Below are 67712 nucleotides of genomic sequence, written 5' to 3'. Positions count from 1 at the left end.
TGGACGCGTCGTTCTGCCTGTTCATTATTTCAACTCGGCTGTGCTCGCGCCTCCGAGAGCCGGGCCCTGCTGAATTCCCGTCGCCAGGCGGCAGAGATGGGCTTTTTCTGCAGCTTCTGGAAATAAGAGCAACACGCAGACCCACGCCGGCGAGCGTGCTGGCTGACCGCTGTGTCCACCTCTGGGCTTGGGCGTGCAGGCCTGGCCGCTGACAACCTCCTGGTGACCCGTCTCCGGTGCGGGGAGCTGGCTGCTCGGGGCCGCTGGCCCGGGTGCTGAGCAGCAGCGCGTGCGCACCAGAGCAGGGGTGCTACCTCCTGCCTCGCTTCTCACGGGGCCCGCAGGGAGCTGCTGGGGGCCCTCTACCTGCCCCCACCACCGGTGGGTTTGAGCAAAATTGAAAGCAGGGGTGCCCGGGTGGAGTGGGGGTGCCTGGCCACGGACTTCCCGCCCTGTCTCTCTCCCAGACGGTGTTCCCCTCGGCCCGGGACACACCTTGGGGGCCCAGCAGGGTCGGGGTGCTTCTCTGCAGCGTCCCCTCCCCTTTTCTCAGGGCTGTGTCCTTGTAGGACCGCAGCCTCCTTGGGGGCCTGGCTGCCCGTCCCCGGTGGCAGGAGCGGCTTCCCCCCGGGCCCCCAGTCTGTAACGAGCAGAGGACGACATTGCTCAGCACAAGCTCTGCGAGGGACCACAGCCTTGGGGGCGTCGGGTGTGGCCCCCAGGTCCTGCCTCTGGGGGTCGCGCCCGGGCCGGCGCAGCTGCAGCTGTCCCAGTTGGCTCTGGCTGGTCCACCTGCCCCGGCCTCGGCGCCGCCTGCTGGAGACGCGCAGCAAGGAGCTGGCCCTCCCTGCCCTTCGGCTGCGTTTCGCTGGTTTGCATCGTTTTACTTTTTGGGGTATCACTTGGGCCTTCTTCCAACTCATGTATTGATTAAAAATGAGTTGATTTTGATTAAAACTGGTTTTCTTAATGCCAAGCGCTTCCTCACCCTTCTCGAGTCAGGGGCCGCACACAGCAGGGACTGGAGGTTTGCCCGCCCGGGCCCTGGACGGTGCCGCCAGCTGCAAGTCCCCCCAGCTCTTCCCTAGCACCCCCGCCTGGCAGCGAGGCCCCTGTGTGAGCCGTGGCCTCTGCGGTCGGTGAGGGGCCCCGGCCGGTTCCCGCGTGCTGCCCGGCGGGCCCAGCCCCTCAGTGGGGCCCAGCGCCCGCTCGGCCTCCCCCCACCCCCGCGGACAGAACAGGTGTCGGACGCCCCCTCCCTGGCTTCCTGCAACCTGACCCCTGCCGAGCGTGAGCACGCGTGTCTTAGCTCTGCGCTTCCTGCCCGTCCCTGCGCGCCGCCTCCTTGTCCTTCAGACCAGGGCGGGCTCCCCTCCCACGGTGCCCCCACGGCTCCCGCCCGTCACCCTGCTCCCGCACCTTTGCTCTTTTGAAAAGCGGCTTCCACGTTGCTTCTAGTCATCTTCAGTAAAAGAATACCCCGGGATACGCCGGGCGTAAGGAACCGACTCTAGGTCACTGGCTCCTGCCCTGCCGATTCCGGCGGGTCTCCTGCCTGTTGCAGGCGCCTGCTGGCGGGACTGTCTTCAGCTCGAGGTGTCCGGATGGGACGTTTGTCCTTTGTGTCCTGTAAGTGTCGCCTCTTTCTGAGGGGCACGTGACTGCTGTGGAGCTTTGAACTTCATCTTCAGGCCCTTTGGGGCAAGAGTCTGGGGTGGCTCTTCTTGGGCAGTGTGACCCCACGTCCACACGGGCCCCCGGTGTCGCTGCTGAGCCGTGTTCTGCCAAGGCTCCACCTGGGCAGGCAGCGCCGGAGGCTCCCGGGGCTCCAAAGTTGTGCTTTCTGCCTGCGTGCAGACCGAGGTTGGCTCAAAGGCCCGGGAGGCCCCGGGAGGCCCTCCACGCTCCCTTCCACCCTGAGGTGGGCTGCCTCAGGAGGCTGACGTCGCGCCTCCCCCACGGCCCCTGCTGCACTCAGAGAACCACCTCCAGCCCCAAACCCTGGCCCTTTGGGGGCCTGTCTCCCTTGTTCTGGGCCACAGATCAGGGCAGCAGCGTTCTGGGTGGTTCTGAGAGGACTCCTCTGGCTCTGTGCCCCCGCCTGAGAGACGGCAGCCCCTCTCCCCGGAGGCCAGTCCCAGACTCCCCCTTGGGGCAGGCTGATCTTGCTCTCCTCCATCTGTTCCTGAGTTGCCAGCGCTCCTCCAGCTTGACTTCGGGCTTTCAACGTGTTCAGCACAGACTTTCTTGGGCCTGCGTCTCCGTCCTTTGTGCAGCCTGAGACCCTGTGCTGTGCTGGGGCCGGCCTGCCTGTCAGCGGTCAGTCACGGAGGGGCAGGGACAGCGCCTCCTGCCGGTGGCCGCCGGGAGGCTGGTGCTGGCCCGCGAGGCGGGGGGCTGTGCGTCCACGTCCAAAGCCGCCTGGTGGGTGCACAGCCCCCTTGCTGTCCATCCGTGCAGGGAAGCAAAGTGACTCTGGAAGTCAGTGGGATTTGCCAGGTTTTGAAGCAGAAAATTGCAGGTCCCACGTCTGGCATTGCTCACTGGTTCCAGAGTCAAGACAAAGAAATACAAGAATTTAATAAAGCGGCTTCATGGCGTCCGCGGGCTGTCTGCAGGGAGCTGTCTGGAGGAAGACGCCGTGGCCAGCGCCGGGTAGGGCGGACGAGGCCCAGCAGGGAGGGCGAGCTTCCCGGGGGTTGCGCTTCCGTCCCCCGAGCCACACAGACGGTCAGCTGGAGCACAGCTCGGAGAGGCTGCCGCAGCCTTGGGCTCAGGACGCCGGCTCCGCTTCCAGAGGACTCTGGGGCGGCAGCGGGGTCCAGCCTTGGCAGGACCATCAAAGGTGCCCGCCTCCCTTCGTGGGCACGAGCGCCTGGTCCTGCAAAGCACGCCAGGCAGCCCCTGCCCTGACTGGGGCCCCTTGGCTGTTTGCCTCGATTCCCCAGCTCGCCTAACCTGGCCTGGACGGCTGATGGAGAACGGTCTCCGTGAGGGGGAGCCCTGCGGCGCGTGAGCAGGCTCCCCCCACCCCTCCCGCGTGCTCCCCTGCCTCGGGCTGCAGGCCCCAGAGGCGCGGGCCGGACCTCCTGAGCAGGGAGCTGCTGGGTGGCGCTGAGGGGCCAGGCAACGCAGAAAATGGGGGTCCCTGGGGCTCCTGCGTCTCTGGCTTTGATCTGTACCCAGAGACTTGGAGGGGGCGCACAGACAGGACAAGACCCTTGAGCAGGGCCAGAGGCAGCTGTTACCTTGGTTTGTGCTTTGATTTTGCATTTTCTTTCTCTGCCTTTGTCCCGGCCCTCTGGGGCTTGCTTCGGAGGACCGTGCCTTGGATGGTGGCAGGCTTTTGGGCCTCTGCGACGCCGCTTCAGGCTGACCCTCTGGCTGGGCTGACCCTCTGGCTGGGCGTTTGCTCCGGAGGGGATGGGTAATCTGGGTGTTTTATTGGGAAACCTTGATTAGGAATATCCTTTCTATGCAAACTAATTCAATTAAAGCTCCATCACATTGAGTCTGCTGCCTCTGTCTTTGTGCCGGGGCTGGCAGAGTCCCAGCGTGTGTACCCTTAGCCGGCGTGAGGCCCCTGGGGGCCCCTTGGCCACATGCTAACAAACTAAGGTCACACCCCCCACCAGGCCCCACTGGCTCCAGCCCCAGAGAACTGGCCTATGCAGCCTGGGCCGCCCCACCCCTTGTGTCGGCCCCGCCCTGCAGTTCATCCCTGGGGTGAAACTTGCTTTGACCCGAGGGGCACTATTCAAAATAGCCCCAAACCACGCCCTCGGGTGGGCCAGGCTGTTTGTGTCTCTGGCACTTGGGGAGCTGCTCACTGTGGTTATGGGAATAACAGCGTTGAGGCGAAGGAGAATGCTGGCCAAGTTGTTGAGGGTCACCCCCGGAAAACACCAGGCCCGAGGTTCACAGGGGTCGCTCCAAACTTCTAGTGCCAGCCCTGGAGCCGCCAGGGCCCCAGAGCCCAGGAAAGGGAGGGACACTGCTTGTCCCCTCGGCACAGCCGGCCTGACACCGACAGCACCCCAGGCGAGCAGCACTGCCCGGCCTGCAGGTCGCAAACACCAGGGGCTGCCCAGCCCCACTGCGCAGGGCAACACCTGCTGAGGGGCGAGGGGTGCGGGTGGGCGTGGAGGGCCTGTTAGAGGTCGGAATCTACCAGTATAGCCGCCAAGGGAAAGCTCAGTGCTGCCTCCCGAGATACCAGTTACAAATTCAATATCCGTGATAACCACACTCAAGAAAAAGGGAACTGGGCCTCCCCTGGTGGCGCAGGCGGTCGAGCGCCGCGCTGTGAAGCTGTCCGCAGCCTCTGCAGCGCCGGTTCCATCCCAGCCGGCCGGCGAGGGTCCCACATGGCGCAGCAGACCTCTCCCGTCTCCCCGCTGCTCCCCTCAGCAGTTGACTTCGGTAGATCCACCTATTCTGCTCCCCACTCTGTCTCTGGGGAGTCCGCTCACCCCCCGCATCTCTGGCCTGCACCCCAGCTCTTGTGTGCATAAATAAATAAATCTTAAAAAAAAAAAATAGCAGGAAAACAGAAATTCCAGGGGGACTCGTCCCCAACCCCGTCAGCCTGGACGCTGGGCCCGCGTGGGGGAGGCGGCGAGGGGACGGCCCCAGGCGGGTCTGGAGCCTTGAGCCCAACGAGGGGCACTGAGCGCAAGGCCAAAAGAAAGATTTGTAAATGGCACTGGGGCGAAAGCACTAGAACTCTCACTCCACGGGCAAGACGGGAAGGGACGGCTCCAGGGGGACGTGTCTCTCTGGACACGACTCAAAATCCAGAGGCAGGAAGGGGCGACCCATGTGGTCATGCAGGCCGTCCTGCTCGGCGGAGAACACCACAGCAGGATGGACATGAGCGGAGGAGCCGGGAGGACACGGAGCCCGCTCCCCGGAGTGTCCGCTGCCCCACAGCGTCCTGACTGGCCAGAGGCGCCTCAGAACCCTCTAAAAGACGCCAGACAGAGACAGGAGAGACGCGCGCAGGTAATTGGCAAAAGATAGAAAACCACCTTCAAACATTCGAGAAAAACGCTCCAACTGCTCGTAACGACAGGACCGCAGACGAGAACCAAACGCCCTTTCGTGCTTCCAGGTGGCCAAGCTCTCAAATAAATGAGAAACATTGTGGGGGCCCCGGGCCAGGCTCGTGCATGGGGGGTACAGGCCGCGCCAGGCTTCCCCGAGGGCCTCCCACCCGCCCACCCCGCTCAGCTCCGCCCTGGTGTGCATGATCAACAGACCCTGGGGGGCGCGACCCATCCCCGCCACCTGCACCCCATTCGGGGGGAGTCAGGGCCCCAGCCGTGGGGAAGGACGGGGCCACCTCGCAGACGACGCTGTCTGCAGGACACGGAGGCTGGGGCGGCATCGCCACCCGCAGGGCGGTCCTGACCACACAGCACAGACGGGCCCGTAAGCGGCTGACACCGATTCCCAGATGCTCCGGGGCTGATGGAGACCAAGGCCAGCAGAGCCGTGTCTGAGGCTCGGGCTCCTGGATCCCCTGCACGGAGGGCCGAGTGCAACTGGGGCGCTCTCAGAGGGCCCGGCTCCCATGCCGGGGCCCCACCCTCGCTACAGGGGCACAGCACCCCAAGGACAGTGCCCAGCGGGGGGCGGGTCACCCGTGGTTCTCACCATGAGCACCAAGCAGGACGCTCGGGACAGCCATGGGGCTTAACAAACGGGAGACAGAGTCTCCACGGCCACAGGTGGCGGCTCCCTCACCCCAGAGAGTGTCCAGGGCTCCCTGCTAAGGCCGCTCACCCAAGATGGCGCCGTCCGCCAGCGAAGCCCGGAGCCGCGGGCAGCCGGCCGGTGACTCACCCAGCTGGAGGCGCCCACAGGCCGTCGAGGTGGCGCAGCCCAGCCCATCCTGCAGCTGGGGGGGACAGCCCGGACGCTGGACCCGACAGCAGCGCTGGCCGCCCTGGCCGCGGGGCCTCCCCAGTCACCTGCCCGGCTCTGGGCCAGCGTCGGCCCCGCCAGCAGCAGCAGCAGCTCCCCGACGCCAGGCCCGGCCTCTGCTGCTCCCACAGGAGGCGTCAGAGGCCACCGGAGGGCGGCTGTGGACGCTGCCCCTCTGCGGAGGGCAGGACAGAGGCGCCCAGCAGGCTCCTGCCCGCCTGACCTCGCCTTCACCCCCGCCCCAGCCTGATAGGGCGGTTTCTCGCCCGAGGCTGATTGGCCCCTGGACCACCAGCTCATGGCCCACACCTGAGGGCCCGGCGCACGCCCAGGCCCACCCCCGCCTCTGGCCTCTCCGCAGCAGCAGCTGGAGGAGCCTCAGCCTGGGGCTGCCCGTGGGCCCTGCTCTTCCCTCAGCCTGACCCAGGGGCTGCTGCCCTGGGGTGACGTGGCAGGGGAACCCCATCACCCGCCACCACAGCTGCCCTGGGCTGCAGCCTGAGCCCCATGGAGCCACTGGGGGAGGGCGGTAAAATGCCCCCCACCCGCCACAGCTTGCACTGCCCGCAGGCAGGGCTCCGGGGCCAAGCGTTGGAGCCCTGGGGGGGGGGTCCCCTGGATTCAGAATGCCATCATAATTGGGGGTTGGTTTCAACACAGGACTTTCTATAACAGGGGTCACATGTGAAAGACTCGCACGCATCATCTGCTGCTCCGAGCAGGTGGGCGCTCATCAGCGGAAGGTCCTTGGGCGAGCGGGGTTGGACGCAGACGCTCTGGGGGAGAAGGCCGTGAGACCATGAGCTGAGACTGGGGGTGACTCGGCCACAAGCCCCTAACGCAAGGCCAGCCGGTAGCCCCAGACCGCGCAGAGGCAGGGAGGCCCTGCCTGGAGCTTGGAGGCCGCACCGCCCCGTCCCCCAGATTCCCGCAGAGCAGGCGGCCTGCAGCGGCCTCAGACAAGTGGGCAGAGGCCGGGGGGTGCAGGGGAAGGAGTGGCCTGCCTGGTGCCCCGGGGGCTGTGGAGGGTGGGGGGAGGGTGACAGGACCCAAACTCCTTCCCTTCACGGTGCAGGGGCCTTGAGGGTGCTGCCAGGTACAAGGGTCAGCACAGGCCCATGGGGAGCAACAGCCATTTGCTCAGGCAGGTGCTGGTGTGTCAGGTGGCTGGTGCCCCTGGGTGGGTCAGCACCCCCAGAGGCTCAGCACCTCCCGAGGACCAGTACCCCCCGAAGGTCAGCATGGGGGGCCCCCAGCTGGGCACAACTTCCCTGGGCCTCTCCCAGTGCCAGTGGTCAGCGTGGTCAGCTGCCTACAGCTCTTAGCATGTCCCGCTGGTGTGCCCAGCGCATTTGGAGCTTTTGTAAAATGACTTTTTTTTTCTAAAGATTTATTTATTTATTTATACAAGCACTGGGTACGGTCAGAAGCGCGCGAGGGTGAGAGAATTCACCAGAGCCAGAGCAGGGAGCAGAGCAGGCAGAAGGACCGAAGGACACTGCTGAGGGGAGCAGCGGGCGGCAGGAGAGGTCTGCGCGCCACGCGGGACCCTCCTCCGGTGGCCGGGGAGCAGCCGGGGATCGAACCGGCGCCACAGAGGCCGTGGGCAGCTTCGCAACCCAGCGCTCAACCGCTGCGCCCCCGGGGAGGCCCTGTAAAATGACTTTTAAGGAAAACAGCAGAAATCAGTCCACGTTTCTCCTCGGCAGGGGCAGTCGTCAGCCGCCGCCGGAGAGGAAATGCCGTCCGCACCCTGCCTCTCCCCGCGCCTGTCCCTTTGCTCCGGACGGAGCCGAATGTCCCTTGTTTTCACCCCATTTGCTGCCAGATCTGAAGAACAGGCCAGCACGAGGCCCGCTGTCCTTGAGAGGATGGGCGGGGAGGCCTGATGGGCCTTGGCGGACGGGAGCAGAGGGTGCGGTGGGGACTCTGGCCTGGAGAAAGGCACAGGCGGGGCAGTGCCCCTGGAAGCGGGAGGGCAGGGAGATGGCCCCCGGGGCCGGGGGGTGCGGCCAGGGCACACCGTGACGTCTCTCCACGAGCCCCACGGGCCCTCCTGACCCGCAGCCAGCGGGGAGACAGCAGGTGACGGTCAGGGGTGCTGGCAGGGTAGGGCCCGCGGGGACACGCTGGCCGGGCGCCTCAGGGAGGAACGCCCCAGGTGATTGCTCTTGAAGCCGCAGGCTCCAAGCGTCTTCCTGCGCCTCCTGCCCTGCCTCAGGCCGGTGAAGGAGACCAGGCAGGTCGAGAGCCGGGGGCCCGCCTGGTTGGTTCTCCTTACTGCTCCTCCCGCGCCCAAAGTCCTCACCCCAGGACTTGTTGCACCCTCACTGTGCCGAGGGGGTGTGCCAGCGAGCTCACGCGTACGCATGTGTGATTGCCTGACGCAGGTGGTATGTGAGAGACGGCGTGTGAGCAGTGCCACACACGGATGGGCATGCGTGTGCTCACACCCAGGCATCTCTGCACACACATGCATGTGTGATTGTGTGGACACACAGGGTATACATACACGTGTCCGTGGACACTTGTGTTTGTATGTACGATGTGTGCGCACACGTGCCGGTGTGACTATGTGTGTGCAATGCATGTGCACAGATGGGTGCTGGCGAGTGTTTGCACACAATCCTCTGTACGACAGACATTTACGGTCACGTGAGTGCACGATGGTGCACACGTGGTGATGCGTGTGGTCATGTGCTTGGACACGTGTGCACACGGGGTAGAGAGATGGGTCTGGGAACATGGGGTAGGGTCTGAGCAGGAGCCGAATGGCCTCCCAGAGTGCTGGGCCCCTCCGTGGGTGCAGTGCTGCCCGAGTGCCCCCCACGCCCACCCAGAACACAGGTGGGACCCGCATAGCCAGCTCTGCCCCTGGACCCCGACTGTGTACAGAGCCCGCTCCTCGCTGTGCTGCCCACTTGTGACCCTCCGGCCGTGGGGGTCCTGCCCAGGCCGCCCACCCCCCGCAGCGGCTCACAGGCGGGACATGTGCATCCTGGTGCCGCGGCGCCGGCCTGGCATTGGGTGTCGACTTTCAGGGTCTGCCCCCCTTCACCCAGTGGTGGCGGCTCTAAGACGGTCTGAGCCAAGCGCTGGTCCCTGTGGGACGGCTGCGGGGTGGGCGGCTCCTGTGGTTTCTCAGAAGCAGCCGGACACACAGTCAATCAACTAACGAAAGGCACAGAGTCCACTTCTGTAGAAGAATATATTATTTAAAAGACAGTTTAAAAATAAAAACTCTGTACAGCATCACGGACGTGTCTGTCAACGCAACGGCTCTTGGGGAATGTGCTTGGGGGTGCCGGGCACCCGAATCCCCTCTTCCTCTGCGGGGTCCCTCGAGGCGGTGGGCAGGAACCGGGGCGCGGCCCCACGTCAGGCACAGTCCGCTGGACGGAGGAGAGGCGCCGGGTGTGACTGGGCCGCGGCCCCAGCGCAGCCACAGCCTCCGCCCAGGCGGCCAGGCAGGGGCTTGACCGTGGAAACGTCTTCACTCGCTCCACTGAGGCTCCCGGCCTCGCGCACAGAGAGGGGCCGGCGGTGGCCCCGGGGCACAGGTGCAGTAGAGAGTGGGAGTGGCGCCCCCTCCCCCCAGGCACCCCCGCCCTCCCGAGCCCCGGGCGTGAGTCTCTCAAAAGGTCCACAGACCTGGGTGTCACGGTGTCCCTTGGGGCGGGAAGGGCCCGGGGATGCGGCAGCGACTGAACCCCCCACCCCCGCCCCCGCGCTTTACAAGGGCCTTCCCGGCAAGGGCTGGGTGTGCTCTGCCCGCTAAGGCGCGGCCCGGCAGGGCCGCATCCTAACTGCCCACGACGGAGCGGTGGAGCCGTGCGTGGACTCAGATTACCCCCATCGCCGGGCACCGGGCCTGCAGCCGAGGGGCTTTACCATCACTCGTCTTCCCGCCTCTGCTCCTCTCTCTGGACCCGTCGGTGCCCTCGGGCGTCTGGGCCTCCGCTCTCTGGAGCAGACAGGGGAAAGAAGGCGGGAGTCAGGCCGGGAGTCAGGGCCCCCGGCTGCCGTGCACGGCCCGTGGGCTGAAGATGCTGCGACGGCCGTGAGACTGACAGGCGTGCCGGGCGCTGCAGAGGCTTCGCCGGGCGGTTGGGGGGGGGGCAATGCCCAGACAGGGCCCTGGCACTGGGCGGCCGCACCGGGCAGGGGCAGTGGCCGTGGAGAGCAGCCCGTTCGCCTCCTCGGCTCTGTCCTTCCGGGCGGGAAGGCGGGAGGGGGCCGCGCCCAAGGGTGGCGGGGCCTGGTGGCGGCTCGGCCCTCACAGCCTGCAGGGCTCTCTCCAGTCCTGCGCAGGTCAGGGGGGACGCGGGGTGCCCTCGTCTCTCATCCAGCTCTGTGCATTTTGCCCTTAGGTTTTGGGGTTTCAGAGTAAGCGCCCAGTGAAGTCCAGCTGGAGGGGCAGCGTCTCTGGTGACTGCGCCTGGTCAGCGCTTATTGAGTGCCAACATACGTCCAACTTGGCACACGACGCAGGTGAGGGAGGCCCATGACCAGGCGCCTGGGGGGTTCGGTGGGAGTTCCTAGCAGTGAGACGGGCAGGGGTGCCCGACAGGATGCCCAAGGGGGTGTGACGTGCAGGCGGGGTGCCGGCTGAGGCCAGGCAGGGCCGAACTCTGGGCATCAGGGAGACCATTCCAGCTGCTTCGGGCCCCTGGGGAGGGGTACAGGGGCTGGGCCAAGGGCAGGCCACACGCTGGGCTGCTGGGTCTGGACGGGGCCGGAGGGCCAAGGCGGGGCAGTGGGGCTGAGGCTGGCACGCTCCGGTGCTGACCAGCTGGGGCTTCATGGGATCCTCTGCCCAGCACGTGTGACCGGCCACCTCACAGACGGGCCCATCCCAACAGTGACCAGAAGCCAGGCTACCTGTGCCACCCAGGAGTGGAGCCAGTGGCCAGAGCCAGGATGTGGGCGGCAGCCTCTCCAGGGCTGGGCAGCCCCTGCCCCGGCGCCCTGTCCAGTCACAGGCCAGCATTGGCCTCCGTGAGCACGTCCCCCAGTGGGTCTGTGGTGCCGGTGGCAGGGAGGGGCCCTGCCCGGGGGCCACCCCAGCACCCACTTGGCTCAGTCAAGGCGGGGCCGAGCGGCCTCTGGACAGCGCTGCCCACCTCTTTCCTGGCATCGTCTATCTGCTTCAGCTTCTCGTAGTGGTCCCTGGACGTCCACAGAGGCTGCAGCATCGGCTCCTGGACCACGGGGAAGAGCTGGGGGGACACCACACAACCCTCCTCTCAGGGCCAGAGTACGCGGGCGAGGACTGTGCTGTGCGTAGCCCAGGGAGCCCGCACACAGCCCCGCCCGCCCGCGCCCACAGGAGGCCAGGCCAGCATCGCGCAGCCGGCCCGAGGCGGGTCCCTGGCGCTCGGAGAGCAGCCAGCGCCACGTGGGGCTGCGCAGGCGGGCGGAGGGGAGGTGTGAAGAGAGGCAGCACCCGGAGCTGAGGGTGGTCCTGGGTGCCCCAGGGGCTGGGAACGAGGGAGGTGGCCTGCCCTGAGCGGGGCAGCGGGCAGCCGTGCAGGGGCAGCCTCCATGCTGAAGGCGATGCGTCCACAGCGGTGTGTGCCGGGGACGGCGGCCCGGAGGCCTCGCAACGGCCCAGGCGGGAGGAGTGTCTGGCCTCCGGGCTGGCGGCCCGGGCAGGGTGGGGGCTGGTTCTGAGGCCTGGGCGGTGTCCGGGGGCCCAGGAAGGGGAGCCGAGCGGCCGGGGCTGTGCGGTTGGGCCACTGCAGGTGGGGCGGGGGAGAGGCCGCCCTGGACATGCTGGCGTGGGGGTTCGGGTGACCAGGCAGGCGGCCCTGGCACACGTGTGGGCCTGCACGTACGTGTGTGCACGCGTGCTTGCGGGGACGGCCACTCACCTTGGTCACAGTTTCGAACATGGGGATCAGGACGAACTCGAGGAACCCGATTTGGGCCGTGGCTTTGGTCACTTTGTCCCGGTCCATGAACGGGGCCACAGGGAGGCCTTCTGACTTCTCGCGGTCGCTCTGGGCAACGCAGGGGACGCCGCGTGAGAGAGAAGGGGTGGGCCTGGAGCAGCTCAAGCGAGGGCGGCCGCGCAGCCGAGAGCCGCCAGGGTCACCCCGTCCGGTCTCGGGGCCCGTCCTGACGTGTGGCGCCAGGCCGCCGGGCACTGCTTTCGCTGCCCCCGGCGGGCGAGTGTGGGGTGGGCTGGCCTCACCTGCATGAAGTACTCCTCCAGCAGGCAGCCCACCCAGGGCTCCGCCACCTCCACCGGGCGCACCTCGTTGGAGATGTCGCAGCATTTGATCAGGATCATCTTCAGCTGCAAGAGACCGGGCAGTCGGGCAGTCGGCCGCCGCGCCGCGTGGACAGGCGCCTGCCGGTGGGACGGCAGCGGGGCGGGGGGGTCGGGCCCGCGCTTCCCTGGGCGGGGGTGACCCTGCCTGCTGCAGAGACCCTCAGCCTCCCCACCCTGGGAGAACCGCACCCCAAAGCAGCAGAATCTTTTTTTTTTTTAGGGTATTTGAGGGGTAGGAAAAATGGTTTAACACACGGAGATTCTCTAACACAAACTGTAGCTTGGGAGGTTTAAAAATCTAACAAGGGGCCTCCCCGGTGGCGCAGCGGTTGAGCGCTGGGCTGCGAAGCTGCCCGCAGCCTCTGCAGCACCGGTTCATTCCCCGGCCGCTGGCGAGAGTCCCACAAAAAAAACGAAACAACAAAAAAAAAAAAACCTCTAACACGGGGCCTCCCTGATGGCGCAAGGGGTTAAGACGCAGCACTCTATCTGCAGCCTCTGCAGCACGAGTTCAATCCCTGGCCAGGGAGCTACCCACACGGCGCAGCAGACCTCTCCTGTCTCCCCGCTGCTCCCCTCAGCAGGGGATTTCAGTCAGTCTGCCTGTTCTGCTCCCCACTCTGTCCCTGGTGGACCCTCTCACACCCCACACCTCTGGCCTGCACCCCAGCTCTTGTATGCATAAATAAATATATCTTTAAAAAAAAGTAATGTATGTCTTTCAATTATTACAGATGCAGACCATTTAAAAAAGAAAAATAAAAAAAAACTAACAAAAAACCAGGTGCATGTACATGGACGCAAGGCCAGGAGACAGGTTAGCTGAAGAGGTGCCCACGGGGGCGCTGGCCGGAGCGTGGAAGCCTTCAGAAAGGAAGTTGAGGCCCTCAGGTGAGGCCTGGAGCACCCAGGTCTGGGCACCCCCTGACCCACGGGATCATGGGGGAGCCCCACATGGGCGTGCACTGGGCAGAACCCCAATCTGTCCCTGGCTCAGGGTGAGAAGCACCCGAACGTCCAGGCGGTGTCTGCCTGGGCCCAGCTTGCGCTGCGCTGGCGGGGGCTCTGCCTGGGGCCAGATCTGTGGACGCCTCGCCTGCCCTTGCTGCGGACATGCCCACCCCGGAGTCGCCTCTGCTCGGGTCCTGCCTGTCCAGCCCAACGGAGTCCCCACGGCCCTGCCTGTGCCCGAGGCGCCCGGTGGCGCGTTCTGAGCTGCGGGTGCTGCAGAAGGCGACTCCCAGGCCCGGGGATTCAGCCCGAGCGTCCCCACCGGGGGCTGGGTCTACTCCCTGCCCTGTGCCGGCACAACCTCTGTCACCTGGAACCCCCACATTCAGGACCCAAGTGTGGCTGCCATTTGGGCCCAGGTGCCCAGAGCACCTGCCTGGCGCGTGTCCTCGGCGTGCCGCTCTGCTCCTGCCCCAGCTGTTTGCCCTTCCGGGCGCCTGGTGGACACTCAGCTCAGCCTGGCCTAGCCCTCTCTGTCCTCCTGGGCGTGCTCCCATTTCCACTGGACCTCACGCTCGGGTGGCCACCGCTTCTTCCTGGAGCCCCTTAGGGAGGCAGGCTGCCTGGCCCAGCCCTCGAGGAGCCAGGGTGGGGCTGGGACTCGGGGTCCGGCTCCCTCGGCCCTGGGGCAGGGGGTGAACACAGGCTGGTGGCTACTGCCCCTTGGCTGGCCACCCCACAGACCACCGGCTCTGAGCAGTGGGCCTGGCCTCTCGGGGCCCCTCTCTCCAGCTGGCTCTCCTCAGGGTGCCCCCCCCCATCCCAGCCCGGCTCATCCATCCAGAGGCTGAGGCAGCCCCTCCCACCCGCCACTGCAGTTTCAGGGGCAGGAGGTGCCTGACAGGTGGGGCTCTGACAGGGCCCAGCACGCGGGAGGGTGCCTGCCTGTGCTGACCGAAGCCCCACCGCGCTCCTGTGCGCCCTCCACGGGACAGCCCCCGAGGGCCACCTGGGGCTGGTGCCCAGCAGCTCTGGGGTAGGCGCTGACCCCTGGGGCCCCTGCATCCCCGAGCTGCCCCCAGCGGCTGGGCTCCGCGTGCCGTCCCGGGGACAGGCCGACCTGGAGGAGCCGCCTGGAGCTCAGGAAACCAGAGCAAAGCGGAGTGAGCGAGGAGGGCCGTGTCAGGTGGGCACCTGCCGGGGCTCCCCGAAAGAACCGGCCCCCCACACCAGCTTTACTGCCCCCCATGCCAAGCCAGGACGACCTCCGGTTCCTCAGGGCGTGTGCAGGGAGGATGTGTCCCCCTCCCCCCACCGCGGCGGCCGCCGGCTCACCAGGGTCACGTGCTCCTCGTTGCTGTAGTCGAAGTTCTCCATTTTTTCTTTGAAAGAATCCATGATCTCTGCGTGTCGCGCCATGTCGGTGGCCAGGATCAAGGTGATCATTGCCTGAAAAGTGAAAGAGCAAAGCATCACCCCAGCTCCCTGCCGAGCCTCGGCGTCTGCCCACAGGCTCCGCGGCCGCTCGGCCCAGGCTGCAGTAGCAAGGCCGAGCTCGGGAGGAGGCCGGCGGGCCCGGCAGGGGCGAGGACTCGGCCGGTGGGCGCCGGCCAGCCCTCGGGGGCCGTGTCCCGGGCGGGGGAGCAGCCGTCTGCCGGAAGGGCGACCTGCAGGGCGCGGGCCAGCACGTGGGGGGCCCCTGCTGACCCCGGCCGAGGCCGAGTGTCTCCCTTGACACGGTGGCCCCGACACAGCGCGCTGATGCAGACCTGCTGGGGGTCGTAAGTGGCTTTCCGGGGGTATTTCCCCCAGGCGTGGTTCTCTGTGCGTGTGCTGCTGGGATTGATTATACGTCATGGTCTTCCTCCCGTAGCAAATTCGTGAGGACGTAATGAGTTTTTAACACAATTACTACTTTGTGAACCAAATATTGGTTTAGGAGAAATAACATAATTCGAAGCCATGACGACCCACCAATCCTCGCAGCCACCTGCCCATTCACCCATCTTCCCACATGTCCACCTGTCCACTCTTCACCCGCCCGCCATCCGCTTATGTACCCACACCCACCCGCCCGCCCGCCCGCCCGCCCGCCCCACACTCCCGGGACACGCCTCTGCTGGGTCGGGTGTGCTACTTTGCAAGAAAACAAAGCCACAAGCATGAACTCTGACTTGAGTCAGTCTCTGTATCGACAGATCATCTCAAATGTGAGGGCCGGGCAGGCCCCCTGTAGTGACCTGCTGTGCTGAGTGGAAAGGCCTGTCACTCTCTGGAGAATCAGCCCCTGAATCTCAACAGCGGGACGTTGCCACCTGCCGGGCTGACGGACGTCACGCTCGGGACAGCCGCTCGAACGCCAGCCGCGCACCTGCCGGATCTGCCGGAAGGCGTCCGCCGGCAGGTTGGAGAAGATGTTGCACTCGGGCTGGGCCAGGATGCGGAAGGCCACGGCGCAGTGGTGGTTCTCCAGGGGCGAGATGTCGTTGTAGCGGACCGCCAGCTCCGTGCGCGCGTTGATCTGGTAGCTGGGAGGGCGGGGCGGGGGGCTCAGGGTGCACCCCGCACCCTGCCCGAGCCGGAGCTCACAGCCCTGCACCCTTGAGGCCCTGCACTCGCGACCCCAAGTCATGACAGCCGCACCGGGCGGACCCCCACACCCCTCTGTACACTGCCGGTGGCAGCTGGCCTCCCTGGCACCTGCAGACCACAAGCACGAGGGAGGGGACAGTGGCTCTCGAGTGGGCCCTGCGGCCACCGCTGCCGGCCTGTACTGTCCGCGGCACGGCAGGGAACAAGCTGGCACGGAGCCCGTGGCCCCCACCTCGGACGCACTCAGGTCTGGACAAACGAGGTTCTCGGCCACACTTGATGTGGCGCAGACGACAGACTGGACAGACGGGGCCAGGCCTCAGCAGGCACGGAGGCCGCGGCCCGGCGGGGGTCCTGGGACGGAGCCGTGCCCAGCGAAGGAAGCCCGACCCTGCTGCACCCTCCCGCCTCCAGCTCCGCAGGGTCCTGCTCGGGCTCCCCTGGGTGCTGGCCCTCCGCCTGGGTCCTGCAGGAACAGGCTAGGGGCTGCCTGGGAGAGGGAGATCAGAGCGGGGGTGTGCGGGTGGACGCCACTCCCTGCAGGCCTGGACGCGGGAGCCGGCCTTAGGGCTCCCACACCCGAGGGTCCTGCCCCATCCAGAGCGGCAGCGTGTCCCGCGGGTGCTGGGGCGGGCGGGGCGTGCCAGTCCCAGGCAGCTGGGCCTGAGCGGCGGGTGGGTCCCCAGGCCGACCCCGTGCCTACGTGTTGTTGTAGCCCGGGTGGTCCAGGTCGTGGCAGACGGCGGCCGTCATCAGGGCCAGGATGTCCATCTGGGACAGCTTCTCCTGGACGGGAACAGCGTTGGCGGGACGGGTGAGGAGGGGCCCGGGATGGGTGGGGCCCTCCTGGGCGGTGGGGAGGACCCGAGTCTGGCTGGGAGTCACGGAGCAGCCTCACCCAGAGGCGCTGACCTGGGGCGGTGGGCTCCCTCGGAGTGGGGGAGCTGCTGGGAGCCTCGAGTGCCCTCTGAGGGCGGGGTGTCCCTGAGTGGGGGTGCCGCCCCTGCCCCGCACACACCTGGAGCCCGCAGAGCCAGACCATGCTGTACATCATCTGGGTCACGCAGAAGCAGTGCCGGAAGTTGTGGAAGGGGTTGTTCCTGTAGTTTTCCTGCACACACAGCTGCCGCCACAGGCCTGAGCGCTGGCCACGCACCACAGCCACCACCCCCACCCCCCGCCTTGCCGGGCAGCGCCCCCGAGTGCCGGGGGCAGGATGGGCCACGCTGGGAGCAGGAGGGGAGGTGCTCGGGCCTCGGTGCCCAGCAAGCCTTTCACTCTTCCCACCGGCTCCGTGTGTGTTTTATTTTAAAAAAGATCTGCCGCTAAGCCCGCTCACACGCGGAGGGGACACGCAAACAGGCTTATGCACATGCACACTTGCTCACTCCCACCCCCACAGGCTCACACGCTTGCAGGCACACTCACAGGCATGCACACAGGCACACAACACACAGGCTCACACAATTACATGCTCACACTCAGACATGTACACACAACCACATGCACACTCATGCACATACCTACGGTAATCCACACAACACGCATAGAAGTCCCTCACACACCACAATCGCACACACTCGCCCACACACACTCTCCAGACCCTGCCTGCTTCTCATCTCGGCGCCCAGGGCAGACGCGGGTGTTCCTGGCGAGGGACAGGCAGACACTGGCTGGACGTCCCTTTGCAGGAGGCGGAACCACTGGCGGGCCACGTCTGTCTCCCAGTAACCCCCAGATGCCAAGAGGTCGGGCCTGCCGCTTACCAGCCACCTCTTGAGGGTGATGGGGTTGATGCTGAAGGCCCTGACCAGGCCGAGGTCGTGGTACATGTGCTCCAGGCAGCTCAGCATCTGCAGCAGGGGCGCCAGGGTCACGGGGCCGCCCCGCCACACCCCCGCTGCCTTCCTCAGGCCCACCCGAGCTGAGCTGTCCTCTCCCGAGAGAGCCCTGAGGGCCAGGCTGGTTATCTGGGGGGGGGGGCTGCCTGGAGGGACGTGGGTTAGAAGGAACAGCGGGGTTCTATGCGAGGAGGATGGGGGTGCGCCCCTCTCCCGAAGGACCTTCTGAAATGATCCGTCCACCCAGGAGTTGGTGCAGCGGGGCCAGCACAGCCCTGGCCTGCAACCCGCCCAGCCCCAGACATGCGTCGGCCTGGCCGAGCGGGGACAGAGGGGCTCCGGGATTCACCCTGCACTGGTCTGCGTGTCCCCGGCCGCGGGGAGGGGTCTGGGTCTCGGTGTCGGGAAGGGATGAGCGTCTCGCAGCCCCAGGGCCGAGCCCTGCAAGCCAGGACCCCACCCGCCAAGGACCCCCACTGGCTGCAGTTTTCAGGTGTGAGCCTGTAGATGTCCGTCCTTGCTCCCAGCCCCAAGTTCAGGGCTCCCCACGCGTGCCAGGGGCTGGGGCTCCTGTCTGGGCACTTGGGCCTGCGGGCTGGGTGGTGTTGGGGAGCACCTTGCCGCTGTTCTGGTGCCACTGGTATGTGCCCCAGACGGTCCGGCCTGCGGACCCCACAGAGATGCCCTGTCAGAGGGGTGGGGGCTTAGATTTGTGGGGCCTATGTTCATGATGAGGGGCCTTTTGCTTTCTTGGGGTCCAGAGAGAAGGGAATAATTGATATTTTCAGGGAGCCAGACTCAACCAAAAACCTCACTTTTGTGTGTTCTTGGCAAAGGGAGAATTTCAAAGAAATCTACAGCAGAGGCGGCGCTCGGCCCGGGCCGGCCCTCCGAGAACCTTCGGTGAAGGAGCTGCCTGAGCCGGGGGTTCCCCCACGGGCCCGCGCTGGCCGGCGGGAGGACGAGGCGGGGGCAGAGCCTGGGAGCCTCGCCAGGCGCTGTGGACACTGGCATGGCTGGCGCCAGGGCCCAGGCCTACCGGGCCCCTGCTGACCCCTTCCCTGGTGCCCGCCCGCCTCCCGCCCTCGTGGGAACACCCCCGAAGTTCAGCCGCAGAGGGTGGAGGGGGCAGGGCCCTCACCTCGTTGGGCTCCCAGAGCCAGACGTCAAAGGTGGGCTTCCGGAGGGCCTCGACGGTCTCTGGGGACAGCAGGTACTGCAAAGGGCGGGGCGTCAGCGGGGCCTCCGCTGGAGTGGGCCCAGGCCCAGGATCCCGGGGGGGCTCGGCAACGGCCAGCGTGCGGCGAGGCCGCAGGGGCAAGGAGCTCGGGGCTCCCGGGCCACACGGCTGCCCACTGGGGCCCCTGCACCCCGGGGGCGAGCGCTGAAGTGTGCTCTCCTCCGCCAGCCTGGCTCTGAGCTACACCACGCAGAGAAGCCGGGAGGGAGCCTGCTGGGAGGTTTCGGGGTGCGTGCTGCTGCTTTAGTGGGGGCTGTGGCCCGGGCGGGTTCTGTGGGAGCCGTTGCCGAAACAGGCTGGGGCTCCAGACGAGCCTGTCGGGGCCCCCTGCAGAGTCCCCATGAGGCTGATTTAATTTTTTGGGGTGGAAATGCCAATTTCCCATAATTCTTTCAAGGGTACCCCATGGGCTCTGTTTGATGCCCGTGTGGGTTCCCCAGACAATTGTGGGGTGTGGCTGACAAGGCGGGTCTGGAGCTTAGTGCCTGAGTGGGTGGGGCTCGTGTGGCCGCGACGGTGCGTAGGGACGGGGCAGGCAGGCCAGCCACAGGCTCTTGCTCTGCCGGAGAGAAGCTCGCGCCGTGGGACGGAGGCTCCGCGGGCTGAGGCCAGGAAGCTGCCCTGCGCCGGCACTGCCCGGGGAGAAGCTCTGCCGCGCAGCGAGGACGGGTCTCCAGCCTCGGGCTGAACCTCCCACCTCAAGCACCCAGCCTGGGACTCAGTCTCAAGGCAGCGTTTTCTAGTCTGTCCAGAGAGGAACGGCCAGGGAGGGCTGACCCCTTCCTGCTGGACCGGGCCGGTCCCCAGCCCCAGGGAGGCTCACGAGTGACTCGGCATCGTGTCTAAGGGAAAGGCAGCACGTCCATCTGAAAATGGACAAGGTTAGTGGCCGCGGGAGCCCAGGAGGAGTGTCCCTGGCAGATGTTTCTGGAAGGTGTCTAAGCACTGCTGGATGTGGGCAGTGGAGGGCGGCTGTGGGCCCAGCCCCGGTGGGCCGGGACCTTACCAAGACCGTACTGACTGACAGTCCCCTGCGGACACGTTGCTGAGGGGCCTGCTGAGGGCCTGTGCTGTGGGAGAGTCCCCTACACCCAGGGCGCTGCAGCCCGGCCTGGCCCAGGCCTCTGGTCAGAGAGAGACCTTTTGTGACAAAAAGGCAAAGCTTCTCCTAACAGCTGTGCACTGTCCAGGGGCGGGAGACCCAAGGAGGCAGATTTCAAAGGGTTTAGTGGGGGCCGAGGCAGGAGTGCTTTCTCGTGTCCGCTGCAGCCCCGTTCACAGTGACCAAGCCACGAGGCCACAGAGCAGCGGATGAAGAAGAGGCGGCACGTGCACACGGTGGAATACTACTCAGCCGTAAAAAAGGACAAACCCTGGCCATTTGCAACAGCCTGAATGGAACTGGAGGACGATGCCAAGGGAGTACGTCAGGAGAGGGACAAATACCAGGTGACGTGACTCCTACGTGGAACCCAGAGAAGCAAAGCAAAGGAACAGACAAAAACTAAACCAAAATAAACCCTAGAACTCTGCCTGCACAACTGAGGCTCCCAGAGGGGAGGGGGAGGCAGGAAGCCAATGGGGAGGGGCCCAGGGGACTGTGGGAGGAAGAGGAGGCTCTGGTGATGGGCATGGCGTGGTGACCCACCTCTGAAGAGGAGCGACCCCGCACCCCTAAATCATGTCAGTGTCGTAAACCAGCATTATCTCAATAAAAATAATACAATCAAAAAATAACTTAGCTAGGGGCCTCCCTGGTGGCGCAAGGGGTTAAAGCTGTCCGCAGCCTCCGCAGCACGAGTTCGAGCCCCGGCCAGGGAGCTACCCACATGGCGCGGCAGACCTCTCCTGTCTCCCTGTTGCTCCCCTCAGCAGTGGATTTCATCGTCTGCCTGTTCTGTTCCCCGCTCTGTCTCTGGTGAATCCTCTCACCCCCTGCATCTCTGGCCTGTACCCAAGTTCTTGTATGCATGAATAAATCAATTTTTTAAAAAAAAAAGATCGGGCATCCCTGGTAGCGCAGCGGGTTGAGCGCCACGCTGTGAAGCTGTCCGTAGCTTTCACAGTGCGGGTTTGATTCCTGGCCGGCCAGGGAGAAACCCACATGGTGCGGCAGACCTCTCCTGCCTCACCCACTGCTCCCCTCGGCAGTGTGTTTCGTCATCTGCTTGTTCTGCTCCTGCTCTGTCTCTGGTGAATCCTCTCACCCCCGACACCTCTGGCCTGTACCCCAGCTCTTGCATGCATCAATAAATAAATCTTAAAAAAAAAAAAAAAAAAACTTAGCTAAACATCTTTCAAGTAAAGCCATCCCTGAGCCAGTGGTGGGGGCACAGGCAGCATCTTGGGGTACCCTTTCTGGGTGCTGTAATTGGGGCTGGACACCTCAGGGGGAAGGGCTTCTGCCAGAGTAGGCGAGCAGTGTCTGGGCCCGGCTGGTGGGAGCTGCCCTCGGGGAGGTGCAGACTCCGGGGGCCGAGGCTGGGGCGCTGCGGGGCCAGCGTCCCAGGGCGCATGCCGGAGCCCCGTCTCACCTTGGGGTAGGCGGGGACGTCGCGTCGCGGAGCCAGCTTCTTGTCATCATCCACAAAGCCGTACTTGCAGGGACAGCTGGACCTAGAGAGAAGCGGAGGACAGCTCGCAGGAGCACTTCCGAGCAAGGCCCCGGAGCCCAGCCGAGCCTCGGAAGCCCCCTCGGCGGTGCTCGCTGTGGGAGAAGCCACTCGGCCAGGCCGGGCAGCCTCACGCTAGACCCGGACGCCCTGCCTGGTGCCGGACACAGCCCCGCTGCCTCAGACAGGCTTCTGGGCGCTGCACAAAGACGCGGGTAAAACACTGTCTCCTACAAACAACACCGAAGTAGATAAAGTTCAAGAAAACCCAAGTCCCCCGTTCCAGCCGCTTCTTTCCTCTGAATCTGGGGTGGCCTTCCAGAATCTTCCCAGCACACATGGGCAGCCCCTCGCACTTTCCAGCAAGGAAGGAGTCCCCGAACTCGCAGCTGTTTTTCTTTCCCGTAAGTGACACGCTCCGCCTGTCTCAAAGACGCAAGCCCCGGGTCAGGGGCTGGGGTGAGGCTGCGCCCCGCATCACGGGGACCACCCCTCGCAGGGGTCCCCACCACGGTGGGGGGACGTATGTGCCTGGACCCCACTTTCCCCCACTGGGGGGCTTCAAGACGAACCATGTCGACAGCCGGTGGGCAGGACGGGACCTCGGCCCGTCCACACCAGACCCCCCAGCTACCACAGGGTCAGTCCCCGGCTGGGGTTGCCCGCTGGCTGGGCCTGCAGCGAGTGGACGGCAGCAAGTGCCTCTCCCTCGGGGGGGGGGGAGCGACGGCCACGGGGACTCCAGATCTGTGGGCCAGCGGCGCCCCCAGGGGAGCTCTTTTAAGGACACCGGCCAGCAGCTGGGTGCAGAGGCCGTCACGGTGATGACCCCGCGGCGAGCAAAGTCCAGACCAGGCTGGGAGGCTCGAGATGCCCCCAGACGTGGTCACCGAGTCACCCGGGTGATCGTGAGCCCTGTGTGAGTGGGGCTCCGGGGTCGAAGTGGAGCAAGAAGGCCAGGCCTGGGGCCCGGAGGCGACCGGGAAGGGCGCGGCTCTGGACCGTGCGGTGTGCGCAGCCAAAGGCGGTTCCGTTACTGCGGACGGCACCAAGCGCTTCTTAGCTGTTTTTAAAAATTGGGTCTTGCCATCGACAGACACCTGGGCCGTCCAGAGTCTAGACTTCAGGGGGGCGGGTCGTGGGGTATCCCCGCCGCGGGGGTGTCCCTGCTATGGGGGTGGCTTAGCCGCGGGGTGGCCTGGTCACAAGGGTGTCCCTGTTGTGGGGGTGTTCTGGCTGTAGGGGTGTCCCAGCTGTGGGGGTGTCCCGGCAAGGGGATGTTTCTGTTGTAGGGGTGTCCTGGCCAGGGGAGGTCCCGGCTGCAGGGGTGTCTTGGCCGCAGGGTGTCCTGGCCACAGGGGTGTCCCGGCTCTGGGGTTGTCCCAGCTGTAGGGGTGTCCTGGCCGCAGTCATCATTGGTGACCCCCCCATACCAGCGCTGCCTGAGCTGCCCCCGTCCTGCCACTTGCAAACCCAGAAGCAGAACTCGCTCTCTGAGGTGGCCTGGGCGCCGGCTCCGGGACCTGCCGCTCCCCTCAGCTCCCTGTGCAGAGCTGGGGCTTGCTCAGGACGGGGTGGCACAGCGAGCCTCCGGCGTGGCCCTGGAGGGCGGGAATGCGCCTGCGTGCTTCTGGGCTCGGTCTGCGCACGTAAGAAAATCACTCGTTATTCCTCCTCTTCTGTGTCCGACACCTTTGCGTGGAATCTCACTTTCAGGCGATCGTGAGCATTGCCCAGCGAGGCGGGGGACCGCCCGAACCAGCCGCTTCCCGGAACCCCCCGGCCGGCACAGGTCTCCCTCTGCACCCCGTGGCCACGGGAAGCTGCAGCCGCCAGAGCTGGCGCGGCGCCTTTGCGCTTTATTCTCCCGGGGCCTGTCACTTCCAGGGCCCCTGTCGCCCTCCCTGGGGCCGTGCGGCAATCAAGGCCGGCTGCGGGGGGACAGCAGCGACCACAGAGCCCGGTGCCCTCAGCGCCAGCCTGCCCGCAGCCCCCGCGGGTGAGCTCTGCTGGCGAGGTGCTGGTGGGAGACCGCGGGCCCCAGCCTGGCCTCGCCCAAGATGTGAGCAGGACACTGGGCCACTTGCCGCCTGGGGCCAAAGGGAGAAAGCCGGGAGTGCATTTTGGGAGTGCAGTCCGGTTTGGGGGTGTGTGAGCCTGGGGTGCTCACAGGGAAAGGTCCACGTGACCCCTGGCCTGCGAGGCCGGGCCCGCCCCTGCTGGGTGTAGGGGAAGTTGGGCGCAGTCAGCTGCTGCCTCCCGGAGAGGCGGGTGGTGGGGCTGACACCCCGGAGCGGCTGCTTGGAGGTGCAGCCTCCCCTGCGCTGCAGGCAGGGCTGAGCCTGGGCCAGGGCAGGAGGTGGCTGTGTGGCACCGCATGATTCAGATGGAAGCAGCTGGCACCGGGCACAAAGGGTGTGCTGTACTTTTCGGGGGTGCATGGAGGCACACCGGGAGCTCAGGGGAGCTTGGAAGAGCATGGGGGAGCTCAGGGGAGCATGGGGGGCACAGGGGAGCTCAGAGGAGTCTGAAAGAGCACAGGGGTGTTTGGGGGAGCACAAAGGAGCTTGGGGGAGCTCAAGAAGCTCGGGGGAGCACAGAGGAGGGAGGAACGCTACATTCCTGGGGAGGGCCCACGGCGCCATCCCGCTCGGCCCCCGCGCTGCCCCCGTCCTGCGGAGGATGCCCTCTTGACCCCTGGGTGGCGTCCTCCCCGGGACCCCAGTCCCGTGTCTTCCCCGTGCGTGTGCTGTGGCGGGGTCGGGCTCCCCAGACTCCTGTGCTGAAGTCCTGCCTGGGCACCTTGCTGGGAGCTCGGCGCTGTTACCGGGTAACCGGCCACACGTGCCCGCGGGCCGGGCCTGACCCCCCCTGCACATCTCGGGGCCATCTGGACACAGGGCGCCCTCACGGGGAGGGAGCTGCCCCGAAGACAGGCGGAGACCCCAGAGACCCAGGGACGGCGCCGCAGGCCAGAGCCCCGAGGGGACTCGCTTCGGAGCTGGGAGTGGAACACGGCGCCGACCCGCCCGCGTCTCGAGGGAGCCTGGCCCTGCCCACGCCTGGGCCTCCGGCTCCTGCTGCAGAGCCCCGGGAGGACGCGCCAGCTCACCCACCCCGGGGGCGCCGTGCTCCAGGGGCCCCAGGAGGACACCCCCGGCCGATTAAGTCCGCCCCACGCAAGACAGGTCCTGCTCGGTCACTCGCAGTAGCTGCGGTCACCACCCCGGCGTCCCCAGCGACATGGGCCGACACTCCCAGGGACCCGCGCCGGCCACCGAGACCTTCCCGCAGCCACGCTGCTGCCCTCCGCGGACGGGCCTGAATGTTGCAAAATAATGGGGTGACCTTCAATCTGCTGGGTGACTTGCCTGAGGGGTGTCCTTCAGTTCACTGGCCCCACGGGGTTCGTGGCCGGGGGCCATGCTGTAGCCGCGCCCCTGGATGGGACAGTGGGCGGCAGCGTCCCGGGGCAGCCCAGCCGGTGTGGGTGCCGAGTGCCAGTGCGATGCGCATCCTCATCACCCCCAGCCTCGTCCCCACCATCCCCATCCCCACGACCACCACCCCCATCCGCTCCGTCCTCTCACCCCCACGCCCGGCGTCCTCCCATCCGCTCACCCCTCCACCCCCCCCCATCTTCGCGGTCCGGGAATCTCCGCCCTCCACCTGAACTCATCTTCCGCATTTGCTGTTGCCATGGTTCCGGCAGGGGGCCCGCTGCACAAAGCCCCCACTGCTGCGGAGGTGTAAACGAAGCTGGGGTATATTTTTCGCAAGTTTCAGCAGCCTGGGTCAGCTCGCAGTGGCCCCCCGGTCCCGCGCAGACCCCCGTTCCCAGAAGTGATTTCTGGGCCCAGAAGGGCCGAGGTGTCTGTGGGGCTGCCCTGGGCGCCGGACACCTGTCCCACAGAAGCCAACGCCGGCCTGGCCCGGGTCCTGCCCTCCCACGGGGACGCCGGCGTCTCGAGCTGGGTGGGTGGTCTCGAGGCTTCGCTCTGCAGGGAGTACCCCCCCCCCGCCCCGCCCAGGCCTTCCTCTGCCTGAACTCACAACTGTGCCTGGAGCACAGCCAGACCGGACCCTCAGGACTGGCCCCTCGGCCTGGCTTTCGGGACACAGAGCCCACAGCCCCCTCCCCGGCCCCGTCCGGGGCGCTGCATGGACCCGCCCCCAGGCCTACCTGTTGCTTCTGGCTGCCAGCTCCTCCCGCATCTTTTTAATGTCGCTCTTGCATTTCTCGATCTCCACCGCTTTCAGCGCTTCCACTGGCAACACACGGAAACCAGGGGTTACCATGGATACCGCGGAGGCCTGGCGAGGCTGGACGGGGCTCCCGCGCCTGGCTCAGCGTGGGGGGCTCCGGGCTTCTCACCCCCTTTAGCCGACTCTGACCCCGCAGTCTGTGCATGTGTGGCCAGGTGTGAGCCCAGTTTCCACTGGGCCCAAGGGTGACCCGGCATCCACCTGGGCCAGGTGTGAACCTGGCTTTCCCCTGGGCCCCGGGGTGACTTGGCTTCCTTCCCAGAGGACAGAGCTGCCCCTTCTCATTCTCTGCACCCACTTCTTCCTCGCTCTCTCCACCCCCTGAAGCACCCGCTGAAGTCACAGGACAAAGAAGTCTTTTATCCCAAAGAGAAAAGACGGGAATGTGGCCCCAGTGCATTAAAATGCGAGGAGAGGCTCAGCAAAACCTCCTGGCCCCTGAGAGGAGAGCTGATTCTAAGTCCCCAGCGGTCAGCCTGGGCGGTGGGCTCAGAACAGCTGAGGGTAAACAGGCCAGCTGAGGGCGCGCCTGGCAGGGCGGGGAGCCTGAGGGGCTGTCAGAAGTGAGCTGCGCCTCTATGGGAACAGGGGCGCAGCTCCCAGACCTCGGCCTGCAGGCTGCCCCAGAGCCCGGCCAGGCTGCCCAGCCAGGCCCGGGGAGAGTGGAAGTGGGAGTCGGTGCACAAAAGGGGACAGGCCCGACTCCGTCCCGCGACTGCACTTCAGGTCGGGTCTTATGCAAACAGCTACCACCCAGGGCTCCTCTGGTCCCCTTCCCCGGGCCGGGCTCCGATGGGGGGTGGGTTTCTACGGGAAATGAGGCAGGTTGCTTCCGACAATCCCAAGCGTCTGGCCACGGCGGGACCCCCAGGGGCGGACGTCCCGATGGGCCTGCGGACCTGCGACCCCGGCCCGGGCAGGCTGGCTAAACACTTCTGGGGGCAGGGTCACGCTGCCTCCCTGCTAGCAGACGGGGGCCCAACGCCTGGTCTAGAGCGTGGCCGCTGGGGTCAGGGCCGGGGGTGCCGAGGGCAGGCTGCTCCCCACCGAGAGGCCACGCGCCCCTGGGGTGGTGTCCTTGGGTCCCCTGTGTCCTGGGCTCGCTGGGAAGAGGGTCCTTTTGAGAAAAGGCACATCCTCTCCACAGAGCACTTGGGCCCGGAGCCGGAGGCCGCAGGACGCCCGGGTCTCAGCCCACACGGAGGAGCTCGGCCGGGAGGAGGGACACAGCGGAGGGGTCACTGGGGCGCCGCCGAGGGCAGCGTGAACCCTGGTGGCGAGAAGGGCTCGGTCTGATACACGAAGGGCAGAGAATTCTGGAACGTGAGCTGATCGGGAGGAGACCTGGAGGTGCACACCTTGCTCCTGCGGTGCCGGGTACCGGAGAGGCGACGGGAGCCGTGCAGGGGCCAGCGGGTGTCTGATGCCCTTCCGCAGCCAAGCAGCTGCCCAGCCCCAGGCACACGCTTCGCCGCCTCACGCCCCGGCCCGCCGGCCAAGGTCTGGCTTTTCTCCCTCATCCCCAAAGTCCACACATTTGGAGCCGGTGAGGCGTCTCCCCCGGCACTGACAGCCCCGGGGCGTGGGCCGCCCAGACGGTTCCAGGCGTCCCCCTCAGTTACGGGCGGGCCAGGCCGTCTCCTCGGGGGATCTGGGCCATCGGGTCGCCAAGTCAAGACTCCGTCCCACTCCTGGTTTCCCGCCACTCCTGGTTTCCCGCGGGGGTGGCCGGGCCCGGGAGGGAGGGCGCGGGGGGCGGAGAAGGGGAAAGCGCAGCCTGTGGCTGAAATGAGAGCCCCGGGCAGCCTGGGGCCTCTGCTCACGGGGAGCCCCACACAGAGGACGGTGGCCCCCGCCCGCCGCCGCCACGCGCCACGGGACTCGGGACGGGACGCGCCTCCGACCTACTTGCCCAGCAGGAAGAAAGTGCTGAGGCGGGTCCCTGGCCTGGGCCGACACGGAAGGCGACCGCTGAGCCCCGTCCTACCGCCCGCCTCCCCTGCACTGCGTGGGCCCGGGGCCGGGGCCGCTACTCACGCTCCACCCGCTTCTCCAGCACAGCCAGGTGGTCGGCGACTTCCGCTTTCAGCTCGTTGATTTTAAATGCTCTGGGGATGGAGCAGAAGGAACCGAATCACAGCTTCCGACACCCTCCAAGTCACCGGCGGTTCTGCAGACGCCGGCGCGGCCCTGCCCCGGGAGCCCCGGGGGCGGCAGGGTGGGGGACAGGCCTGCGGCGGCTGTGTGCGTGGGGTGGCGGGACATACACTCGGCTTCTCCGCGCTGTTGGTGCTGGTGGATCTGCTGCTCCCCCAGCCTGGGCCCGCACCTGCTCCCAGCCCAGCCCGCTGCGCCCCCACCCCCCGGGCACAGACCACCTCGGGGACCCGCTACACCCCCGGCCCAACCCACTGGGCTGAACGACTCTGGGCTTTCGGGAGGTGCCCATAGCTCACACGTCCACCCCATGTTCATCCCGGGGCAGAAGCACCACAGTGACATAACCCAGGCGGTCACTTGGGAACAAGAAAGCAGGTCCCACGCCACTCGGTGTTCACAACCCGGCTTCTGCCGAAAACGGGGCAGCTCTGTGGGCTGGACCCGGGGTCCCCGCGGAGCCGGGTGAGGACATGGGGCTCCTGCGCGCTCCCTGGCCTGGCGGCCTTCCCGCCCTACCCATGCTGGCTCCCTCCTCAGTGGGCTCCTGGGCAGTGCCCGCCGGAGCCGCGCCCGCTGCTGGAGGAGGGAGGAGGGTTTGTACCTGGAGAGCTGCTCCGCCACCTGGGCCAGCACGCTCTGGATCAGTTCTTCTTTCTCTACAGGCCGAGAAGGAAAGACAGATGGGCCACGGGCAGGAGGCAGGGCGGGCGCCGGGTCATCATGGTGGGCACTTGGCGGGCACCTGGCCCTGACGCCGAGGCGGGAGGTCTGAGTCACCTGCGGGGCCTCCACACCCCTGGGCAGTCTGCAGGGTCCGGGGTGTCCCGTCCACCTCCAGGGAAATGCCCTTTCCTCTCTGCGCCCCCGGCCGTGTCCCAGCAGCCTCCCGGCAGAGCGGCCAGGGCTGGCCTCCCTTCGCCGCCACCGGCAATAAAAAGCAGGTGGGACTGAGCCTTTACGTGTGGGAAGTTTTCGCTGAGTGTCCCAGTTCATTTATGGGGGCAATTTCGATGACAGCTCGAGTCAGGGCGTGTTCAGACACGGCGTGCTCTGCAGGCCGGGCCCAGGCTCGGCCCCGGGCACGTGAGCAGGGCTGGGCGGCTGCTGGCGGGCTCGGTCCCGGGCTGAGTGTGGCCGCCTGTCTCTGTGCCTGACCAGGCCCGGGCCAGAAGCCTCACGGGTCGGGGCGGCTGTCGACCCACCGCTCCTGCCGGCGCCCCCGGAGGCAGCGTGCGTTCTGCTGCAGCCGGCATCACTCAGGCCCTCGAATGTTGAGACCCGACGCGAGCCCGTGGTCCTGAGGTCACGTGACCTGCGTTGCCCGTGGGCCTGAGCGGCCCGCAAACCCCACCAAACTGCAACAAGACCGCCCAAGCCCGTGCAGCCGACCAAAGTCCCAGGACTCCTTGGCATCGGACGCAAAGGGCAGAAACGCCGATGTGCCTGACCCGGCGATCCCTCCCAGGGACGGGGGTGGTGTCCACGGGGGGAGCCCGGCACGGGCCAAACGGGCGGACCCCGAGCCAGCAGGCCGGGCCCAGGGCCTTCACGTGGTCGCGTGGAGTCATCCTGCCGCTAGCAACAGCAGCTTGGAAAATGTTCAAGTCCACTGTTAAGAAAACAGACTGCGGAACAGTCACGCGGTGCGAGCCTCGTGGTGAAACTGTCGGGAGAACGTAGGCTAAAATAGTGATAGTGGCTACTTTCAGTTTTAAGAGTACATGTTACCATCACTTTCTTATTTTTGTTTTTTTTATATCCTGTACATTTCCAAAAGGAATTTTTTATATTTATATATATTTTACATCATTGTTCATTTTCATTTTACAGGGTTTGCTTTCTCTTGCAGTCCCTATAGAATTCCCACCCCCAGCTCCCCCGTGACCATCACCCCAGGGCCCTGTGCTCTTCCCACCCTCGTTGTGATCCCTCTCCCTCCCCTGAAGAATGCAGCCGTCTGTTTGTTCTTGTTGTGTTGTGTTTTTTTTAATTGTTATTATTTCTCCCCATCCTTTATTTGGCTCCCCTGTTTTCCTCCGATAAGTGAAACCATCTGATATTTTTCTTTTCCCTTCTGACTTATTTTGCTGAGCACAATTCCTTCTAGCGCCATCCATGTTGCTGCGGATGGCATGAGTTTATCTTTTTTTGATTGCCGAGCAGCGTTCCTCTGTGTATATAGACCACATCTTGATCCAGTCATCTAGTTTTTGGGCGTTTGGGTTATTTCCAAGTCTTACCTATTGTAAATAGTGCTGCAATAAACACAGGGGTGCAGATATCCTTTTGAACTAATGTTTTTGTGTCCTTTGGGTAGATCCCTAGGAGTGGAATTGCTGGGTCATATGGTAGCTCCATTTTTAGTAGCCTGAGGAACCGCCACACAGCTCTCCATAGTGGTTGGACCAGTTTGCACTCCCACCAGCAGTGGAGGAGAGTTCCTTTCAAAAGGAGTATGTTAATTTTAATTCTTAAAAGTATTTCAAGAACTGGGCCTCCCCTGGTAGTGCAGATGGTTGAGCACAGCGCTCTGAAGCTGTCTGCCGCCTCTGCAGCACAGGTGTAATCCCAGCCGGCCGGTGAGAAACCCACATGGCACGGCAGACCTCTCCTGTCACGCCCGCTGCTCCCCTCAGCAGTGTATTTTGTCAGTCTGCCTGTTCTGTTCCCCGCTCTGTCTCTGGTGAATCCTCTCACCCTCCTGCCCATCTGACTTGTATCTGGGTTCTTGTATGTACAAATAAATAAATCTTTAAAAAAAAGTATTTCAAGGGCCTCCCCGGTGGCGCAGCAGTTGAGCGCTGGGTTGCGAAGGTGCCCGCAGCCTCTGCGGCCCCGGTTCGATCCCCGGCTGCTCCCCGGCCACCGGAGGAGGGTCCCGCATGGCACGCAGACCTCTCCTGCCGCCCGCTGCTCCCCTCAGCAGTGTCCTTCGGTCCTTCTGCCTGCTCTGCTCCCTGCTCTGGCTCTGGTGAATTCTCTCACCCTCCCGCGCTTCTGACTGTACCCAGTGCTTGTATAAATAAATAAATAAATCTTTTTTAAAAAAAAGTATTTCAAGAACTAATCGATGTAAGTCTGACTCGTCCCTTCACCTGCCAATCGGAAGGGAGACCAGATGATCCGAGGTCCCCTGAATTCCATGTCTATGACTTGACGACAGATGGTTTGTTCTATCTCTTGAAACTCTCAGGGTGAAGATGCCGCTTTCCCAGAGCAACTGCCCGCGCTTTGGGCCCACCCCAGGCCCTGACCGTCAGCGGATGTCCTCTAACAGGGAAGGCAGGAGGGGGCCCAATGGCCACAACCACCAGGGAGGTCCTCGTGGGGAACCCTGCGGGATTTCACACACTTATCCTAAACCTTTGGCCAGAGTACGGGTCGCATGCCACCAACTGCTAATGATCTCAAAGTCCTGTGATGAATTTAGAAGTCCATTCAACGACTGACATTTACAGACCAACTCGCCAGCAGCCGGACACCATCCTTTCAGGCGCCTGTGCAGACAGACCATCTCCGTGGCCATACAGAAAACCTTCTGCAGCTCACAGAACTGAAACCGTACGGAGTATGTCGTCCAACCATCAGAGAATGGAACTAGAAATCATGGCAGACGCTTTTCAAACACTGGGATGCTTACAACACACATCTAAGTGACGCGCGGGCAGAGAGGAAGTCTCGGTGGGAAAAAGCTGGGGTGGGGGAGAGAGAAGGACCTGACCGGGGATGACAATAGCAGGCATCAAAATTCAGCCGCGGCACCTGCTGAAGCACGTCTGGGAGGGAACCGACACATAAGATGCTTGCGTGAGGAAGCAGGCAACACTTCCACGCCATAAGCTAAGAACTAGAGAAAGAAGAACAAAGTAAACCGCAATAATAGCGGAAATCAAGGCATCGAGAACAGAAAATGTGGACAGTCAATGGAACAAAGAGCTGGCTATTTAGAAATAAATTAAAGTGACAAATCTCTAGAGGCTGCCACAAAAGAAACACATGGAGGACACAGCTCCCCAAATGAGGAACGACGGGAGGGGCACGCGGCCAGAGCCCCTCGGGAGGGGCCTGCACACCCTCCAGCCACCCGCAGCGGCTCAGGCGACGCGGACCGGTTTCGAGAAAGGCTGGAACGGCCACGCGCAGCCCCGACGGAGCAGGCGGTCTGGACGCTGACGAGGGCTGGGGAAGCCACGTCTGGCCGCTCGGAACGGAGATGCTTCCGGGTGCAGCTGGTTTCGCTGGAGAATTCTACGGAACTTTTAAAGAAGAGTTAACGTAATTCTAAAAACCTCTGCCAGGAAATACAAGGGAAGGCACCACTTCCTGATTCTTTTTATGACGTTCCATTAATTGATACCAAATCCGAAGCCAACCCGGCCGCAGAGCCAGCCCGCAGACCAACGTCCCTCCCGCAAGCGGATGCAGACACCCTCACACACTGCTGTCAAAATCAGAAGTCAGCGAAAGGGAAAAATAACTGAATACCAAGAGCAAGTGGTTTATTCTGGGGATGGGAGGCTTAAGAGAAAGGTCAGTTCTCTCCAACGGGGACACAGGGCTAACGCAATTCTTACCAAAATCCCATCAAGACTTGTAGAAACAGACAAAATGATTGCAACGTGTACAGACATGCGAAAGAACTGAAACAGCCAAACAATCTAAAAAACCACAGCGGGGGACTAGTCGGGGGTGATGTTAATATTACAGCACGTCAGAGAGATGGGGGCAGCCGTGGACATGGGGGTGGGCGCCCCACGGAGGCACCGCTGGTCTCGGCCCAGCCTGAGAGCAGCTCGGGGAGGGAAGGTGGCCTGTTCAACAGACGGCGCGAAGCAGCTGGACACTCAGACAGGGCAGTGAATGCAGACATGGACGCAAGAGGGGCCGCGGCTGAAGGAGAGGCCGAGCCGCCGGGAAATCAGGAGACGGTCCTCGGGCTGCCGGCCGGGCAGCTCCAGAGCTCGGCCCCACGGCACCGTCCACCAACGGGCACACTCCAGACGGGCCTTTCGCTCCGGGAAAGGCCCTGTGGAGACGAGGGTGGAGAGGCTCTCGCCTGGGAGAAACGTCTTGCAAGATGTGAGCACAGGACACAGCAAGAACATCGAGACTCGGCAGTAAAGAGCTGAAACCACCCAACTCGAGGATGGGCCAGGGACGCGAGGGGGCGTCTGCAGAAGGGAGTGGCCAGGTGAGAGGCCTGCGCCAAGGCTGACCGCGAACCCCCTGGCAGGGGCGTGTGACAGCCCAGCCCAGCGAGAGCCAGCTCGTGCACCGAGAGGCTGAAATAAAACACGGACCAGAGGCCTCCCTGGTGGTGCAGGGGTTAGTCTCAGCACTATCGAGCTATCGCCAGCCACTGCAGCCTGAGTTCAATCCCCGGTTGGCCAGGGAGCTACCCACAGGGCGCAGCAGACCTCTCCTGTCTCCCTGCTGCTCCCCTCAGCAGTGTGTTTCAGTGGATCCGCCTGCTCTGCTCCCCACTCTGCCTCTGGTGAGTCCTCTCACCCCAGCACCTAGGGCCGACACCCCAGTTCTTGTATGCATAAATCAATCATTTTTTTTAAATAAAAAAAGCACAGACGAGCCCAAGTGCGGTCAGGGAGCAGAGCACTAGAGTCCGGCACGGGCGGGCACCTGAACCTGCAGCTCCTCTGGACAGTGGTCAGTCAGCTTCCCAGAGAAGGACATGTGGGCGATCACGTGATGTGCCCACTGAGCGCTAGGCAGGGGCCCCCACACCCACTGTGCACTCTGGGGCAGGGACCTGCACGTGGAGCAGAGCAGCCTCCACCGCGACGACCGAACACCGCCGTGCACTGCACTGAGGGGTGCAGGGGACTGGGTGCCGGACTCCCAACCCCGCCACAGCCTGGGTGCATTTTCTGGAATGGCACCGAGTGAAAGAGCCCCCAGCCCACGTGCCTGCTGCCTGACTGCGGGCACAGAACTTTCGCAAACCACAGAATTCTGGAAACAGCAGATCCGTGAAGGCCGTGGCAGGAGCAGGTGGGGTGGGATGGGGTGGCCCACTGGCCCTGACGGAGCCGGGGCCCAGCCCCCATGCCATTCTGAGACCTCACCCAGGTGGGGAGACAGCAGGACGCTGCCCCGGGTTTTCCTTATAACTGTGTGTGAAGCACTAATTCTTCCCAAGTGACCGTCTGCACACGCATGATAGGGAACAGAAAAGCTCGAGGGCCTTGAGGTGGCTCCTGGGGGCATTAGAGGCTTTTAACGCCTGAATTTGGCCTCCGGCCCCAGTGCTCCCCTCCCCCCACCTTCTTTCCCTCGGGCTCAGCCCCAGCTCAGACACGGGACTCGGCTCTGCCCTTGGGCCACAGGGGCTGACAGCCGGTGGCCCCAGCCAGAGTCGGGGACTCTCACGCCTCCTCCTTGGGAACAGCTCGTGGCCTGCGCTGTCTCTGGGGGATGCACCTCTGAACTTTTCTGCAAGGGGAAGGGGCGAGACACCATGTGCGCGAAGCTGGGCCACACCCATGGGCCCCCAGCAAAGCCCTGGTCAGGGAATGGCACCCCACACTGCAGTCCCTGCCGCGGCCACGGCCCCCGACATTAGGCCTGGGCTAAACGTGTGTGAAGCGCTCAGGACCGAGCTGGGCCGGGGAGCTGCCGGTCGGCTGCGGCTGCTGCTGTGAGGATGAGGTCACAGGGCGCCCCCACCTCTCTGACTTCCTGTCTTTTTGCTTCCTGTCTTCCCTGAGTGTGCACGGCCCCTCCGTGCAGGTGAGCTCCGGGGTGTCCCCTGGTGGCAGGTGAGCTCTGGGGTACCAGCTCAAGTTTGAGCTCCGCCCGCTGAGCCCCAGGTGTGCTCTCTACTCCCTCAGCGCCTCTGGGACCCTCAGCCCCAAAGCCCTGGATTTGGGGGTAACAAGCAATCTTCAATCACAAATGCTAATTACTCCGCACTGGGGGGCCAAGCGCCCCACCAGAAAACCTGAGAAGCTACTGAAGGAAGACACCGGCACCCCTCACTCTGGATGGGGGTGACACCCCCAAACACAGAGCACTCACACAGCTCAATAACACACAGACACACACACACACACACACACACACACACACACACGCGTGCGCCAATGAGGAAGCGCGCAGGGGACCGGGACACGTCCCCGAGGAGGACAACAGGAGACCCACAGCAGCACGAAGATGCACCATCACGCCCGTCACCGGGGCGACCGCTCCCCCCAGGGGCTGTCCTCCAGGGGCGGGCGAGGAGCCGCCAGGGCTGGGGTGCGGTGAGGGGGGCCCTCCGCGCCGGCTGCTGGCTGTGACTTGGGACAGCTGCGTGGGAAGCCGTGTGGAGACGCCTTGAAAAGTGAAGCTGGACACCCCTTACAACCAGTCACCCCCGCTTTGGAGTATTCACCCTCAAATGAACCAAAAGCCACTAATTCGAAGCGCTACGGCACCCCCATGTGTACTGCGGCGTCATTTGAGGGCCGAGGCCTGGAAACAAACGAAGGGCCCCCCGACCGCCAGGCGGTCAAGTGGGGCTCTGCCTGGAATATGACGCGGCTCTGAGGGCGAGACCCCGCCACTAGCCGCCACGACGGTCCGCGGCGACGCGCCTCCAGACGGCAGATGAGCCGGTGCACGGATCCGAACAGAAACAAGCGTCGGGACAGAAAACCGTTCAGAGGTGACCAGGGAGGGGGGCGGGTGAGCGGGGCGGGGGACGGTGCGGCGAGGGGACGCGGGCTCCGAGTGTGCCCGAGGGAGAGGCCCACACCGTGTGCCCGGCGCGACATCCGCCAACGAAACCTCCCTTCAATGGAAAGGGCCATCCGCTAAGGCGGGAGACGCGCGCTCCTCCGGGGCCCAGGGACGCACGGAGACCCGTCCGAGCCGAGTCTCTGCGACGGCGTCTTCCTCGCCTCGGGTGCCGGCCGCAGCCGGGGCGGGCAGCTCAGGGTGGCGGGACCGGCCCCCGGACCTTTCAGGAAGGGGGAGCTGGGGAGTGGGGGCTCAGCGTGGCCGCGGCGCAGCAGGTGGAGGCCGAGGCGGGAGCCAGACGGTCCTCACGGGCCACGGCGAGTTCTCCTGCGAGACCATCCGGAGGGCTGCTGCGTGTCCTCCAGCGGGTCCCTGCGTCAGGGCCCTTGGGGCACTTCCAGGGCACTGCTCCCAGCTCCCGGCGATGGTCCCCGGTCTCCCCCAGACCCCCGCAGGGTGGCCCCGGGCACACGTGTCCATACAGGTGCATGCGGCCACTCTAATGACCAGCACCGATGACCAGGCATGCAGCTCCGGCTCGGCTGCACCCGTCCGCCGGCTGCTCTTCGCCTCTCACACGTGGGCGAGCAGGGGCCGATCCACTGACTGAGGTGACCACTCGGCAGCTCTGCAGGCCGGCGGGGCCCACACCCTGGGGAAGTGTGAAGTTTGGCCCCAGGGCAATCTCGGTGTTGGGCAGGCCTGGGCCTGGACCCCGTCCATGAATGTGCACTGGAGTGGCCACAACCTGCCCTGGCACAGAACTGAGGGGACAGAGGCCCTCAGGCCACAGCCCTATAGAGTTGGCCGCCGGGGCTCGCGGGCAGTGGCAGGACAGACGCCTCCCCGCAGTGTTTACCCAGCTGCTCACGAGTGGCCAGGGCAGAGTCTGCCCTCCCATCCACTTCCCGATGCCCAGAGCGGGGCCAGCTCTGCCTTGGGCCGTGCACGCCCAGGGAACCCACCTCGCCCCCTCCTGCTTCCAGGAATTGTTTCCTTGCTTTAGACAAATCCTGAGTCTTCAGAAAGAAGCACACGAGAACACGTTCCAGCAGTGGACAGCCCGGCCCAGCCTGCAGGCCTGCTCTCGAGATCAGGTTAACGCGACACGCTGACCCGACCGGCGGCCGCTGACGAGGCTCTCCGCCTGGGCTGAGCAGCCACAGCTGCCCCCGGCCTCTGCACCCCTGAGCTCGCCGGCACCCCTGCCCAGTGCAATGAACACCGACAAGGTCCTGGACACTAGCTGCCCCCAAACCAGCAGGGGAGATGGTGTGGGACATTTGCACAGGCAACTGCACCCCAAGTCTGACCCCCAACACATGGGTGCTGCCTCGGACTGCCCGTGGTGGCCGCACGAAGTCACCGTGGTGTCTCCACTGATTCCTGTTGTGCCGTGGTTCATGTTTCAGGCCATCACCCCAAAGCCGAGGGGCCACCACCGAGACCCACCAACGTTACAAATCCACTCCCGAGGTGAGCAGATAAGCTGCCAGCCCCCCCAGAAAGGGGCGCCATGCTTTGCGTTGGGGAGAATAACCCACGATATTGGCCCCAAAGGGACTGGCGCTCCTAAAGCCCTAAGGCTCGGGAGTGGGTGTGTTTGTTTACACCCCTGTGCAGCCCCCCAGCCTGCGAGCCAGGCCTCTGCATGGGAGGGCAGAGGGCAACTCCCCACGCCCCTCTCCCCATCTCTCCCCTCCAGCGTAGCCTCCCGGGAAGGCGGGAGGGACACACTCACCTCTGCTCCACTTTCGCTCCCCTGGGCCCTCCAGCAGGTCGAGGACATTCTAGCCCCGGACACAGTCATTGGCAATTCACTGTTTATGGACGTCATAAAACAGACGTGCAGTAGGAGGACGCTTCCTCTATAGCCCAGGAGCCCAATAAAGTTCTATCATTAACAGCGGCGTGGCCCTGCTTCTTAAAGGCACAGGAGCCCTTTCCATGGTCTGTTCCCTGCGGTGCCACCACGTTTATTGGCAGACACAGGGACATCCTGGGTGATTTATGGGGTGACTCTGCCTAGTGTACTCACCTCATGTTTGCCAGCAAAACGACCCAGGGACCCTGATAATCAGCTCTGAAAATGTGGAGAGTGACTTGCAAGGACCTCAGCAGTGTTCTGGGCAGTGTGGCTGTGACTCTCCAGACCTGGGGCAGACTTGGATGGTGCAGACTGGTTCCTCTCTGCTTTTCACTCTTCAGGAGGACTTCAGGCTTGGCACAGTTTAAATGAGGCCTCAGATGCCTGGACACAATTTCTCCTTATTCCCCCCTCTCCTCCTTGGGCTTACTTTGCAAAAGCAGAAACAACCTGTCAGATAAGTGGTCTCCGGGACAGCTTGAAATGCAATTGTCTGGTTGTTTTGCAGACTGCCATGACCATACCCATGATCACTAGCATGCACTGTGCTCAGGCACTGCTCTCAGTGATTTGCACATGTGGATCATTTAATGCTCCTAGGAACCCCATGTCTGTGTGATATAGAGGGGAGCAAGGCCAGGTGACAAGGCCCACACTCATCCTGCCCTGCTCTGTCACATTCTCTCGGAAAGCTGCAAGTCTGGGGCAGTGTCCTTCCTACCCAGATAATCCTTTCACCCCCATCCTGCACACCCTACTGCCATGGTGTGCTGAGGTATGATGTGCTTTTGAGGGAGAGGGATGTGGACATGGCATTCTCTTGAGGAGGCCTCCAGGGGAATATGAATTTGAGAAGCGGCAGCTGATTGCAGTGCTGGTAGTGAACCTCACTCATGAAATGAAGTTCTGTGCCTCTACAAATTGAAGGTGATCGACTGATAATTAACTAGCAGTTAAAACCAAAAATCAACACTCTTTAGAGGAAGATAACAAAATCCAGAGTCTCTGTGAGGCATTATTCATGTTAGTATGCCACAAAAACAAAACAAGCACGGAAACAGGAAGATGTGATAGTCAAGAGATAGGGGTGTACAAACTTCCATCATGCCCATACATGCTAGCCTGTGCCTGTCACTCTGAGGGAACACCCCATGGGGGAATCAACTCTATTGAAGCCCTAGTGGAATCAAGTCCGGTTCATGTGTCTGGACTTTGAAGGAGTATAAATGCCCCCACATGACTAGTTTCAGGAAGAAACTCTGTCAGAGGAACAGAGCCAATAAATAAATCAGTGATGGTGCAAAATGACATAACTTTTGCAAAAATCTATTAAAGACTCAGGTTTTTGTGTTTTTGTTTTTTTGCAAACCAAGTTTTACTCCATCTGTGGAGGATGCTGCCCACTGTTTTAAAGGCTATAAGAAGATAGATAAAAAGTAGCCAATTGATCAGCTGTACTCACAAAAGACTGGAGGTAGCATAAACCTACGTTAATAGGGAACTAGTTAACTAAACTATGGTACATTCACAAGATGAAGTTCTGTGCTGCTATACAAGGAAGATTTCTGTGTTTTACTGGAGTGATTTGACAGGGTGGAATGGTGATGACTTAAGCAGAAAACTGGAGGCTTAGGAGGTTGAAGGGTCAGAGGGCAGAGTTTGGGGTTGTCCGAGAGGGTGGAAATGAAAGAAGGCATTCCCAAAGGAGGAAGCTGTGGGGTGGGGTCGATTCTGTATAAACTACTCTGTTCCTTGGTGGATCTCAATTGCACATGCACGTGGGACTAGAAAAATGAAAGTGCTCAGCAGAGACTTCAGCTTTTGCCAACTGCAGGGTAGACAATATTTGGAGTTTGAGTCCAGTCATATTAGATGGCCTTGATAAATGTTCCTGCTGAAACACAAGAACACTTACACTAACAGAGCATAAAACCAAGCCTCCACAAGTTCAAGGTGATCAGTTGGGGATTTAACTACCAGTTAGAACAAAAACCAACACTCTTTAGAGGAAGATAACAAAATCCAGAGTCTCTACGATGTATGATTCATGGTAGCATGCCACAAAAACAAAACAAGCACGGAAATAGGACGATGTGACAAGAGAAAATCGCCCAACAGAAACTCTCAGTGACTCAGATGTTGAAATTAGCAGAACAAACCCTTAGAGCAGCAATTGTAAGTATGTCCAAGGACCAAAGAAAAAGGTGTAAACCAACAGTAAATATATGGGGAATCTGAGGACAGAAATCTATGCATAAGGATCAAATGAAAATTGTAAAATTGAAAAATATTTCTGGAATAAAAAAAAATACAGCTAGGCTTCTAGCAGTTTAGAATCAGCAGAAGAGTCAGGGGAATTGAGGACAGATCAAGAAACGATCTAATCTGAAGAGCAGAAAGAAAAAAAGATGAACAAAATAATATGTTGGTCACATTTGAGGGGGGACAGCAAACTTTCTAAGTGACTAGTGTCTCTGAAGGAAAGGTGGAATAGAGTGGTATGAATAAAATACATTTAAAGAAATAATAACTAGAAATTTTACAAAGATTTGTTGAAAACACAATGGCTAGGCTAGAAGCTCGACGGACGCCGAGCAGGGTAAGCAAGAAGAAAGCCAAAGCGAGGTGGCACAGAAACACTGCGGAAGCACAAAGAAACCCCAGAAAGCAGCCAGAGCAAAAAGACATTTACATTTTTCCACACAAGGGAATCAGGATTTCAAAAAAGAGGAAGGAAAAAAATAAAGAATGAAAAACAAAATCTAAATCTTTAAATTTCTTTTAAAAACCAAAACCACACAAAGTGGTGAACGTAGAATTCTGCAGCCTGAAAACCACCTTTTTGTATCAAGGCAAAAATAAAGACATTCAGATGAGCAAAAACTGAGAGGATTAGTCACCAGCAGTACTGCAGTGCGAGAAAGATGCTAAAGAGTAAATCAACTTTACCTCAATAAAAATAGCTGGGGGAAAAAAACCACCCGTCAGGCTGAAGGGTGTAACACCAGGAGGAAGCTGGGATCCCCAGGAAGAAATAAACACCAGAAATGACAACTGTGTAGATAACGACACGACGCTGTCCCTGTTTCTCATCATAGTTGCTCCAGAAGACAACTAGGTGGTGACGGCCAAACTTGCCGTCCTGTGGGCAGGTTGAGTGTGCAGATCCCTAGGGGCCACCGCCCCCCGGCGCTGGAGCCTGTGGCCTGTGAACAGGAGTCTCTCTGGGGGTGGGGGGTGGGAGAGGGCAGCTCACCCTCCAGAGCCCCCCTCAAGCGCCATCACGCTGGGCACGGCCACTGGGCACCAGCAGGCAGAGTGTCGGGAAGGGCAGGCAGGGCCGTGCTGCCCGCGTGTGTGTGGGGAGGAGCGGGCGAAGGGGAGAGTAGGGGGAGGGAGGCGGCACCCCCAGGGGAGCCCCTCAGGTGCGGCACCCTGGTACTCGGGGTCACCAGGGCCGTGCCCACTGAGTGGATGAGATGCTGCCCCGCCCGCGAGGGCAGCGCCACCTCTAGGGCCCAACTCCGGGGTCAGGGGTGCCGGGGGCCAGATGCACGCGCTGGGGAGGTGCGTCTGGTGGTTTCTACAGAATGGAGAACGCGAGCTAATCAAACGAGTTAAAGACTCATTTCACGCACAAATGGACGCTGGCAGTGGCCTAGTCGTAATTATCAAAACTGAGCGCAGCGGACGCCCTGCAGCAGGTGAGCAGAGAGGGACGGGTCCTGCAGCCCATGGGCGCGGCCGGCAGGAAGGGGCAGCCTGAGGTCGCGGGAGGGGCTGCCCGAGCCGCAGGGCAGGGGCTGGCAGCGGGCCTCCCTAAGGCAGGATGTGGGTGGGGCTGGGCCGGGGGAAGGAGGGGATTTGCAGGACGCCCCACGCTTCCCCCTTGCTCTTGCTGTGAATCTAACACTGTTCTAAAAAAGTAAAGCTTCGCCATTAAAGAAAGTGAGGGATGCACACTGTCACCCCGAGAGTGGCGCTCAAGAGCCCGATGCTAAAGAGGAACCCACGGGCGTCCGATTAATCCCCGGGGAGCAGGGAAGAGCCCCAGGCCAGCGCCAGACAGCCCCGGGGCAGGCCGGCCAGCCGCCCGGGAGGGGACCCAGCTGGGAGGGCTGACCCCGGACTTAGGTAAAGTATTTCAGAAAATGGAGGAGCCGTCACGCCACGATCAAAGCGCGACGCAGACGTTACCAGGGAGAAAATCAGAAACCACCGTCCCGGGACACATGGGCCGGAGCCTCACGCGTGTCAGGCCAGGAGGAGAGCCGGGTGCAGAGGGAGGGCCCTGCAGCTGGGGCCCCGGGGGCCTCGGTAGGCTGAGTCCTAAGCGTTTTGCCACAAAGGCTGCCAGGAAGGCCAGCGGGCACCCCGGGAAGCGAGGCTGCTGAACTGCAAGGCGGGCAGCACCCGCCCGCCCTTCAGCAGAAGAGGAAAATCACCTGCTCGCCCCAGAGGCAGGAAGGACGTGGGACCAAATCAACCCCCGTTTATGACCAAGACCACGAGCAGCCGGGGCGCGGGGCAGAGCCGCGGCAGAGGGCGGGCTCGGGGCGGCTCCCCGGACTTGACTCGGCCCCTGCTTGTCTCCAGCAGCGGGCGAGCCCGGCGGAGGCTGCGGTGGCGGCGCTCTCTGCAGACACGCTGCGCTGACCCGGAGAGCGCGGCCGCGCGGGGCTGTCATGTCGCACCGCGGCGGGCTCCGGGCGAGCAGGGCCTTGGTGGCGACACGAGCTGCGCTAACAGCAGCCTCCGGACCTCGGGCCTCCTGCCCACCAGCGTTCAGCCGCCTGGAGAGACGCGACCGTGGCCGTCCTTGGCCGCTCAGCGTGGCCTGCGGGTCGTGCTGGGCGAGCACTACCACTTAGGAGCACTTAGCGGTGACCGCGCGCCCTGAGAGTTTTGCATAAATCGCTCCATCGGCCCCAGAACCGCAGGCGCGGTGACCTCTGCCCTGCGCGGCCGGCTCCGGCTGAGCCTCCTCGCCGCTGACAAGCGACGGCGGGCCGTGGACGGCCCTGGATTCCGAGCGCCCCTCGCGGCGCCCACAGCGGCTGAGTTCCCCGCAGACAGGGAGTCGGTGCCAGGGTCAGGCTTGCCGGGGTCCCGGGGAGCCCCGGGGGTGGTGGGGGGCCGAGGCGAGGAAGGGAGCGGCAGCTGGTCGCCACGGGGACCCCAGCGCCTGGGTGGACAGCGGAGCAGCCCCACCCCCGGCAAGAAAGCCAGCACCGGCCACTGCTCCCTCTCGGGGTCGCCCCGGGTGCCCGCCCCCCTCAGGAGCTGCAGGGGGCGGGGACTGGCTGGGAGGGGAGGCGCCACCAGTGCCTTGTGAGGAACCATCTCTCTCGCGCTGGAGCATCTGGAAGAAATGCTCCGCGGGGGCCGTGCCCCAAACACACAGTGCTGACCCCGTCCTGCGGCCTCTGCCCTCTCAGTGCCTCTGACGCCTGGGGCTGCGACTTTGGGGAGCCTGCCGGGCCCTGGCCCCCAACTCCGGGGGAGGCAGCGCTCAGGCCCCATCACAACTGGCCCCAGCTTCTAGGTTCTTTTCCTTAAGGAGCTCAAATCTCATGGGTCCTCGTTGGGTCTCAAAGTTGCACAAAATCCCCCAGCGGCGGCCCGGCCTCCGCTCCCCGGGCTCCCTTCACCTTGCGCTCCCGCGTCCGTGGCGGAGCCCTGCCCAGGGCCAGCTCCCAGGCTCCGTCCTTGGTCTCTCCCTCCCCACGACGGCATCAGGCCGCCAGCCGGGGCGCCCGCCCCATATCCACAGGCCGTGGAGACGGAGCCCCGGCCCTGCCGCCCGGCTGCCCTCCGCCCTCCACCTCCTCCCCCACACCCAGGGGCGCCCTCAGGGCCGGCCCTGCTGTCCCTCATGTTCACTCCTCTCCCCGCTCCGGCAGGAAATAAGCTGGCTGGTCCCCAGAGCACGCCCGAGGCGGATGGATACAAGGGGGGGAACCTGAGCCATCTGTCCCCTGGACTCAGGGGCAGCTGCACCACCCGCCACCGGGGAGCGGAACACGCCGCTTTTCCACCCAGCACAGCAGGGACCCCGGCCCGAAAGGCAGAGCCACACCGTCTGCTTTTCCATCATGAGGGAATCAACTTAGAAGTAAATAACAGGAAGAGAACAGGAAAATAACCAAAGATCCAGGAGTTAAGTGAGACGCTTCCACGAACAAATGGATCAGGGAAGGAACCACAGGGTGAGCCAGAAGATAATCGGAGACGAGGGACAGGAAATTTCAAAATTGATGAGACTCAGCTACGGACAGGCTTCGGGGGAAAGCTCCAGTTTTAAATGATCATCATTACGCAGGTGACACGGCTGTTCCATGTATACTGCCTTACCACACGCACGTCTGTGCACACATCCCTGCTCGGGCACACGCGCGAGCGCTCTAGAACCAGCGGCCTCAGCCCCCTCGTTGGCCCGTCACTAGTTAGAACAGGAGGAGCCGGCGAGGCCTGGGGTGGGAGCAAGGGAAGCGGGACAAAGCCAAGAGGAGAAACCGGTAAAATCGGAAACAGAAAAATGGAGCAAAGCAGTGAAGCGCAGGCCTGACCCTGAGGAAGGAATCATAAGATCAAGCCCCTGGCTGGACGGAGCAACTCCAGGAGACAAAAATCACCGGAATCTGAAACGAAAGGGGGTTTCGCTAGAAGCCGACGGAAGAGGGGAGCAGCCGGTTCGTCCCGTGGAAGACACACTTTCTCCAGCGACTCCCCGAGGAGAAGGTCTCGTGTCTCGGTGGGGCGCAGTGGATCCACGGCGCGCGCCCTTCCCACAAAGCCGCCACACAGGTGAGGTCAGAACAACGTCCCCTCTGAGCGCCAACGCTTCCAGGAGCTCGCCCAGCCCGGGCCGCGGCCAGCCTCGCCCGACGCCAGGGCGGCCGGCAAACTGGGGCAGCTCCGGGCACAGACGCCCGCGCCCGCGGACGGGCCGAGACGGAGGGCGCGCGGGGCAGGAGCACAGGGGCAGGGGAACGCTTTTAAGTCCCGCTTTGCCGTGAGACGGCAGGGGAGCAGACGCGCACGGGGGAGAGCCAGGAGCACCTGGCGGGGACTCAGCGCCAGTTTACGAGTGAAGCTGTCAACAAACAAGGACGAGGGAAACGAAGCCCCGCGAGCTGACGGGCGGCGAGGCTGCGGAGGGACCGAGGAGGCTCTCACCTCGCCCTTCCCCTCCGGGGCTGGGCCGGACTCCGCAGAAGAAAGGCAAAGCGTTCCGACGGAAAAGGAAGCAGCAGCTCCCCTCGCAGACGGAGGCGGTCCGGCAGACCTGCGGAAGGTTCCCGGCCTGCGCGGGGCCGGGTGAGCTGCGTGTCCGGGAGCCAAACGCCTGGACATTGTCAGGAAACCCACGGGCGGCAGCAGGGAGCGGGCACGGGGACGGATGACCTGTCCACGCGGGCGCGGCGCCCACGTTCCGTGCCCACGGCAGGGATTCCCCCCGGGCGTCTGCGTATTCACGCGGAATTTCAGCCCGAGCCCCGGCAGGCTTGCTTTTTGGTAACAACTGACAGACGGATTCCAATATTGATTTGAAAATAAAAGGGCTCAGGAATAGCCAAACACTGTTGAAAAATAAACAGCCAGTGCTCCGTGTGACCCTGCCACCGGGAGGAGAAGCTGACGCACCATCAGGCGGCCGTGGAGACCTCAGGATTCTACCCCGTGGCCGTCAACCTTACAGGAATTAGTATTAAATTTACATTAGATTTAAGAAGGAAGATTCGCCTCAACTGTTCCCTGGAGCCAGACACAAAAAGCTTGAAATGGGCCCCGAAGCCCACGCACTGGCCTCCGGGCGGGGCCTCCCAGCGCAGGACGCGGACCCCGGCTGGGACTCGGAAGCACAACCGTGAAATGACAAAATTGGCCCAAAGGCCTAGAAAACACTTAAAGCTCTGGCTGCCGAAAGGCACTGAGCAGGGAGCGTAAAGGCAGCTGCAGAAATGCAGGCAACGCACATGATAGGGGGGTGCACCCCGTGCCCCAGGGCACCGCAGCTCCAGCCAGAGAAGGGGCGCCCTACCTCCACCATCTCCGCCACCTCGGGTAGGAGGGGCACCTCAGGGCCGGGTCTGAGTGGCGGTGGCTGCAGGATGCAGAGTCTCCTGTGCAGGGCACGCAAGGTACCCAGGAGGGGGGCCCCGGCCGCGGGGGCGGTGGGCGGAGGGGGGTGCCCCACAAGGTGGGGGGCAAGATGCCGCCTTGGCAAACCTGGGGGCAGTGCTCCCAGGTGAGCAGGACCTGTCTGCCCCGAGACCCCGCAGCCCTGCAAAATGCAGGAGTGGTTCAGGGGACCCTGCTGGCAGAACCCCCCTGTGGTGGAGGACCAGCACCCACAGCCAGACGGGCGGTGGGGGGCGGGAGCTCACAGTTGAGCCAGAAAGGCGCTCACGCTCTGGGGGCCCCTCTCGGGGAGCCGAGGCCTAGGAGCTATGGGGGTGGGGAGCCCGGCGGGGTGGGCGCAGAGGACTCAGGTGTGCGGAGCCCAGGGATGGCGGTGGAGGTGACCAGGTGTGCAAGGCTCCCCACACGCACCACGCCGCGAAGCGAGCACCGCACGCGCACGTCACGAGGGCGGCGGGAGGCCCGACGGATCTTAACCAAACGCACTGAGAACGCGGCACCGGAGGCCGGGGTGCCCGCCAGGGCAGGGGCCCAGAGCACAGGAGCGCAGGGCCACCCATGTCTGCCGGGTCTGGGCCGCGAGGCGGGTCTGTCACCGTCCGTGCGGTGGGACGGGGCTCGGGGGGCTCTGGACCCGAGCGGGGGAGCCTGTGCAAGCCCGGGCCGGGGCGGGGGGGCGGGCGGCGAGGGGTCTTACCGGACGGCCGCTTGGTGGCCACGGGCCTCACTTTGTAGGGCGTGCTGCAAGAGAGAAGGCGGCGTCAGCCGGCGCGCGGGGACGGCGCAGCGGGAGGGCGGCCGGTCAGGGGCTTCCAGAGGGCAGCGTCCTCCCTCTGAGGAGCTCCGGACACACTCCCCGCGTCACCTGAGTGGTCTCCCCGCTCCCGCTCACGTCTGGGGAAAGCCGACCCGGTCAGCAATGCCGCTTCGCTGCAGGTGGGGAACCAGGCCGGCGGCCAGGCCAGCCCAGAGGGGTCCCCGCCTGGCCCCCGGCACCGTCCCCGAGAGGTGTGCGCTCCTGGCTGCAGGCTCGCCCGCGCGCACCAGGGTGGAAGTGGACTCAGTCTGCCCCATGTCGCGTCCCCTGGCCTGGCTCCTCGCTCCCCTGTCCGTGTCTCCTGGGGACGGAGGCCCTGCACCCGGACAGGGAGCCCCAGCACACCCCCGGGACCCCTCCCTCCCCCTAGTAAACACGCGGTTTGAGGTTTCCCTGAAGCTGGCCTGGCGGCTCCAGGGTGAGGCCGGGTGACACCCCTGGGTGTGAACGGGGCTCCACTCACCGTTCTGAATTCGTGGGCATGCTGGGGTCGATGGACACCATGGCGTCGTCGGTGGTCAGCAGGGAGATGGTCGTGTTCCTGAAAGACGGGGCAGGCGGCGCCGTGAGGCTCCGGGGCGGGGGCCGGGTGCTGGGCTTTGAGCCCCAGGGCCTGGACCAGGGGCCGCAACGGGGGGCTCGAGGGGCCCAGACCATTTGCCAGCCAAGCAAATGTAGACTCGCGGGAACGGGCGGAGGGAGATGGGGTCCGCCTGACCGCAAAGGGGAGCAGAGCAGCTGCCCTGGTGGGCTGCGGCGCGGGCCAGCCCCGCCGGGAGCCGGGAGCCGGGAGCCGGGAGCCAGGGCGCGGAGCTCTCCAAGCAAAAGCTCCAAGCGGAAGCTCAGTCTTCGCGCCTCTCACCTCTGGGGCCTCTTTTCAGTGGTGTGACCTTGACCAACGTGTGACCTTGACTCTGTCACTTAAGCTCCCGGGGGTGACTCCAGGGGCACGGGGAGGAGCCCGCGCCTGCCCAGCGGGTGTTTCTGGGATGCTGGAGGGGCTGCCGCGGGCTCTCCCGCCGGCATTTCAGGCAGTTCCGGCTCCTGGTCCCTCTTCACCCCTCCGGGGAGCCTCCCAAGCTCTCTCCGCTCCTCACGCGGGTGCGCGGCCACCAGAGCCCCTCCTGGCCGCTCGGGCCAGGGTCACCCACTTGCTGCAAGAGCCCGAGCACCTGGGCAGATGCCGGGGGCTCCGGGGCGTCTGCCTTGGTCCCGTCAGCCTGTGATGCAGGTGTCTGGGCCCCCGACGGGAGGGCCCCTGCGGAGGCGTGGGCCGGGGACCAGAGTGGACGCCTCCGGGCCCTGCTCCAAAAGCAACTGCACAGATGCAGGGGAAGGACTGAGGGGCAGGCTCTGCCAAGCGCTGCCCAACGGCCTCGCGCCCAGGGGACGCTGGGTGGAGTCCGAGGGCCCTCATACCTCCCCTCTCAGGCCGAAGGCCCCACCCCACGCGCCACCTTCCTCTGAAAGATTCAACAGGCCGGCGTGCAGCCCGGCAGGTCCTGGGAGCGGGGCCAGGGCACTGGGAGTAGGGGCCGGGGGCCTCCTGGGAGCGGGGGCGTCCTGGGGGCGGGTCTGGGGCACACTGGGATTGGGGTCTGGGGGTGTCCTGGGAGCCGGTCCGGGATGCGCTGGGAGTGGGGGGTCCAGGGGCACACTGGGAGCGGGGCCTGAGGGTGTCCTGGGAGGGGGGCCTGGGAGCATCCTAGGAGCGGGGCCGGGGGTGCTGGGAGCGGGGGCCGGGGGCATCCTTGGAGTGGGGTGGGGGGTGTCCTGGGAGCGGGGGCTGGGGGCATCCTGGGAGCGGGGTGGGGGGCGTCCTGGGAGCAGGGGCTGGGGGCATCCTGGGAGCGGGGTGGGGGGCGTCCTGGGAGAGGGGGCCGGGGGCGTCCTGGGAGAGGGGGCCGGGGGCGTCCTTGGAGTGGGGCGGGGGGCGTCCTGGGAGTGGGGGCTGGGGGCGTCTTGGGAGTGGGGGCCGGGGGTGTCTTGGGAGCGGGGTGGGGGGCATTCTGGGAGCGGGGGCTGGGGCGTCCTGGGAGCGGGGTGGGGGGCGTCCTGGGAGCGGGGTGGGGGGCGTCCTGGGAGAGGGGGCCGGGGGCGTCCTTGGAGTGGGGCGGGGGGCGTCCTGGGAGCGGGGGCTGGGGGCGTCTTGGGAGCGGGGGCCGGGGGTGTCTTGGGAGCGGGGGCCGGGGGTGTCTTGGGAGCGGGGTGGGGGGCATCCTGGGAGCGGGGGCCGGGGCGTCCTGGGAGCGGGGTGGGGGGCGTCCCGGGGGTGGGTCCGGGGCGCCCGGAGCGGTGGCACTCACCGCGGCAGGCCGGTGGCGATGCAGAACAGGTCCATGATGTCGCTGGAGTTGCAGTACTTGCTGAAGACCACCTGCGGGGCAGAAGCCAGAGGCCTGAGCGGGCGACGTTTCCACGGAGCCAGCGCTTCCACCGGGTCCCGACCCGCTGCGGGTTATTTTTAAAGATGCCCTGACCGCGGACTCCGGCGCGTGAGCGGGCACCCCTTCATCTCGTGCCTCAGGCAAAAAGAGGCCTTCCGCTGGAAGGGGCGCGAGAAGCAAAGGGACCCCACGTGGGCGGCCGAGGACAGCCCTTGGCGGCAGGGGCGTGAGGGGTCCTTGCACCCCGCAGCCTGGCCAGGAAGTCTCCAGCCGCGGCGCAGGGACAGCCTGGCAGACCGCCCGGTCCTGACCGAGCGGGGTGAGGTTTGGGGGCCGGGCTGTGTGCTGAGTCACAGCGGGGTCACAGGGACAGTGCGGCGAGGGGCCCCTATAAAAGCCAGTGGGCACCCTCCGGACAGGAGGCCCGCCTCTGCCTGGGGTCTTCCGCCCTGACCCCTGCCCGCCCTGAGGGGGCGCCCAGGCTGGACGGCCGGGCGACAGCCACGCCAAGGCTCCCCCTGTGTCTCGACAGATGCCTCCCGCCCCTGCTGGCTCCCGGGCCTCTGCTCAGGGCTTGAGCTGTGGGTGGGCGAGGCCGGCCAGGGAAGCCGTGTGTCCAGTGCCCACAGCACCGTCTGTCAGCGAGATTTTTCCCTTCCAACACTGGAAACAGCGCACAGAGCAGGCCGACACCTCTCCCCGAGCCCGTCCTTTCTGCGACCAGCACCGGGTGCGGCCAGCCTGGCACGGAGGCTTCCTCTGGGGGTGGAGGTGCCAGGCCGGAGGCTGGCCGCCCTCTGCTTCCCGCAGCCCCGACCCTCTGGGCCGAGCTGGCCAGTGCCAGACGCCGACGCCGCTGGCCTCCCATCGCGCCTCTGTGCAGTGCGTCTGGCGTCTCCGGAGGGCTCCGGGCCCCAGCAGAAGGCGCGTGGGGAGGCGTTCGTGCCTCTGAACACTCCTGAGGAGGGCGGGTCTTGCAGAAGAGGCAGCGGCGGCTGCAGAGGGACCAGGTGCTCCTCCTGCAGGCCCTGGCACTCGGACGCTGCCTCCAGCTGGCTGGGGGATTCTGTCCCAAGCGGCGGGGCCTGAGCAGCTGCATTTTGCCCTCACCGGGCTCCTCAGATCAAGGGCAGTGTCCCCGTGGGGTGCGCCCACCAAGGGAGGGGGCCGCTGTGAACTCTGGGCACCAAGGCCCCGGCCCCGCCTCCCCTGGGGTGGTCTGGAGGACGTTCTCCCCAGTGGCCTCTAGCCAGGCAGCGCCAGCCCCACGGCTTTCTGGGGCTCCTGGGAGGAGCCGCACAGCAGCAGCTCAGGAGGCCGGGGGCTGCTGTGGGTCCTGCCTCTCCCGGGGCTCAGCAGCCAAAGGGGCCGCCCCACTGGGTGCCTGGGGTGCCGGGAGCAGGGCTCCTGGTGAGACCCCAGGACGCTGCCTCTCAGCACGTGTCTCAGCTTCTCTGGGCCCGACTGCACCTTCTGTAAAAGCAGGTCTGGTGCCCGCACCTGCCGGAGGCTCTGTGAGCAGCGGAGGCCAGGGCTCGCGCCCCAGGAGCGGGGGGCTCTGACGCCCCAGGCTCCCCCAGTCCTCCAGGGCTGAGTGGACCCAGAAACCTTGGCAGCAGACACCTTAAGGGCCGCTGGCCGGGCACCCCGGGAGGCGCCGCCCCAGCAGGGCCAGCAGCGGGCACCGGGCCTGGCGCTGCAGCGCTGACGCGGGTCTGTCTGCGCGACTCCCGAGGAAACTGAGCTGCCCGGGGCTGCCCTGGCCGCCCACAAGTGCCTCTGCTGCTCCCCCAACCACCTCGTAGGGCCTTTCATAGACGGAAATGACTTAATGAAAGCTGAATATTTCTGGTGGCAAATGATTTTGAAACGATGCTTTAAGAGCTCCGGTGTCAGCGTCTGCTCGCCCCCCATCCAGCAGCTTTCAGGGGTTTCCTTCTTGGGCAGGGCGGTCAGCGCGCAGTCCTGAAGAACCTGTCCTCCTCCTTGGCCTGTTGGTCTGAAGGCCCAGAGTGACCACGGGCCTGGGGCTTACAAAGCCCCCCACCCGGCCCCAGGGCGCCGACCTGGCTCTCAGGCCCAGCCCTGCAGGTGGGGGCTCGGCAGGAATGATCCAAACCGAGGTGCACTCTGCCTGGGCCCCCGGCCTCGGGGAGCAGCTAACACTGGCTCCAGGGTGTGGTCCCCACTTCCGAGAACCACTCTGGACACAGATTGAGGGGTTGAGAGCAAAAAGCTCCTCACCATGAGCCTAAGCCTTCCCCGCAGGCGACTGCACACGCCGGAGCGGAAGCCACGGACCGCCTGGGCTCTCGGGGACTCGGCCTCCTGGGCACGGACACCTGAGCTCAGCGCCTCCCCGCGCCCCGGCTCTGGCTTCCTCCCCGCCCGCCGGGCCGGCCGCCTTCCCAGGGGTCCCTGCGTCCCCTCGCGCCTCTCACGCTGGACCTCGGCGCCCACGCGGGCTGCAATTTCAACACAAACCCTTGGGCGCACTTCCGTCTCTCCTGGTGACCCCCGCGATGACGTCCGCTTGTTGCGGGAGTCAGACGGACATCAGAACCCTCCCCCTTCCCAAGACAGGGGGACGCGGAGCAGGCGGGTGGACGCCCGGAGGCCACTGGCCACGGAGGGGACAGCAGCAGCTCGGGGCGCGAGGGACTTTGCCGAGTGGCTGAGTCAGGCCCGGGGCACATTCTGCAGCCTCCGCTTGGATGACGTCCCTGACGACACCCCCGCGAGGACAGGCCTGGAGCAGTGGACCGGAACCAGCGTGTGCTGGGGCGGGTGGGATGGGGGAAGGAGCCGGGACTGCGGCGGTGGGGGCCTCCCCAGGGCACACAGGGGCACCCCCAGCTCCCCAGAACGTGACTGCGTCTGGAGTGGGCCTCGAGAGGGAGACTGAATTGGAAGGGAGGTGGTTGCCCGAGACCTGCGGACGCCCTAACAAAGCACAAACCACAGCGGCCTCTCCTCTCGCAGCCCAGAGTCCGGCGGCGTCTGAGATGGGGGGGCCCCACGATTCCTCGGGGGGGGGGGCGGCATCGTCCCCCGTCCCTCTCCCCACGGGAGGCAGCCCTGGGCCGTGGTGCGAGCAGCTCCCCGCGCTCGCCGAGCCCTCTCCTCGCGCGGGCGAGGGCTCCGGGCACCCTCCTCCCGGTGGCTGGCTCGCGGGCACCGGGGTGCAGAGGGGACCGAGCTTTGGGGGGCAGCAGCAGCAAGCGCGGGCCCACAGGGCATGGGCAGGGAAGGGCAGCGAGGGCGCAGGGGACGGGCCGCCAGCCAGCTCAGCTGGCGCTGCGGAGGGGAGGAGCCAGCAGCTTCCATCTGCGGAGGGAGAAGTCCTCCTCCTCCTCCTCCCTCCCTCCCGGTGGCTTGAAATTCCATTAGAAAAGTCGAGCTCGCTGCCCATGCCAGGAAAGAAACGTCTCAGGGTGGGGGACGCGGGCCCATCCCAGCTCCCTGCCCTCCGCCACGGTGGCCGCAGCGGCCTTCCCGCCTGCTGGCCGTCCCCGGCAAGGGCTGCTGTGCTGGGCGGAGCCCCGGCCTGCCTCCTCGGTGGCCGCTGCAGGTGCCCCCGGGGCCGGGCTTCCTGCTCCACTGGACTCTGGTCGCGTGTGGCCACGGGTCCTGGGCCGGCTGACCGGCTTCGTGCTGCCCCCAGCTGCCCCACGGTGCCCCCAGCCACATGGCCTCACCACCACGCTGCCTGTGCAACCCTGCAGGACCCCCCGGGCCCCTGTTTTCAGCCTGACGCTGGGGCGCAGCAGTGGCTGGGAGTGACCAGCCCGCTGCTCTCCTTCCGGAAGGTGCGCTGGCGTTCCTGGGCAGGCGGATGCTGGGGCGCCCAGGGGCCCCTCGGTGTTGGGCCTCACCGGCCCCGGGGTGTCCTCTGAGGTGACCGGGCCCCAGCCCCATCTCAGCTGTCCCCTCCGGGAGCCGCCTGCGTCACGGCCAGAGGGAGGGTCTTAGGGGCTGGTCCGCACGTCTCCTGTCACCAGCCACGGCCACCGCGTGGCCCCGCCTCTGGGGAGCAGCCGGGGCAGCTGCCCCTGCCCACGTACACCCCGCAGCCGAGCGGGGTCTGGAGCGGGCAAGCAGGCGGCCTCGCTCCGGGTCCTTTTGAGGTTGTAAAAGATGAACACGATCCCTGCGGGCAGAAGCCGCGGGCCGAGCCGCTGGGCTTGCTGAGTGCCCCGCTAGCAAAGCAGATGAGCAGAGCCGACCTGCGGAGGGACAGACGCTCGGGGCGCGGGTCTGGTCCCCCAAACCTGCCGAGAGCGGTGGCAGGCAGAGGGGACAGGGTGGCCAAGCCGAGGAGAGTGGCTGTGATGACCCCCCATGCCATCCCGTGGGGGGCTCTGGCTCTGCTTCCCTGAACCCCCCACCTGGACTGAGTACCCCTGTGACTGCACTTGGGGGGCAGGGGCCTGTGGGGAGGCATGCACCGCAGCGGCTCCCTGGGGTGACCTCGAGGGACCACCGGCCTCTCACTCTGCAAGCAGCTGTGAAATCGCTGCTGGGCGCTGGGCGTCACCCACCCACCCCAGTGAAGGGGACCACCCAGGAGCCGGGGAGCTGGAGGGCGTGTAGGCCGCTGTCGGGGCGCCTCTGCTCCCAGCTCACTGCCGGGTCCTCCCCACTCTGTGCCTCCACAGCAGGCCCCGCGGGGCTCTCCCCAGCAGTCGGAGGCGGACGAGGACACGCGTGGTCCTTTCCCGGCTGGGGGGCGGGGGAGCTGGGCCGGCCCGGGAAGGAGAGTCGCGCGGTTTCTCGAGGCTGGACTGGCCTTTCGTGCCAAGGAGCACATCTGGCCACGAGCCCTGTGCCAGGAGCCACACAGGACATCTGGGGCCACTCGCCCCCTGGAACACAGGCCGAGGTCTCGGGGGCTCCCCGACGCGACCGGCCCCCCGGCTGCCTTGAATTCACGACGTGGATACACGAAAGCCGAGCAGACCAGTGCAGCCGGCGGGCCGTCGTGCGGCTCCCACAGGCCAGCCCCTCAGCAGGACCCTGGCGCGGGAGTTAGGCCGCAGCCAGGCGGATCCCTCAGCACGGCCAGGCCAGGCCCCGGCACAGCGGCCACGCGCCCCGCGGCGGCTCCGCTCCCAGGCCCCGCCCGGACCCGCTGCTGGCAAATGAGCCAGCGGATGCACTGAGGCGCCTCAGCCTCCCCAGCAGCCCCCGGCCCGCGCCCGCGGCCACACCCCGGAGCAGCACCGGAGGGGCAGGGCTCCCGCACACGCACCCAGAGCACCGGCCTCCCCCGCAAGCCCGCAGTCAGGGCACAAATGCCTGCGGCTGAGGAGTGACCAGGTAGACGCAGGGAGGGACGCGTCTGTCCCCCCAGGGAGGCACTCGGCTCTCAGAGGAGGGCTCCCCACCCTGCACGGGGTGACCCCGAGGCCCCTGTGCTGAACTCGCCCTCGCCAGAGCACAGGCCCTGTGCCTGCAGGAGGCCCCACCCACAGACGCGGAGCAGGGGGGTTTCTTACGGGGGGAGGGGGAGACCCAGCTGGGAAGGCGGGGGCCCTGGGGAGGGGCGGCGGGCTGCACCCACGCAGGCGTGGCAAAGGCGGCAAGTTTTACGCGGTTTGCATTTTACGACGATTTCTAAATATCCTGCAGCCTGGGGAGAAGGCACCGAGCGCGTCAGGACCGGCCACCCTCACGCAGGGGCTGAAGTCACAGCCGCCCCCCCGGGCCCCGCCACGGCCTCCGGGCCCCCGGGGCCTGCTCTGACCCGGCCACACCACAGCCCGGGCGCCAGCTCCCAGGGCCCGCGAGAGACCCTCACCTGGGGGGCGCCTGCCGGGCTGCTCGCCGGGGCCGCCCTAGCTCAGGGCGTCACCTCAGCACCGCTGCCCAGCGACCCAGGCTGGCAGCCCGGGCGCTCGCCTCCGCCCTCCCGAGGGGAGAAGGGCAGCTCCCGGGAAGGAGCCGGGACCCCGCCGGCCCCGCGCCTCACCTCTCTGGAAAGACGGGCGGATGGTTCTCGTCTGGATGGGCAGCCGGGCCCCGCGTGCCTGTCTGCCTGGCGTGCGTGTGCATGCGTGTGCGAGCACACACGTGTGTGCGGTGCGTGCCTGCTGCAGTGGGACGGTGCCGTGGGCTTCTTCCTCTGGGGAGGCGGCGAGCACCTGTGCGGCACCGGGCCGGTCCCGGGAGTCAGGCACCGGTGGGTCCCGCCCGCCCGCAGGATGACGCGGGGCGCTGGCCACCCGCCCTGCCTGGAGGGTGCTCCCCGCCCGCACCTGCTTCGGGGCTCGCCTCCTGGGACCGGCTGGGCTGGGGCGCCCCCCACCCACGGCTTCCCCCGGCACCCAGCGACCAGAACCCCAGAACCGCAGCAGCGTCTCTGGCCTGGCTGGGGTCTCACCAGCCTCCCCTGCGCCCTTGAGAGCAAGGAGAGACACGGGGTGCCGGGGGGGCTCCCTGGATGACCAGACGGGGCTGGAGAGCTGTTTGTTCACTGGGGCTCTTCCCCGGGCCTCGCGGGGACCCACAGGGAGGGACTCCCTCCCCCCGCCAGGGTCTCATTGTCCCTCTCTGCCCATCAGAGCCGGGCCGGGCACCCCGCACCAGGGGGCGCCCCCCCAAGGGTCTGCTAGGCCTCGCCCGGAGGCTAGCGGGGTGCAGGGGACCAGCGGCCTTCCCGCGGCAGAGGCAGGTGGACGGTCCAGGGGCGCCGCCTCTCCGGCCCCGCGTCAGAGCCGGCCTTGGGGCGCCGCGCCGGAGGCAGCCCCGCCCCCGCCCCCGCCCCCGCGCCGCGGACCCCGGGCACCCCCAGGCCGGGCGGGCGGAGCGCAGGCTCCGCGGGGGTCGCGCGTCCCGGAAACGCAGCGCCCCGGCCTCTGCGGCGGGCGGCACCTGCGGGGGGCGCGGGCGCGGGCGCGGGGCGGGGCGGGGGGGGGGCGCGGGGGGGCGCTACCTTCTGGATGCGGCCGTCCACGTCCAGGTAGATGGCCTTGGGCCGGTAGCTGGAGGAGCCGGTCCCCATCCTGCGGCCGCGCGGACTTTGCCGACTTTGGCGACGCCAGCCGCGGGGGGCGGGCAGCGCGCGGAGGACGGGGCGCCGGCGGCCAACCGGGGCGCAGCCAGCCGGGCGCCCGCCCGCGCCCCGCCCCGCGCCCCGCCCGCGCCGGCGCCCCGCCCCCCGCTTCCTCTCCCGCCCCGCGCCCTGCGCCCCGCGCCCTCCCTGCCCGGGAGCAGGCGCAGCCCCCGCTGCCTCCCGCTGTCCCCCGCTGCCCCCCGCTGTCCCCCGCTGCCCCCCGCTGTCCCCCGCTGTCGTCCCCGCGGCCCCGGCGCGGCTCAGGGCGGGCGGGCGGCGGCCCGTGTCCAGCTGCCTTCCCCGCGGCCCCTGGCCCCCCGCTGGCCCTGGCGTCAGCCGCCAGGCTGGGGGGCGCCCGGGCCCAGCCCACCCAGAGCACCCCCGGCCCGCATCGCTCCTGGGTCCCCGTCCTCCTGCGTCTCAGCGGGAGCGGGAAGGCCCCCCCACGCCCTCCCCAGGCCTGCGCCCCGGGCGGCCTTTGCCCGCTGGCCCGCGCGGAGAAGGCAGCTTTGCCCCAGCCTTGCCACCCCGTGAGGACGCCCCGCGGGACCAGTGCCCCTCACAGGGTAACTGCTGGGGGGCGCGGACAGCCAGTGACCTGCCGGTGCAGGCAGCCTCGGCCGTCCTCCCTGGCCGCCGTCCCCCCTGGCCGCCGTCCCCCCTGGCCGCCGTCCCCCCTGGCCGCCCGTCCCCCCCGGCCGCCCATCCCCCCCGGCCGCCCGTCCCCCCCGGCCGCTGTCCCCCCTGGCCGCCCGTCCCCCCCGCCGCCGTCCCCCCCGGCCGCCCGTCCCCCCTGGCCGCCGTCCCCCCCGGCCGCCCGTCCTCCCCGGCCGGCTCTCCCAGTGGCGTCCCCGTGGGAGCGGTGGGGGAGGGCCCGGCCTGCGAGCGCCTCTCAGCCTGTTGCTTTTGGACGCGAGCGTGGAAACCAGCAGGAAAAAGCTCTTATTGTTTCCTGCTAAGCGAATTCCAAGCCGCCGCTCGCATCTGCTGAGTGTCTGGGGTTTTCTCTGGAGAGGGGCTGCGCCAGCCCGCTGCTCCCTGCAGTGCTGGCGGCGGGCGAGGCTGCGGCCACGCCATCCGGCCTCCACCTGCGGCCTCCAGGCTCATCCCGGCGGTGCAGGCCCCTCGGCTGTCCAGCAGGTGTCCCTTCATGTCCCCGCCCCTCCCGGGGAGCGGCTCGGCTGGAGCCTGCAGCACCAGGAGGGGCCCTGTGTCATGTGCCAGTCTGGGCACTTGAGATGCCCTACGGCGGGGCACTGAGGGGCCACTGGAGGCTCGGAGACAGGAGCCACCCCGTGGTGGTGGTGACAGTCGTGAGCCATGCCCCCCCCAGAGTGGGCGCCAGCGTTACTGTGAATCTGGCTTTGCGGTGGACGTCCCGATGCCCTTCGGGCTGGCCGCTGACGGGGTGCAGGCGGCCGTGCTGGCCCTTATCTGTTGTCCAAGCCTGTGTCACCCGGCCCAGCCCCCCGGGCCCTCCCCAGCGCCGTGTGGCCGGGTGCTCGCAGGGCGCGGTTCTGTGGCTGCGAGCTTGACCACGTGGGAGGCCCGCCTGCCACCGCCTGGCTGGCGCTGAATTAGGAATCACGAGCGCGGCTGTGAGCGTGTGCCGGGGGGTCTGCAGGGCAGAGCCCCCCCCGCAGCCCAGCCCCCGCCGCAGCCCAGCCCCAGCGCCGGGAGCCCTCTGGTGCCTGCTCTGTCTCAGCCTGACCGGTCGTCTCCCCAGAGTGCGGGCCCAGGGCCCTCAGAGAGACCAGCTCACAGCAGTCAGCCCTCATTTCAGCGGGCCACGGACAGGCGGGAGGCTCGCGCACGGCACACGTGTGTCGGGTGAGCAGGGCAGAGGGGAAAGGCCTCCGGGGCTGGGCTGGGGGACCCTGTGGACCTAGTAGCCGATGTCCCCGGGGAAAAGCCTCCCAGACCCCCCTGTGGGGGGGTCCTGCCCGTGTCTCGGGGGAGGACGCAGATGAGCAAGCAACTGCCTCCCTCTGGGGCTCCCCCCAGACTGTGGCTCCCCCCACTGTTCTGGACTCCCTCCTGCACTGGGGTCAAGGAGGCACCAAAGGGGAATTTCGGGTTAAGGCATCAAAGCGTGCAGACCCCAGGGGCCAAGATGGGGTGCTGGGCCCTGCCCCTGCCAGCTCTAAGGGGCAAGCGTGGAGAGGCGGGGGGCCAGTCTGCGTCCCCCGCACAGGGGCGCCCCCACCGGGTACAGCCTGGGAAGGGAGCTCAGAGCAGGGGGAGCGATGAGACGGGCACCCAGCGGGGGGACTGTACTAGGGGCCAGGCCGGGCAAGCGGCTTCTGAAGCCACCTCGCTCTTGGGTTAGTCGCTGCTTTGTCAAGGACGAGAAGGCGGGGTGCCAGCTGCGTGCAGTGCCGGAGAGGCCTCGTCCAGGGGACTGGACCGGGCTTGGCCTGCAAGCCTGGGACAGGATCGGATGGGTCAGGGCCTTGCGCCCCCGCGCCCCACTTGTTGGCAGGTACCCGCGCTGGAGACCCCGTCCGCCAGGGACAGGACCGCTGTTTCTCTCCCCGTGAGGGTCGTGACCCAGCGGAGGGTGTGTCCTGGGGGAGGGCCCTGGCGTTTGTGACCTAGCGATGCTATTTTGGCCATAAAATCCGGAGAGGCAGCTGCGTCGAGGTGATCTAAATGGTCAGGAGGCTGCACCCCCTCACTTGGGGGGCCACAGAGACCGCCTCAGCCCACACCACTCCCCCGACTCGAGTGTCAGCCCTCGGGTGGCCGCGTCTGTGCGGGGCAGGCGCTGGCAGGGGCGCCATCTGTGGTCCCGGGCTGGACCCCACTGACCTCGCCTCTTTCATCCTTGCCTCATCCTCCGTGGGGGCTCCCATCACCTCCCGGCGCGGTGCACCTGACACCCCGTCTGCCTGCCCCGTCACCACCCCCACCAGGCACTTTGCCGCCACATCCAAGACCTGCCTTCATCTCACCCAGAAGCTCGTCCCTCTCCTCCCGCCACCCCCTCCCGGGACCCCCCCAGGCCTCTGGAGTGGGCAGGGAACGCCTCCCTGACCCCCATGGCCCCAGCACATCTCTGAGACCCCCCACTGTGTGGCCCTGGACAACTTCCATGTCCCCCGAACCTCGGAATCCTCCTCCATCAGTGGAGGTGGCCCCGGCCGGGAGCGCCTCTCAGGGCCAGCGGGGAGCCAGGGCCCGCACGGGACTAGCTCCTCCCGATCCCCTTAGTGAGAGCAGCGGGCTCTGCACCCCGCGACCGTCACGGTCTCCCGCGGGTCGTGTCCTCGTGAGGGCAAGGCTGAGCCTGGGTGCCCCGCTGGGGCCTGGCCCTGCACCGGGAGCTGAGGGTGCCCGTGTCCCCGAGGTGACTGCTGCGTGCACGTCACAGCAGCCCCCCGCACCGGGCCGTGGCCTGCGCCGCCAAGGGCCCGCTCCTGCCCGCCGCTGCCCGGCCTCCCTGAGCATCCAGGTGGAAGGGTCACCCGTGCGGACCCCACGGGCCGCGTTCCCTGCCCGGCGTCGCGAGGACGACCGTGTTCTCTGGCCACGGGGCTGAAGCCCTGACCCCAGCCTCGGCCGAGACGCCAGCGCGGAGGCCCCTCGGCAGCAGGCCCCGGCAGCGAGGACCGGACGGGGGCCGCCCCAAGCTGGGACCCGCCTGACCCGGAGCAGGGCCGCACCGGCTCTCAACACCTCCCCGCGCAGGCTTGCCCCCAGCCGCTGCCTCCCAGCTGTTGCACGGAGCAGGGCTGACCGCAGCCGCGGTCACTCTCCTGGACCACACTGACCTGCAGGTCACTCAGGCCGGCTCACCCGCTGGGAGCCGCGAGCGCTGGTGCTCAAGGAGCTGCCGTCGTGGTGAGGACAAGGACGACGTCACGGGCCTGGGGGTCGCAGTGTGTCCCTGGGCGCCGGGGCTGGGGTGTTTGAATACAGATGCCCGTCCCCAGCTTCTTTCCACCTGGGCCTCGGGGGCCCGGGATGGGCCAGCCCGATGGCCTCCGCATCTGTTCTCAGCACCCCGTGTCCAGGGGCTCCCCAGGTGGCCCGGCGCGGCTGCTGCGGTCACTCGGGGGGGGGGGGGAGGGTGAGCCCAGGACCCAGGTGGCCGCTGGCGCAGGCGGTGGGTGCTGAGCCTGCACTGGGGGTGGGGCCGGCTGCCCAAGGACGGGCTTGTCCCCAGAAATAGGACGTGAGCGCCTAATTCACACGCAGACCTGGATTGCTCTGGGCGCGCATCCCCAGGTCCCGGCATTCCGGCCTAATTGCCAGCCTCTTCCAGAGGAGAACTGTGCCCGGCTGCTGGGTGACTCCCACCGGGCCTTGGAACGTTTTAAAAATCTGTGGAATGAAGGCTCTGAGGGCCAGAGGGCGTCCATGTTGTGGTGGAAAAGCCTCTTTCCATACACTCAGAGTTCTCTGCGGCCTTGCTCCCCGCACAGTTGCGACTGATTTCCTGGGCACTCGGCTGTCTGTGCATGTTGTGAAATGTCCTGGGGGCCCGCCCAGCCCCAGTCCAGCAGCCGAGAGGGCAAAGGCCTCTCCCTAGACCAGCGTGAACAGGCGCCCCCTGAAGCCCGGGTGGGAGTCTGCTGCTGCGGCTCACCGGCCTCTCGCCCCACGGATGGCCAGGCAGCCAGATCGAGAAGAGTTGACGATCCCAGAGCATCCTCAGGAAGGGAGAGGCAGACCCGCACTGTCCTCAGCACGGCCTCGGTCGGGACAGCTGAGAGCCGGGAGCCCCTCCGGCCAAGAATAATCCCCATCTCAAGGCCAGTGACTCGCTGCTCCTCCCTGTGTAAGCCGAGAGCGAGCTGGTGTTGGGGGGTCGGCGCTCACAGGCTGAAACGGCTGGACGGCTTCCCGGGCCTGAGCCTGCCCCTCGACCGGCCAGCAAACTGCCGATCGCGGAGACTGTCCTTCCGCCTAACGCGCCCAGGCCAGCCGGTGTCGCCTCCCCCGACGCCGACGGAGCCCCTCTCCCTCCCGAGGGTCCCAAGCCCCAGGGGGTTGCGAGGGCCACAGGGAGAGGCCCGGAGCCCTCCCAGTGGGGAGCAGCCAGGGCTCCCGTCAGCGCACCTCCTCTTGTGCCTCCCACGAAAGCCACCACCCCCGCGCCTCCCGGCCTGCGCGAGGACCACATCCCGCGGGCTGCAGGCGCCGGAGAAGAGGCATCTTCACCGTAGGAAAATCTTACTGTTTTTCCTTCCTCGGCGCTTGAACTGTCACGGATGTGTGGGTCGAGCAGCTGTGTGATGTGGGGGGAGCAGGCGCCTCGGGCTGCCTTCCTGGATGTGACACCAGCAGCTGCCCCGGCCGTGTCCTGGACGCCGAGGACAGCTCTGACCGAATGCGGCCTCCGGGGTCCCCCTACTTTCTCCTCGGACTTACTTCCCGGGATGCCGCCTGGCCCGCCGCCCAGGGCGAGCTGGGGAGTCCAGTCCCAGACGGACTCCTGGCCACCGCCCTTCTCTAGAAGCGGCTGGAGGCTTCCAAAGATCTGCCAGAAGTTAGGTGAGGTGCGGTGGAGGGAATCCAAAGGGTTCTGCAGAGGTTGGAGACACGGCACACACACGGAGAGGCCGGCTGTCGGGGCGAGGGCCGGGGCCTACCAGCGCTTCCCACTCCGGGCGCGGCCCAAAGTCAAACCGCCACCACGCTAGGTGAAGCCCTGGACCCACGGGGCGCCGGACCCTGCTCAGACGTGGGGACAAAGATGCGGCGCAGGGTCCTGCTCCAGCGAGCTCGCGCAGCCAGAGGAGAACAGGCGCCCCTCCCCCGTGGGCACCGTGTGCCAGCGCCGTCTCCAGGAGGCCTGTGGAAGCATGTCCGGTAAATGGGACAGGCACTTGCCCTATTTAAACAGGACGGGGGCTTGTATTCCGCTCGAGAAACAGATGACGAACACCCGCCAGGGGCCTGCATCCTGACGGGGAGACAGACGAGCAAGCGGCAGGCGCGCGGCGTCAGGGCGGAGGGAAGCCCGACCGCGGGGAGAGCAAAGCTGGAAAGGCCAGAGGACCCCTCGGCTGCTGTCGTGGATGCGGTGGTCAGGGAGGCGCCCCGGAGAGGGAACATCTGAACAGAGACGTGCAGCAAGTGGAGGGGAAGCTCCGGAGCGGATGTGTTAGCACACAGCAGAGGGGTGCCCAGGAGCCCCGAACTATTAAGGGGCGCAAGCCCTAAAGGAGGTCCGGCCATCCACGGCACGAAGGCGAGAAAGCAGACTCCGCGTGCACGGCTTTCCCAGGGCTGGCGTGTGCGCCGCGGGGAGGGGGTGGCTCCTGAGGCCGCCTGCCCCGCCCCGCGGCGCAGAGGCAGCTCGCAGGCTGCCGCACCGGGGCCCTGAGGCCTGGCACCTGCCACAGGCCGCGCTGCCTTTGGCAGTGAGTCCCAAGGAGGAGGCTAAGCAGGTCCCCCCGTGCTGGGAGAGAAGGAGACAGAGAAAGTTCACCCTCAGAGCACAAGCCCAGCTAAGGGCTGCCCTCGTCTCTGCCAAGGGCATCCTCCCCAGGGTCTCCCCCACGAGTCCTCAAGTCTCCCTCCCAGCAGCGCCAGGCCCAGGTCAGCCGGGGAGCAGGAGTGTGGCCGCCCGCCTTCTGCGGACAGGCCAGCCCGCCCTCCAGCTCCGCCCCGGCGGCCAGCAGCTCCCCTGCTCGGGAAGCGGGTTCAGGGCGCACCGGGGCTGGGAACCCGGGGGCGGGTAGCGGCGCCCTCGCGGAGGTGAGCCTGGAACAGGGGGTGGTGGCGGGCAGGGGTCGCTGGGGCCCAGCCTGGGCGGCTTCACAGGACAGGGGCTTGCTCTAGTGTGACGTGAGCCGCTGAGGATGGAGGCTGGGGTGACCCGAGCCCATCTGGGGCCAATGCGGGGAGCCCAGGCCGGCAGGTGCAGTGGCTGCCCGGCGGGCTCTCGAGTGCTGGGCATCGTGGGGCGGCAGCAGCCTCCGGGCAGGGCGGCTCTGCTCAGGGAGGTTTTCTGCCTGGAAGCTGGGCTCGGGGGCAAGTGGGGGGCCCGGCTGGGCGTCCGTGCAGCCACACGCCCGAGGCCCACACGCCCAGGCCCCTTCCTCGCCTGCCTCCGTCCTGCTGAGGATGGAGCTGAGCCGTGGGGACCCGGAGGCGCGGCCCCTCTGGAGCGGCTCCAGGCTGCCGAGCGGCCCCTTTGGAGCACGCGGAGTGGGGAAGACGATGTCTTCCTGTGCCCCGGGCCACTGCCGGGAGGGCCCACAGCTCAGAGGGTGACCTGAGACTGGGCGCTGCCCGCCCTGCTGCCCGCAGGCCGGGTGACCTGCTGCCCTTCAGCCAAGGCACTGCTGGGGGCGTCCTGCCCCCCGGCCAGCCCCGCACAGCGGCCACGGCCATCCCTCCTGCCCCCCTGCCCAGGGCAGCGCGTCCCTGCTGGGTCATGGCCGGCATCGCAGAGGCCCAAGTCGGTGTCACTGCCTCACTGGGACTCAAGGCCAGCGCAGGGAGACCCCTCGGCCGGGGGCGTCTGACGCCACAGGCCTCTCCTCTCCGACGCGCCCGGTCAGAGTGTCCGTGTTCGGGTGAGGTAAGAGGCGGGTCCCCCAGCCTTTCCTTCCTACAGCAGGGCCTGCACCCCGCGCCTGGGTGGGCAAGAGGACGCCGCTTTCCGGTGAGGGCCTCGGCTCCGCTCAGAAGGTGGTTGGCGGCTCCCTGACCTGGGGCTGGTTGGCGGCTCCCAGACCTGCGTCCTGCCGGCCTGGGGCCCAAGGAGTCGGGCACTTCCTAGGCCAGGGGTGAGGCTCGGGCCCAGGGCCAGCTGGGCAGGCTGGGGGGACAGCGAGTCCAGCGAGGCTTCGCCATCATGTCTGTGAGTCACGAGCTTAATGGCGCATTTATTTGTTAAATGAGTTTTTGTTCAGAGCTTCCCACAGGCACAGGCCAGCGCCAGGCTGGCTGGGAGTGCCCTCAGCGCCCGCACGGCGCCCCTGCTTGCGGGTGTTCTCGGCTGGGCTGCTCCAGCCTGGGCCGCGCACGGCCGAGCTCCCGCCGCCCCGACCCTCTGGGCTCCACAGGCTCAGGTTCTGGGGCTTCCACGCCCTTGGCTGTGTGGGGGCTGATGACCTTCCCAGGTCAGGCTGGGTGTGGGGGGGCTCACGTTGCCTCCAGGGCCCCTCTGGGCTGACCTGGCCTCCTGCTGAGCTGCCCCTGCCCATACTGGCCGTCTTGGGGGACGCTGCTGCCAGCCCGCTCTTCTGTGGGGTGCAGGCCCCCGGAGGGCTGAATCTGTGGGGAGCCCCTGGCCCCTCGCGCCAGCTTGCTCAGCCCTCGCCCCTCACGGTGTGCGCTCGGGCCTGTGTCCGGCTTGGGCTATAACCCAATGACACTCACAGGCCTGGATGCTCGGCTGGCGCTGGCCTCGGGCACCTCTGTGCTCTCCCGCGCCCCACCTGCCCGTCCCGCTGCTTTTTCTCTTTCCTTCCTGCCAAGTCCGAGCTCTCCCCGGCACAGGCGCGCAGGTTCGCCCCAGCCTGTCCTGCCCGTCTGGAGAGCCTGGCCCCCGAGGGCAAGAGCCCTTGTCCAGCTGGGGTGCCAGCTGCGGGCCTTTGCTCTGGACCCCAGGCCCGGAAGTTGTGTGTGTAAGGTGGGGCGACCTGCACCCCCGGGGCCCCCGCCCCCGCCCCAGCTGCTAGTTTTACCCGCCCCGCTCACTCCCCGACTTTGAAAAAGAAAGTGGTGGGTGAAATGCATGAAACCGAGAGGCAGAGGCCTCCGCAGAGTGCGCAGGCTTCCCTGGAAGGCTCCGCAGCCGCGTCAGGGTGTTCGCAGAGCCTGTCGCGCCAGCGCGCTCGGAGCAGGAGAGCTGTCGGCTCAGGGGGGGAGCCCGGGCTGCGGGGCCCCGGCCAGCGCCAGCGCCAGGCCTCCCACGCCCGGGCCGCTGCTCCGAGGCGTGAATCACCACGGCGGCTGCGCGCTGCCCACGAGGGGGCACGGACCTGCTTTTCAAATGAACAAAACGCGAACCAGAGAACACCCCCAGGTGACAGCACCCCCAGGTGACCGCACCCCAGGTGGCCGCACCCCAAGGTGGCCACAGCCCACGCGCGCTTCTCTGGGGAAGAGGGCGAACTGCGGTGACCTGCGGCCTCCCCGCCGGCCCTCCCCGCCGTGCGGTGCTGTGAGGTGACCCCGGCCCCCCAGCTTGGAGAGGGGATGGTGACCCTGTAAGAGGCGCGGCTTCCTGGCGCCGGGCAGTGCCCCTGGGCCTCGCCCCACCTTCCGAGGAGTGGGGGAGCAGAGGCGCCAGGCAGGAGGGCGAGTTGGGGGTGGGCGCCCCGAGACGCCGGCACTGAAGGGCGGGAGGACAGGTCCTGCACGATGGCTTTGTGGACAGACGGACGGCGCGTGGGCAGGAGGCGGGGCGCCTGGGCGAGGGCACGGGGACGGGTGGAGGGGTGACGGGCGGCTCGGTGGTGATGGCGGATGGTGGGCAGGGCTGGCAGGACCTTGGGCGCCGGCGCACAGGCACAAGGTGTGATGCAGAGTAATCACGACGTGGGGTCCAGGCAGGCTCCCCCGGGCAGACCCGCACTCACCGGCAGGCGCTGCTGGCTGAGCTCAGCTGGGGCAGCGGTGTCCGCCCCACGTGACTGGCCGGCCTTGAGCAGGGGGCAGAGCCCGCAGCAGAGGGCAGCTCTGGGAGCGACAGCCGGTGCGGCCCTCAGGTCCACCCGCCCGGCCTCTCCACCTTGGGGCCGACCCCGGGTCAGACCTGCTGGCCGCTCCCCTCCGGCTTTCGGTGGGTTCCCGGGGTGGGGGGTGGGGTGGGGTGGGGAGCCGGGCAGACCGGGAGGGCGAGGGGCGGGCGGCCCGGCCGCAGACCCTTGCGCCCCCGGCGGGCTCCGCACTGGGCCTCCGCCCGGCGCCCTGGCCAGGCCGGTCCTCCGCGCCCGGTGGAAGCGGCGCCTCCTACGGCAGCTCCGGGCCCCGCCCGCGCCCTGCTGCTCAGAGCCGTCCCTGACTCCAGACGCGCCTCCTGGGAGCCTGGCTAATTAAGCAGTTGGGCAAGGAGTGACCCAGAAAACAGATCTTCCAGCTAGGAGCCCCGGGATCTGAGGGGCTCTGGGGAGACCTCCTTGCCCAGGAAAATGGGGCACGGAGCACATGGGGGGACCGCGTGAGGGTGCCACCAGCAGGCGGGGAGGGGCGAGTGGGCGCCTGGGGGGGGAGGCGGCCGGGGCTCGCGGGTCCTCCTCACGGGCGCTGGCTGCGCCGAAGGAGGCCGGGTCTCGGGACGTGTCGCTGGAGCTGGGGTCGGGGGGGCTCACAGCAGAGACGGGCGCCCCGCCTGGGGCAGCGGCCTGAGGTGCCCGCGGGAGGGTCTCGGGAGGCCCAGGTGCGCGCGAGGGCCGGGGGCTCCTTGGCCTGACGAGAGGACACGAGCTCCCTCCCGGGACCCACCCTGAGCTCCCATCTAGACCTCGCCCCCAGGACCCCCATCCTCACGGCACCTCGTGGGGGGCGCCAGGCGGGAACAGCGGGGGCGGGTGAGAGGGTCTGGTGCTCCCAGGCGCCAGGGAGCCCCACCTTCTTCTTTGCGCTCCCCTCGTGGCTGCATGGAAGCCAGGTTTTCTGTTCCACAGAGAAATGGGGGTGTCGCTCGCCTGTCACTGTGGGGAAGACTGGGGGGCCCTTGCGCTCGGGCAATGGGGCGGCTCATCTGAGCAGAGGGGCCGGGAGGGGCGGGCACACCGGAGCCGGGGCGCCGGGAGGCGGCCAGCGGGCAGGGCAGCCGTCCTGGAGTCACGACGCTGGCGGGCTCCTCCTGGCTCTGGCTTGACTCTGCTGCCCAGCGGCCCCTTGGGGGCCTTTCTGCAGCACCAGGCACCAAGGCTGTGTCGGAGCCTCCTCCCCAGGCTGAGGGGCTCGCTGGGCTGGGCGCCGTGACCGCTGCCCGCCTGCCACATGGCCCCGGTGCAGCGGGGAGCACCCTGGGAGCGCGCAGGGGCGGGGGGTGCCCAGCTGTCAGCTCCAGAGTGTCACGGCCGCCGGGAGGCCCGGTGCTGCGGGGCCTGGCCCCACTCGACAGGCGCAGCCGGAAGCACAGCCGCCCCTGTGCGGGGAAGGGGCGAGGCTGCGCTGCTTGGCGGGGCAGTTGGCTGCTCCAGGGCCCAAGGCTGGGCCTGTTGGGAGCTGGCGCGTTACGAGGGCCTCCAGGGGTTGGGCCATGGGGGGGTCTCGTCAGGGTGGTCAGGCGTGAGGACCAGCTAGTTTCTGGTCCACTCCCGCTTGTCCCCTGCTCTGGGGTCTGAGGCACCAGGACCCTCGGGGCTGGAGGAGGCCGTGGCACAGCCCTGGCATGTACAGAGCGACCCTCCCGGCCCGGAGGCCCCGACTCCGGGCCCAGGTCCCGACCTTGTCCGTCTGGGGGTGCTGGTCCAGCCGGTCTGGCGGGCCCCACGGTGCAGCCGTGCTGGTGGCAGGCCCTTCCCTAGCTCCTGCCCCTCCCAGCATGCCCCAGCCCGGCGCAAGGACGTTTCTGCGCCTCAAATATTGATAATTCCGGCACCGACGGCCGTGTCCCCTGCTGGGCACCCAGAGACAGTCACTGTCCACCCAGCCTGCGTCTCCGGGAGTGAGGGCAGAGGTGCAGGAGCTGTCCCTTCTCGCCAGTGCCAGGGTGACCCTGCTGCGCATCCTCTCCCCAGGAGTCAGGGTGGCTCCGCCGCCTGGGAAGGGGGCACAGTGGGGAGCCCCTTCACCCGCCTGTTGGCACTACACACAGGGCAGGCGGGTGAAAGGACCCGCTGTCGTGAAGGCCAAAGCTGACCCCTGGTGTGTCTCCCAGACAGGGGCCACCGAGTGGGGCCTGCTGGACACAGCCCGGGC

General features: G+C 66.2%; 1 protein-coding gene across 1 annotated transcript; it reads right to left on the bottom strand.

The window, feature by feature from the left end:
• Window positions 1-9181: 9181 nt before the first annotated feature.
• PDE9A (phosphodiesterase 9A) lies at window positions 9182-55823 on the bottom strand (the record flags this gene model as incomplete). Its single annotated transcript, XM_084231667.1, has 19 exons — window positions 9182-9320; window positions 9820-9892; window positions 11052-11147; window positions 11802-11930; window positions 12125-12229; window positions 14492-14605; window positions 15528-15684; window positions 16452-16534; window positions 16767-16871; window positions 17515-17601; window positions 18731-18805; window positions 21364-21445; window positions 25625-25709; window positions 27745-27815; window positions 28469-28523; window positions 46314-46357; window positions 46897-46974; window positions 48740-48810; window positions 55755-55823. The coding sequence occupies 19 exons, from the start codon at window positions 55821-55823 to the stop codon at window positions 9307-9309; spliced, it is 1593 nt and encodes a 530-aa protein (XP_084087793.1). The 3' UTR covers window positions 9182-9306.
• Window positions 55824-67712: the final 11889 nt, after the last annotated feature.

The sequence above is a fragment of the Talpa europaea genome (assembly GCF_964194135.1).
Source record: "Talpa europaea genome assembly, chromosome: 4".
Classification (NCBI taxonomy): domain Eukaryota; kingdom Metazoa; phylum Chordata; class Mammalia; order Eulipotyphla; family Talpidae; genus Talpa; species Talpa europaea.
The sequence above is the reverse complement of the archived record's forward strand: the minus strand, read 5'-3'. Positions and strand labels throughout refer to the sequence as shown.